Genomic DNA, 72,089 nt, shown 5'->3' with positions numbered 1-72,089 from the left:
GCGTAATCACCCAAGATATTTGAAACGTTCGAAGGTAGACAGTTTTTGGCTACGGTTAGCTGACCAATAATTATTTTGCAAACTGTCCTGAACAATTTGTGAGTGTATGATACATAATATATTCAGAGCATAACGTTTCTTTTATGACAGACAAATGATCCAAGAAATATTTCGAATTTACTTATGGTTGGATTCAAGCTACTTCTCATAAGAAGAAGAAATTATTGATGTTTTTATATCGAGTATATAAACGATATTTATTTTTTAGAGAAAATTCGTTGATATATTATTAGAGCAATAAGATAGTCAATTTATAATAATAATAAAAGCGTATAAGTCGCGTATATGGCGGTATGGGACCGTTAAGGGTTAAATAATAATTGAAATTTGCAAATGTTCCTAATGTCCCTATAATTACCACGTCAAAAATCGCTGTCTTCGTTTAATTACCACACACAGAATCATCCCCTAAAAGACTGCACTATTTATACCATTGTGAAGCGCGTGGGATCGTTGTACGACCTGTTGCACGATACTGAAGGATTAAATGTCAGCATGCGATAAATAATTACGTCTATGACTTCTATTTTAATGTACAAATGGAGTAAAAAATTCTCTTACGCCCATACAGCGGGGTAGAAAAAAATTGTCTAAAATGGGATACTTAGAACTGTTCGTTTTGCTCTGAAATTAGATGTACTTTATAATTACCCCGCGGATATTAATGCATTTAATACTTAATATGCAAAAATACAGGGTGTTCGGCCACACGTGTGAAAAATTTTAATGGGGGATTCTAGAGACCAAAATAAGACGAAAATCAAGGTTATCAATTTCTTGACTGAGCCTTCGTTAAAATGTTATTAACAATTAAACTCACAGATTTCAAATCGTTCTGGAAAAATTATTTTCGGCTGCGGGGGTCAATTACAATCATTTTTGGTGAATACACATACCCCCGAAATCCTATCCACTTTTGAGAAAAAAAATCGGGTAGGTGCTGAAATTTTTCGGCGAGAAAATTTTTCAAATCATTCTAAAAAAATTATTTTCGGTTGTGGGGGTCTATTATAATCATTTTTAGTCATTACAATTACCATCGAAATCCTACGCACTTTCGAGAAAAAAATTTCTTACCGAAAATCTAATTAAGTGCCTAAATTTTTCGACGAAAACAAAATTTCAAATCGTTCTGGAAAAATTATTTTCGGCTGCGGGGTTCAATTACAATAATTTTTGGAGAATAGACACACCCCCGAAATCTTGCGCATTTCCGAGAAAAAAATTCAGTACGGGCGGAACTTTAAACGTTAATAACTTTTTAATGAAGCTTCCATCGACAAATTGGTATTCTTGATTTTCGTCTTATTTTGGCCTCTAGAATCTCCAACTAAAATTTTTCCCAGGGGTGGCCGAACACCCTGTATACAGGAAATACTTAAAAGTGAGATTATTACATTTAGGGGTTGAGACAACCCTCTACAAAACTTTTCATTAATTCTATTAATGAAAATATGGATTTACATAAAGATCCACAGTCTACTTATAACGTATAATAGTCTTTATGTAATTATCAGTTATAATATTTTACAAAACTAGCGTTTTACTTTTTTGGGCTTGGTTTATTTATTTTTAAATGAAACGCTGCTCCAGCTACGCGATAAATAAAACGTGGAGGATTAAATAAGTTGTATCATGCAGTCAGAATTTTTAACATGAAATACTTTCCTCTTATTTCTATTTAGAAGGATCGTAATTCGTAATTTCATAATTTCGACATTCTCTGCACTGTACCCAGCCTCTCGGGATAGCAAAATGTGTTTTAAACAAGCACAAGCTATCAAAAATCTAAAAACAGATTTAGAAAGGTAAATAAAAACTGATTCAGACACGATACTCAGTTTTATTGTTTGTCTTTGTCGCAGAAAAAAATGGCAAATGTCACCAGAAGTGCGTCGCGAAAAACTTTAACGCGCTCTTTTACGATCTACCACTATGTATACACTGTTCTCGATCATTTCCAATGTGCTTTTTCTTCACGGTAATACGATATTGACACGATTTACAATCAAATAGTACGTTTCTAATCTCGTTTTAATCAACTTTACTCTGTCAATTTTATAGTGTAACTAAACCCATTCTGGAACAAGATAGATTATCATTGCAACCCTGCTTAACGAATACTAAATAATTATAAATAAAATATAGTTCCGTCTGTCTGTTAATGTAAACCAATTTGTAATATCAGCTACATATAAAAGCACAAGTAAAAGAAGTCCAGTAAAGAGAGATTGTTGACAAATCTAACCCAAATAACATCGCGAAATTCTTGCCTCGTCGCGAACAACAACCATAAAATGTGACACGACACGGTTTCTTGGAAATTCAATTTAAAAGCTCTATTGTTGCACAGAAATGTTCGGTACAGAGACACGACTGGAAAAAACTAAAGAAAAAAAAAAGAATATCGACGGAAACCGACTTCTCAACGTGGGCGAAGCCGTGGGTAACGGCTAGTTTAAAATAATTTTGTATGTTCATTGCGTATCACGGAGGATGACCCATAAAAATGGAGGTCGAGAACGCTTTGAACAAATATATTTAGACTCGAAAGATTAGTCGAATCGAACGAACGATTGTTAAAATAAAATTAAGAGTGGATCTATAAAATTTAAATTTAACATATTTGCGAAAAATACCATTCCAGCGATAAATTTACCACGGCAAATTACTAAGTAAATTGTATCGGTTGTAGAGACGATATACAATATTTTATACACGGTGGATCGATTGTAATATCGACGGTTTACTCTTAACCGTGTATCTTTATAAACGAGGCACTGTAGATGGTTCTTGGCAACATATTGAACCGGAAACTATTTCTTATGTATATTAAGAGCGCACCACATGGGATCGTACATCATGGTATAAACGATACATAGACTATAGTCTGTACGTGGAATACCTTGCTGGATATATCGATTGCTGCGAAGATCTTGCGCGATGTATCGATTCTGCTAAAAATTTCTACGATTACCGAGCCTTTCAAGAATTTCTGATCCATCGAGTTGATCAGAATCCTCAAGATCACGCAGCTTCTAATAATATTCCGAATACATAGTTCGAAATGGAACAATGACCGAATCGATAAATCTCGAATTGACCGTCCATTAGGGGAGCAAAATTGGACTTCACTAACTTAACTACTAAACTTTCAAGAAATTAAAAGAGCTTTTTTCAATTATCTACTATTTTCTTTCTTTAATTTCGATCCTTATTTGTGTGTCGTTGAAAATAACCCAAGAAATAGAGATCCTAAACATTCTAAATAGATTTATTTCGAATCAAATTTGTCATGTAATATTCTCAAAGAAATTCCATTTAGGTCTGGGTTATTTAAAATTATTAAAAATTAAGAAAAGAGCTCTTTTCAATTATCTACTATTATTTTTCTTTAATTTCGATACTTATTTGTGTGTCGTTGAAAATAACCTAAGAAATAGAGGTCCTAAACATTCTAAATAAAATTTCCAATCAAATTCGTCATGTAATATTCTGAAACAAATTCCATTTAGGTCAGGGTTATTTAAAAATTAAAAAAAAGAGCTCTTTTCAATTATCTACTATTATTTTTCTTTAATTTCGATACTTATTTGTGTGTCGTTGAAAATAACCTAAAAAATGGAGGTCCTAAACATTCTAAATAAAATTTCCAATCAAATTCGTCATGTAATATTCTCAAACAAATTCCATTTAGGTCAGGGTTATTTAAAAATTAAAAAAAAGAGCTCTTTTCAATTATCTACTATTATTTTTCTTTAATTTCGATACTTATTTGTGTGTCGTTGAAAATAACCTAAAAAATGGAGGTCCTAAACATTCTAAATAAAATTTCCAATCAAATTCGTCATGTAATATTCTCAAACAAATTCCATTTAGGTCAGGGTTATTTAAAAATTAAAAAAAAGAGCTCTTTTCAATTATCTACTATTATTTTTCTTTAATTTCGATACTTATTTGTGTGTCGTTGAAAATAACCTAAGAAATAGAGGTCCTAAACATTCTAAATAAAATTTCCAATCAAATTCGTCATGTAATATTCTCAAACAAATTCCATTTAGGTCAGGGTTATTTAAAAATTAAAAAAAAGAGCTCTTTTCATTTATCTACTATTTTCTTTCTTTAATTTCGACTCTTATTTGTGTGTCGTTGAAAATAACCCAAAAAATAGAGGTCCTAAACATTCTAAATAAAATTTCCAATCAAATTCGTCATGTAATATTCTCAAACAAATTCCATTTAGGTCAGGGTTATTTAAAAATTAAAAAAAAGAGCTCTTTTCATTTATCTACTATTTTCTTTCTTTAATTTCGACTCTTATTTGTGTGTCGTTGAAAATAACCCAAAAAATAGAGGTCCTAAACATTCTAAATAAAATTTCCAATCAAATTCGTCATGTAATATTCTCAAACAAATTCCATTTAGGTCAGGGTTATTTAAAAATTAAAAAAAGAGCTCTTTTCGAACATCTAATATTTTCTTTCTTTAATTTCGATCCTAATTTGTGTGTCGTTGAAAATAACCTAAAAAATGGAGGTCCTAAACATTCTAAATAAAATTTCCAATCAAATTCGTCATGTAATATTCTCAAACAAATTCCATTTAGGTCAGGGTTATTTAAAAATTAAAAAAAAGAGCTCTTTTCATTTATCTACTATTTTCTTTCTTTAATTTCGACTCTTATTTGTGTGTCGTTGAAAATAACCCAAAAAATAGAGGTCCTAAACATTCTAAATAAATTTATTTCCAATCAAATTCGCCATGTAACATTCTCAAATTCCATTTAGGTTTATCGAATTCTAACGATCGACCAGTTATGTACTATAAAGGGCGACCGCTGGACAGACACAAACTTGAAACTGGCTGATAATCCGATCATACCTAATCCAATTTCGCGCATCCTTAGATCCAACATGATCGAAACAGGAGAGTGATTACGAATTATAAATCATTCCTACTTCATTTTCACCAAACAATTCCTCCAATCTATTTTTATGATTTTACAATTTTACTTCCAATCGTCGCTTCTAATTACGATACACCATCGAAAGAATGTCCCATTATTTTTAAAAATATCTACGGGTCACAAAGGTTTGTTGATGTTTCCCAGCAATAAATATCTTCTGCGGTACGTATAAATAATTCCTCTCTGGACATAAATTTCCCGCAACGGGTAAAAGATAAGCGACTTCCGGTCCGTTATTTTCCAATGAAAATAATAAAATAAAATTACGTTTAACGCCGAACGGGATGGGAATTTGTCTCAATAACTGTTCAGCAGAATGAATGTCGAGGATAAATCGTTATACGGCGTTCCCGTTGGTCCATTTATTACGCGAATGAAATTTTGACAATCCCCGGGTAGCCTGTAATAAATTCGGACAAATCGTCGAGCGACGCTGATCGCCGATGACCGTTTTCTAAAGGTGTATCCGCGCGGTATAGGCGCGGAGTGGCAAATCAGAAAATAGTCAATTTGGTTAACCCAGTTCCATAGACCTCGTTCTATCGGGCCGCGCGACCTTTACATCTGTCGGTTGGACTAACCGAGATAGAGGAGGGATCCACCTCAAAAGCTCCTCTACCTGCCATCGGACACCAGTGTGACCAGGCTGACCGTCCGGCAGAACGCCCACACGAATTGCTACTGCGTTATTTCGAGTGTTTTAGCCTTGGGTGGCGGCCAGAGAAAACTTTTGAAATATCGGGGAACGCCTGGGCTCTTTCTCGGCCATCGGGATTTCGAGATAAGTACAGAGTACCAACGAGTGTCCACGAGTACGGTGCAGCGAGTGACGGAAACAGATCCTCGTCAAATATATAACAGACAGCCACCGCCATTTTTCTATCTCTTTGAAGCGAGAACAAAAGTTTCGTAAACGAAATTCATGCGACGCCTCGACCGCGACGTCACGATCTTTCGTTTCGAAATCCTTCTGCGTTCGTAAAATTTCTACATTACGTGATTTATCTAATAAAGACGTTAAAGAAACTAACTTGCCCAATTTGAAATTCTGAGTTTCAGAATTACGAAGTTGCTAGAGAGTTTGTGAATTAAACAACAAAGACGAAGTATATTACACATAGTTTTCCATTTCGTTTGATTCTTTCAAACCAGGTGATCTTGAACAAATAAATGTGTGAGGATAGTATTGATGAAATTTGGGGGAGAGAATACTTGGAATTGATTTACAATTTTAAAAAATATTGGCAAGTTAATGTGTATTGTTTCTTTTCAAATCACGTAAAATGGGTTTTTTTAAGGGACGCCAAACCGAATGTCAGTTACTATTTCTGGCCTCATATTATATTTTCAGTAAAGAATTTTTTTCTCGAAAGTACGTAGGATTTTATGGGTATGTCTATTCACAAAAAATGATTGTATTTGGCCCCCGCAACCGAAAATAATTTTTTCAGGACGATTTAAAATTTTTCTTCTTCAGGGTAACCAGACAGTTATGGTCAGACACTATATTTTCAGTGATGAATTTTTTTCTCGAAAGTGAGTAGGATTTCGGTGTTACGTGTATTGAACAAACATAATTGTAATTGACCCCTGCAATCGAAAATAATTTTTTTAGAATGATTTGAAATTTTTTAATTTCGCCGAAAAATTTATCTGCTTATTGAATTTTTTTCTCGAAACTGGTTGGGATTTCGAGAGTATGCCTATTCACCAAAAATTACTATAATTGACCCCCACAACTGAAAATAATTTTTCTAAAAAATTCGTTTTTGATTTTTAGTAAATTTATTCGATACTCTACGGAAATACATGGAATTGATTTACAATTTTGAAAAATATTGTCAAGTTGATAAGCTGTGTTATTTATTTTCAAAGCACATAGATGGGTAGTTTTTTTAAGGTGCATCAAACCGAATGCCCTTTGCTCTGTTTTAATAAAGTTTTTCCATCGACAATAAAATTTCTACATTCACGTTTCGTTTATTAAAGACGTTAAATAAATTAATAAACTTACCCGACTTAAAATTCTGCGATTCAGACTTAAGTTCCTAGAGAGTTTGTGAATTAAACAACAGAGACGAAGTATATTACACATAGTTTTCCATTTCATTTGATTCTTTCGAACCAGGTGGCTTTAAACAAATAAATGTGAACAGTATGGATGACATTTGGGAAAAGAAAAAAAATACTTGGAATTGATTTACAATTTTAAAAAATATTGTCAAGTTGTTAATGTGTATTACTTTTTTTTTTAAAGCACGTAAACTTCAGTTTGAAGAACCCTCGTTCGAAAGAATAATGGCTACCCTCTAGTATGGCCAGATCTAACATTCTTATTAGCCAGATGGCCGTTCCTTCCTGTTTCTGGGTTTCCTGATCGATTCCCAGTGTTTTGGCGTTACGAATAACGAAGTTGCGTAGTTTTTCCGCCCGTCGAGAGCAGAATCGCTTCCAGATGTATCCCGCGAATGTATTTGGTCTCTGACACAGATTTTGCAACATCGACTCTATAGTTACGCCTTTATTTCAGTTCCACGCCCGTGGACATTGTAACGGGCGTGTTTCCCTTGCCGTAAATCAACAGTCATTGAATTAACGTTGCCATTCTCCCGAGTAGACCATAGATCGTTGGACCGCCTGCCAAGATTACAACAAAAGTTACGATGTGTACCGTCACGTGTCACCCGCATGCTCTCATTTACCGTCACACGCTGCAACAGCCACCACAGATTCCCCGAAACCTGGTCAACGATCGATTTATCAATATTCCGACCACGAACGTAATTAATCAACGCGATAACTAACGCGTCACGCGTATAAAATAACGTAAAGGATGTGTCAAGAACAGTTACGTTTCGTCTTCGTTATGTCCAGTTTCAGCCACCGTGTGTTACACATATAACTATCCATCATCGACACCATACGCGAAGCATCTAAATTAATCTACACAACATTCGATATTCCAACCATTACGTCGTCCTATCGTAAAAAGACCAATTAAAAAAAAATTTTATTTTTAAAATTAAACAAGCACGTCATTTTCATCAAGATTCAACTTTATCGTGCCCGATGAGGGCTGGGAAAACAGTAGAAACGTGGCGACTGTTCAAAGAAATAACACCACCGTTTTACAAGCCATTATTTACCTCGAACAACATTGTTTCGAATCATTGTGACTATAATGAATTCCACTGTCATCACAGAACATCGTACTAAAAACAACCATGAGACAGACCGAGAAAGCGTAACTATTTTAGATACAGAACCAAAATACTTTCAAACGTTTCGCGTTAGGGATACTACACACAAATGCGATAAGCTTACAAACAATATGAAACAAATTAGACTATGTATACAACCAATTAATCACGTGTTTTAATATTATTACAAGTTATATTATTATATAATATAATTTGTAGTTATGCAAATGTACAGATCGTTCCGGATAATTGAGTTGCACCGTTTGCTTCCATCTTTACAACGGTTTCTCTTACAGGTATTTCTTTCGATATCTCCTTTTGCTTAAAGATCCATCACTCTGCTAGCTGTGGTTCCTTTCTTGACTTCATCGCTGACATTTTTCACACAGATATCGAAGACAGGTCTCAAGGACGTGTAGACATTCTTCGATGCAGCATAGGATGAGGTTATCATCGGCTCCTGGCAGACGTCCATCACACTACAGAATGATTGATTCGTACGATTTGAAGTTTACGAGCGACGAAGATTCGATTTCCATCGAACCGTGTACTTCACACTTCACAAGTCTAAATCAGACTACTTTCTAATTGAATTTCACTTCACTGTCACAAGTTTCGCGCTTTAAAGTCGAAGATTTTCATTTTCAAATAAAAGGACCGACTGATTTTGCTCTAGGCTCGCGACGTTCAGCCCTTGGAAACTCAAACGAAACTGTCTGAAGGATCGAATATTTTCCAGAGTCTGCTCGTCGGAGCACGATCGTTCGACACAATCGTTATATTTGTTTACGACAGTGACGAACGAAATTTACCAGGCACAGAAAAAATGGAACTCTGGCAAAACAATACCCAAGAAAATTTCGGTTTCGTAGCTTTGGGTAACGTGCTAAGTTCGAGTTGTCGTAAATAAATTTGCTCGCAAACGCGTAAACTGTAAACAAATTATAGAAAATTTGTTTTACAAGGCAGTAAATACAGTGAGGATTGGAAGACATGTTCCAGAATTTTTTTTTCGTAGGTGCGTAGGATTTCGGGGGTATATGTATTCACCAAAAATGATTGTAATTGACTCCTGCAACCCAAAATAATTTTTTAGAAAGATTTTAAATTTGTTTTCTTCGGGATAAGCAGACAGCTATGGTCAGACATTATATTTTCAGTAATGAATTTTTTTCTCGAAAGTGAGTAGGATTTCGGGGTAATGTGTATTGGTAAAAAATGATTGTAATTGACCTCTGTAATGAAAAATAATTTTTTTTTAATGATTTGAAATGATTTAGGCACCTGTCGATTTTTCTTAAAAATTCGTTTTTGATTTTTAATAAATTTGTTTTACGCTATGGGAAAACGTTATTTAATACTTTTTTTGTAGGCATCTATGAGCTCTGCTTCGTAAATAAATTTCATTCAAATATATTCACTATTGTAGGAGTTATTGTTGTTTGAAAATTGAGCCATTTCTATAGTGTCTTCCTCACTTTACGGGGTTAATTTGTAAATATTCTTCACCAAAATACGCGTTGTCTGCAATTTTGAAATATTAAAATATTCCAATCCATTCAGGAGTTATGATTTTTTAAACATACGAATGAAATTACGGGGATACATTTCCACATCATCCACATATGGGTGAAAGAACTTTCCACTACGGGAACTGAAATAATTCTCAAGTTGAAATGTTAAAGGGGAATAAATTTGAATACGGATTGATCAATTTGAGGTAGTTTACTGTGGTCTACAATCAAGGTAAAAAATTATACGCTTTTGGTCTAGCAGTCAGTGTTAAGGCAAGACCTGCTAGGGTTGCTCTTTGCTAATGTGTTTCCGTCTCTTACTATACAGTCAAGACCCGCCATAACTCCTATCATGAAATAGGTTTCTGGCCACCATTGCTCCATACCGTTTTCGGTAGAATGCTTTCCGTAGTCCTCTTGAGGTTTAAACGGAAATCTGAGGAACGTCGTCGAATGCAGAAGAGTTAACCCCTTGCACTACTCTGAAATTCGGAAGAAGCCGTGCCTAACCCATACGCCCGAATGATCGGAACGAGCCCTAATATCGGAACTTGAAACACGATATGTCGATCGACGGAATATCGATATTTACGAGTTCGACTCGTGATGTTCATGTTTTGACAAAATGTCGATTACAAGTCAGACTCGTGTTATTCATGTTTGACGCGAAATTGAACAACGAGCCTGACTCGTGATAGTCAAGTTTGGCCTAAAATTTTCATGAAAATAGTGCAAAAGGGTTAAAAGACACTGTGCACTTCCGTCGCGTCTCAACAACACGTGAAAGTGTCCGAGGAATTCGCGACGCCCCGGTGACGTCACGGGACGTCTCGTGTTATTTGGCACGGGACGAACCGTGACGTGGTCGACGAAAGCCGGAACGTATGTACGTGGAAAAAAAGATATGATAGATGGACGTGTGTGCGTGGCGGGGCAGGGATAATTGGATTTTTCACGGAGTAACGGCGTTTGGCAACGCGGAACACTTCCTCGACGAAACCAGCTCTGGCCCGACTCTGAGCGTTCGGGGCTCGAACGAGTAGAAATAATAATAACAGCTCGCGCGAAGAGATCCCACTCATGATTTCTCGATCGAGAATTGAAATAGACCCCTCGGTGGTCCGGTATTCGCGAAGGAACGCAACAAACGGTTGTAGAAAGGGGTGTCACGCAGGCGTTTTGGAAACTGAAAGCTTGTTTTTCTTTATCAATGTTCATATTTCCTTTTTACCGTTTCTCCGTTCTCTCAACTGCACGCTTGAATGAAAATTATGTTACAACAGTCGTCGGATAGAATGAAGAGGTTTGTTTCGCCATCTCGGCGCCGATACGTCATCGTCGCTCCCAAAGTATTTTTCTCCCTCTTTCGTCATCTATCTCTATCTCCGTGACGCACATAATCGATACTAGAAACGTTCGACGGCGAGTAAGTAATTCGAAATTCGTCATTTCTTATTATACTGCGACGCGACGTCTCAGATAAATAGCGTCGCGACGACGCTATCCGGCTAATTGAATGTAGTTGTGTTCTTGAGCATGTCATGTATCACCCAGGCAAATATCCCACCGGAGATGACGACCCCGCCCCTGAAATCAAAAACATATTAGTCTCGAACGGTTTCAGGCGGTTACACGCATGTCACGTATCCCTTTCTTGCATGATTTTTTTGATGAAACTTGTTGCGTTTATAAATTAGACTAATGGGAACAACGTCGACAATTTTAGTCAAGAGATAGACAAACGATGGCTGAGATACAGAAAAGCTTCAAAGTGGTTCGACATTTGTTTAAAGCAATAAAAAAACGATAAGTTTTCAGATTCCACTAAAGGTGAATTGCACATAATTTTGTTTTCTTCTAGAACGTTTACTTTAAACGTGTTTTTCTCAAAGTCATAATGTTTGGTTAATTCTCCTAGTTTTTAAAACTATTTAAAAATCGTATGCTACATCTTCATTTTTTATTTTCCAGTCATTAATCCCGGATGCCAGAGATCCTGTCAGATACAATGGTAGCCAATGGTGTACAATTCATATTGTAATTTTAAATAATAAATAATGTATGAAAATGTGATCAAAATGTTGTGTAACAATCCCTCAGATGATCCCAATAGTTTCCTTCACAATTGCCTTAGTAAACAAAATTTGTTAGGCCCATAAGGTAATATTTCCTATTAACCCTTTGACCCCTAATGAGATAATACATCGCATGCAATTTCCATTACCACATATGCCACAGTTTTCTTATAAAAATCTTTAAAAAGCATCCTCTTACATAACACAAATAAACAATAAATACTATTAATTAATTAATTTTATCGACGAACAGGAACGAAGAAGCTATCTCGCGCAGTGATATTCGAAATTGAACGAAGTATATTTAACCTTTTAACTGCTGGTGCTCGAGTATACTCATGCGCGAATAATACTATTATTCTGAGTGTTCAAGCTAAAGGAAACACCAGGTATATAAACTTTTTAACTTCTATAGGAAATTTTCTAAGACCGTTTGTTTCGGCCACGAACAATTCTTCTTGATAGAACAATCGTTGATCGTGGTCGTGCTTATCGCACAGCCACTCTGTGCTCCTAACCCTTAGTTGAACCCTCAGAAGCTGGTGCTTCTGATACGCAGAATGTCTTCGTGCGGAGACTAACTAGTGATCAAGTTACTTGTCCAAGAGTAATCTGACGAAAAGTCCTGAATTTTCCCATTAGGAAGCCTCGGTTTCCCCTGCCAAGATGACAACGACGCACATTGCCTACCGGAGGGAGGATTGGTCAAACCAATCCTCATCGTCGTCACCTTGGCAGGGCGGTTCCTAACAATTAGCAACATTCCCGCCCACCCTGCCGTCCAGTGTCCAGGTAGACCATGCAGGAGTGAGCGAGAACGCTGCGTTGTTATTAATTTTTTGGGAAATACCCAACGACCGCGAGACCCCGGTGGTCCGCAGCTGTGCGCCAACGCGGGTTTACGATACGTCAATCGCTATTGAGGCAAGGAAGAGCTCCAAGGATTCCAAGTCCCGTGTAGAGTTTGGAGATTCCTTAACGACCATATCCTAATTTATCAAGAAAAAATGTCTTGAAGGCCTAGTCCTCAAAAATAGCGTAAAGTCACGTACGTATCATAAACCCGCTCGCTGTACCGACCCTGAACACCGTTTGCTTCTGTACTTCATTTTCACATACAGGGTGTTCAGCCACCCCTGGGAAAAATTATAATGGGAGGTTCTAGAGGCAAAAATAAGTCGAAAATCAGGGATACTAATTTGTTGATTGAGCCTTCGTTAAAAAGTTATAGAAACATTTCCGGCCACACAGTATATTTTCGGTAAGGAATTTTTTTTCTCGAAAGTAAGTAGGATTTCGGGGGTATGTGTATTCACCAAAAATGATTGCAATTAACTGCTGTAACCAAAAATAATTTTTTTAGACCGATTTGAAATTTTTTTTCTTCGGGGTAACTAGACAGTTATGGTCAGACATTATATTTTCAGTAATGAATTTTTTTCTCGAAAGTAAGTAGGATTTCGAGGGTATGTCTATTCACTAAAAATTACTATAATTGACCCCTGCAACTGAAAATAATTTTTCTAGGATGATTTCAAATTTTTTTTTCATCGAAAAATTTAGGCCTTGTCAATTTTCCTTAAAAATTTGTTTTTGATTTTTAATAATTTTGTTTCACGCCCTACAGAAAAGTTGTCTAATACTTTTTTGTAGGTGCTCATGAGCTCTAATTAAAAAAAAAGTTTAATTGAAATATATTATATTCACTATTGTAGGGGTTATGACTCTTTAAAAATTGGACTATTTCTATGAGGTTTTTGTTAATTTTAAGGGTGAAGGAGCAACTTTTCGAATATTTTTGGAATTTCCTCGCATTCTTCACTAAAATACGCGTTATTTGCATTTTGAAACAGTAAAATCGTCCATTCCGTTCAGGAGTTATGATGTTTCATGGATTCACATGAAATATCGGGGAATCATTTCACCTCTCAGATTATATTTTCGATAACGAATTTTTTTCTCGAAAGTGTATAGGATTTCGGGAGTATGTGTATTCACAAAAAATGATTGTAATTGACCCCAGTAACCGAAAATAATTTTTCTAGAACGATTTGACAAATTTTTTTTTCGCCGAAAAATTTCAGTACCTATCCCTATTTTTTTATCGAAAATGGTTAGGATTTCGGGAGTATGTGTATTCACAAAAAATGATTGTAATTGACCCCAGCAACCAAAAATAATTTTTTTAGAACGATTTGAAATTTTTCAATTTAATTTTTTAATAACTTTTTAACGAAGCCTCAGTCAAGAAATTGATACTCTTGATTTTCGTTTTATTTTGGCCTCTAGAATTTCCCATTAAAATTTTTCCCAGGCGTGGCCGAACACCCTGTGTATTTTTAATGATTAATAACTTCATAATGCTAAAATTTCTTGTGGGTTAATCGGCTGAGAGTGTCTTTGATAGATATGTCAAGGTGAGGGTCATCATCATTGCAACTGCCTCCCCTAAAGTTGATATTTACCCGAAATAGACGGTGATGCTTATGTTTCAGTGTTTTTAACAAAATTTGGAATATCATGTGGGCCAGTGTTCTCTGAAGTCGATGAAGGGGAAATCTTGAAAATAATTTTGAAGATAGAAAGGTGTTCATAACTCAAACATTTCATTCTCTTTGTTTAGTGAGATTAACCGAGCTATTGTAAATTTTATTTTCTATCACGTTGTAATTTGTTTTACGAAGAGAAACTATTACAAGAAATTTGTAATGAATCCACGCACAGAGATACAGAAAAAATTGTAAAAAATTGTAAAATTGTTCAAAAGTTCAATAATATTCTACGCAAATGCATGGAAGAACAAGAAAGTAGTATTTAAACTGATTTTACCTCCCAATGTCCAGATGCAATACGATAGAAGTCGTGAAAATGGTCCATGTTGGAGGCCAAAACGTTGATAAATAAAGGATGAACTTTACATCGAATTACTTCCTTCTGTTTCTGTTCGTATCGATAGAAAAAAGGGGTTAAAAAGGATTGTTATTTTAATACATCTGAACCAACAGAGTTCCAAAAATATTGTTTCGGTTTCCACCTTCTGAAATGCTCAAAACTTGCGCATTAAAGCGCGACTGTATAGCCGTCGGTCGAAGTGATTTAACGGTTCGCGACATTTATCGTCGCATAATTTACTGCATTATCACACGATCCTAAAATTATGTGGACCGTTCGTGCGGTATAATAATTATACTGCGGTGGAAAGTGAGCGAAATCCGTCGAGTCGGCCTCGGGAACGAAATATTTCACGATTAGAGCCGCGACGCTCGCGACCGTTGCGGCCCATTTTCGGTGCCCATTTTCAGAGCCCGAGTATGCACTAATTCGATAACATTCTGCACCCGTTGTGACATAATCTTGATTTTAGCGAACGGCTCGATAGGCAAGGTCCAATTCGATTCGTGTTTGCGAACGAGGCTATCCGTGTTACGTCAAACAAATTAATGGTCCTTCTTAGCGGGTCGAAAAGCTGTGCCCGCAAAATCTCTAATTAGCACTAAGATTGCCATAGATGCATAAGTACCGATCGCAGTGCCAATTGTTGCGAAGGCAGCGTAATACGTGGCACCCATCGCCGTTACCCAATATTAAGGTGAAACGTTAAAGATGCTCCGATTTCAATTTACTCCGCTTCGGCGTTCCGTCGCGACCCTCACAATATGACCTACGATATTAAATAAAAAGGGAACCGTAGATTTCTAAAAATATATTTTGAACGCACGATTAAAATAGAAAATAAACTAGAACAGATAAATGTGATTTATTGCGATGTTTGCTTTAGATATTCAAAATTATAACACCATGTACAAATATACAGGGTGCTCGGCCATCCCCGGGAAAAATTGCAATGGGAGATTCTAGAGACCAAAATAGAACGAAAATCAAGCATACTAATTTGTTGATTGAGGCTTCGTTAAAAAAGTTATAGAAATATTTCCGGCTACACAGTATATTTTTAGTAATGAATTTTTTTCTCGAAAGTGAGTAGGATTTCGGGGGTATGTGTATTCACCAAAAATGATTGTAATTGACTCTTGTAACCAAAAATAATTTTTTTATACCGATTTGAAATTTCTTTTCTTCAGGGTAACCAGACAGTTATGGTCAGACATTATATTTTTAGTAATGAATTTTTTTCTCGAAAGTGAGTAGGATTTCGGGGGTATGTATAATGACAAAAAATGGTTGTAATTAACACATAAAAAGGAAAATAATTTTTTTAGAACAATTTGAAATTTTTTATCATCGCCGAAAAATTTATACACTTATTGAATTTTCTTCTCGAAACTGGTTGGGATTTCGAGGGTATGTCTATTCGTCAAAAATTACTATAATTGACCCCCGCAACTGAAAATAATTTTTCCGGGACGATTTGAAATTTTTTTTTTCATCGAAAAATTTAGGCACCTACTCTCGATTTTTGTTAAAAATTCGTTTTTCATTTTTAATAAAACTGGTTGGCGCTGTATAGAAAAGTAGTTTACTACTTTTTTGTAGGTGTCCATTAGCTCTACTTTCCTACTAAATTTCAATGAGATATGTTCACTATTGTAGGACTTATGGTTGTTAGAAAATTTGATCATTTTTATGGGGTTTCTTTCATTTTACGAAGTTAAGGAACAACTTTTCGAATACTTTTGGTATTTCTACATATTCTCCATTAAAATACACGTTGTTTGCATTTTGAAACATTAAAATCGTCCAATCCGTTCAAAAGTTATGACATTTTAAAAATACGACTGTTAGGGAAGCATTTCTTTCTGGCCTCACATTAGATTTTCACTAAGGAATTTTTTTCTCGAAAATGCGTATGATTTCGGAGATATGTGCAATGACCAAAAATGATTGTAATCGACCCCCGCAACCGAAAATAATTTTTCCAGAACGATTTGAAATTTTTTAATTTAATTGTTAATAACTTTTTAACGAAGCCTCAGTCAAGAAATTAATATTCTTGGTTTTCGTCTTATTTTGGCCTCTAGAATCTCCCATTAAAATTTTTCCCAGGGGTGGTCGAACACCCTGTATGTGTATTACACAATAAATCATACCAAAATGCAATTAAGAAATAATTGTCGTTGAAATTCTTGAGAATACGAAACTACTCAATGAATTCTGACAGAATTCAGATCTCCTGATTCGAGTATAAGTATATATGTTACAGTGAAACACCGAAATCTGGAGAATGTCGACTTTCACCGGTGAATGTCAACATTCACATAGTCGCTTAGTGTATGTCCGAAATATTTGCTAAACACCCTTATTTCTGACTTACACCGGTAAATGTTGACATTCACCATGCACTAATGGTGAGTGTTGAACATGTTGGAGATTTATATTTTCTTCTCCGTAATTCAGTCGCCATAAAACGTCACAAGGGTGACGTAACTTTTTAGCCTCTCTTTCTGAAAGGATCTAACCCAGACCTAACCCAGACCTAACCCAGACCTAACTCAGATCTAACTCAGATCTAATCCAGACCTAACCCAGATCTAACTCAGATCTAATCCAGACCTAACCCAGACCTAACCCAGATCTAGGGTCTGGGTTAGGTCTGGGTTAGGTCTGGGTTAGGTCTGGATTAGATCTGGGTTAGGTCTGGGTTAGGTCTGGGTTAGGTCTGGGTTAGGTCTGGATTAGATCTGGATTAGATCTGGGTTAAGTCTGGGTTAGGTCTGGGTTAGGTCTGGGTTAGGTCTGGGTTATGTCTGGGTTAGGTCTGGGTTAGGTCTGGGTTAGGTCTGGAATAAGTCTGAATTAAGTCTGGGTTAGGTCTGGGTTAGGTCTGGGTTAGGTCTGGGTTAGAAAAAGATCACGATTTACTGCAGTATCCATTTAGTATAAATTAGGGTATCGGAAAAAAAATTAAGAAAACGTTGCTCGCGTTATCAAAGCTTGCATAAGACTGACAAAGCTGATTGACTCCGAGCAGAACAAAGGATTTGGCGGGAGAGAGCCAGTCGCTTGTTTTTTGACTCTTCTGTTTTGGACCTCCACCAGAGCATATCTGTGATTGTCGACACACACCGGAGAGGGTCCGAATGTACAACAATGTAATGAAATATTCGATCTTTCACCGACGTATTTGGTATCTGTTGACATTCACTGGTAAAAGTTGACATTCTCCAATTTCGGTCATTCACGGTAACATATACATATAATAAAAAAAAAGTAACAGAATAGTTAATCGATGGGTGATCTATATCCTCCATTCTTCTTCTAGATCTGCAGACGAATTCTCACCCACATGCACGTGGAATGTGCCCTTTGATGGAATTCAGATGTAGTGACCCAAATTCTTTAAAAAGGTTGTTCCTCTATCGCTATTAGAAACGATTAATAGTATTATTATCGCGAGAACGCATTTTATTAGCTGAAAATAGCGTTTCTATTTTCATCGTGAACATCACTGACTTTATAGCTTCTTGTTTGTTAAATTATACTTTTAGATATACATATAATAAATTTTTGCTGGATTCCTAAAACGTGTTCAACCCTTCGTTTCGAGTTCTCTTCACTAATCCAGGTGAACAACGAAGACCCTAAATTAAGCAACGCCAAAAGAGGGCTAAAACTTACACTGCGATAAAGCAAAGAACTGAAAACACTTTAACAAATAAGACAGAGATGCCAGAGACGATATACCGCATGCAAAATAATATTAAAGCTAAAAATATTCAAACCATAGTGAATGGATTAAACGGAACGAAGTTACGAGGCATTGAATCATAAGTGTCGCTGCGCAAGTTACAATCGTCCGGTGAATTAAATATTTTTCGTACGAAGTAACGTCACGGCCTTACGACGCCTAAAAATAAATATAGTCGTGTACGTACCATAAAATGATAATACTCGTAGGAGCGTGCTTTATAGGGTTGTATCGCGCCACTTGTAATTCCTTGTTGTTCTTAAAATGGTTCAATATATCCAGCGCGCTGTAACAGAATTTTTAAAGCGGCCACGATTATAACACGTGTGTAAAAATAATTTAGTATCGATTACGTTAAGCAACGCGTTAGGCTGCACCGTTGTTTAAGACGTGGAGCGAAGCAGGACAAGAGGATCAATAAAATTAACAACCGTATTCGTTTGAAGCAGGTCGATCGGTTCGATTCTCTCTTCTTATTTCTTTGTTCTTTCTTTTATTCGACGTGTATAGCTTCGTTGAACAAGAAAACGTTAAGGATACGCGATTTATCGCCTAGAATCGTTGCGGTTGGTTGTAATTCGATTTGCATAATTCGACTCTGGTACGGGTTAGGTTGTGTTTAATGCAAAAGTTCGTTGGTTAGAAACGGTACAGGCTTTGGAACAATGCCAGTGCCGAAGAAAATCTGACGCTTATAATATATGAACGTCGGTAGGCTGCGCGAGTGAATTGTGCAGAATGGTGAGCGTAAAAGAAAATGCATCACGCTCGTGAAAATGCATACTTGATAGCGGGGCATCGGATAATTCATTTTGATCTAATTCGGGAATGATGAAGTCACCTGATTTGCATACCCCCGATACGCGCGACGAGCTTTATGGACCCAATGCTTCCCTTTGTGTTCCTAATAGAAGTTATTGTTGCAATTTCGAACGCCATTTTCGAGCGTTCGGAGAAGACCTACGGAGCATAGCCCCATCACGTTCCAAGAAAAGAAACGTCAAACTGTTTAACAAAGTTACTAATTATTTCTTGATTATCGACAGTGACGATATCAACGATAAAACGACTTGATTCGTTGTTGGTTGAATAAAAATTTCACTGTTCGATCGAAACCTCGATAGAATAGTAGCATACTCCTTAAATTAATATTGCAACAATTTCATGGATGGAATATCGCTGTTAAATGGTTAACGGGAATAATAAATGCCCATACGACGGGATTTACGATGCAATTTAAACAGTAAGATGCAACCATTTTCCATTTCCGATAGTTCTCGTGTAAGTGCTCATTGTTTCGGCAGCTCGTCGAATGAAAAGTAAACCGATTTTAATGGATTCGCGAGAATTCGATATTTAACTGACGTTGGATTGTGATTCCAAGCTGTCTGAATTAAGAAAACGCGACCGATTGTTCGTTCGAGTTGCTCAAAGGAATAAACTGCACGCGAGGGTTGTTGTGACTGGGCACAATCATTTGAGACGTACGTAAAGTAGATACATTGCTCGTGTAGCGGTGATTTCTTGCCACGAGTCAATATACATGTTTTCGGTCTCGTCAAGATCTTTAGGGCAACTTCGACCCATCAGTACCTTTATTTCTATACAAATTAACTTCTACATTCGTTTAGTTATTAACTCAACAATAGAATTTATACGTAACAGAATCATTTCTTTGATGTATCTATATTAAAATAGAGCACCTTCATATGGGATAAAAAACAATCTATTTAAAAAAATGAACGATTAATTAATTACAAGCAAATTTTGTTTATGTGTATTCTCAATTGTAATTCTTTACTTATTATCTATCAGCCAGATGTAGACAGATAAAATAAATAAATTTAAAAAAAAAAACATTGAAAGTAACTTTTAATTAAATATTCAAACAAATACTATTTTTAATGGATGGATAAGAAATATGATTATATTATTATAAGGTTTTCATTTTCTCTATCGTCTATTTTATTTATTAAGAATGGTATTCAATTTGAATATTTATCCTATATGTAAATATAAATATACAGGGTGTTCGGCCACCCCTGGGAGAAATTTTAATGGGAAATTGTAGAGGCCAAAATAAGACGAAAATCAAGAATACTAATTTGTTGATGGGGGCTTCATTAAAAAGTTATTAACGTTTAAAGTTCCACCCGTACTAAATTTTTTTCTAGAAAGTGGGTAGAATTTCGGGGGTAGGTCTATTCACCAAAAATTATTGTAATTGACCCCCGCAACCGAAAATAATTTTCCCAGAACGATTTGAGATTTTTTAATTTTTTCGAACAATTTCACACCTTCTCGAATTTTTTTTCTAGAAAGTGGGTACAATTTCAGGGGTATGTCTATTGACCAAAAATGATTGTAATTGACCCCCGCAACTGAAAATAATTTTTCCAGAACGGTTTGAAATTTTTTTTTTCTTAGGCACCTACTCCCTTGGTCGATTTTTCTTAAAAATTTATTTGACGCTTTACAGAAAAGTTGTCTAATATTTTTTTGAAGGTACTCATGGGCTCTGCTTCGGAAAAAATTTCAATGAGATAACTTTACTATTGTAGGAATTATGACATCTTACAAATTCGCATTAAGGGAAGTATTTCTAGATTTTCGGTAAAGAATTTTTTTCTCAAAAGTGCGTAGGATTTCGGGGTTATGTCTATTCACCAAAAATGCTTGTAATTGACCCCTGTAACTAAATATAATTTTTTGTAATATGATTTGAAATTTTTTAATTTCGTCTACAAGTTTCAGTACCTGCTCGAATTTTTTTCTCGAAAGTGGGTAAGATTTCAAGGGTATGTGTATTCACTAAAAATGATTGCAATTGAGCCCCGCACCCGAAAATAATTTTTTCAGAATGATTTGAAATTTTTTAATAACTTTTTAACGAAGCCTCAGTCAAGAAATTGATATTCTTGATTTTCGTCTTATATTGGTCTCTAGCATCTTCCATTAAAATTTTTCCCAGGGATGGTCGACCATCCTGTATGTATATTATATTCATGCATTATGTGTACGAAGAATTCAATTTATGCTAAACGTTTATGTAAGAACTCCAATGGTCTAAATAATCTTCAAGGGATCTTAGGTCGTTCACCCTCTCGCTGATATTTATAGCTTTCCTGGTGATGCTCTACTGACAACATTTACGATTATAATTGATCTGTTTCTCTATGATGCTATATCGGACTCGTTACGTTCGAAAAAATATATTATTCGTCATTCTACCTGCACGTGTTTCGATTTCGAGAGTGATAACCGTTACTTTTCGAGTTATCGAAGGAAATAATGTACGATAGTTTATATATAATCCCTTCGAACAATATCGTTCCAAAATATCGAAAGAACACGAACTGAAGGAAATTTTGGCAAAACGAAAATGCAGTTACGTCGTATAAAATCACGTGCACCGATATTACACTTTGTAAGTGCAACGATGAGTATACGCGGTTGCCCTTGGATATGATCCAAAATAGTTCCGCCACCTTACTTCGAAGCAGCTCCATACTAAAATACCAACTGCGTACTTAATACCTAATTATATTTGCCTGATGCGTGAAGTAAAGTGTAGCGGGTAAATAAAACGATTATTAGATCTCCATTTCCGTGCGTATTCGATGCCCGTCGAGAATTTCGATATGTTACGAATCATGTAAGTGATTCGCGGTATCTGCTTTTCCCCTTTAATCTCTACATTGTTTTGTTAACCCGGATACTGCGGCGTGTAGAAAACGTAAAATATGAGTTTCTGTGGGCATGCTTCGCGTCAGTTTGACAGGCTGCAGTGGGGTTATTTGTGCCCGACGACAACCGAGTTTAAATTTATTTCCCGCTAAACGAGATGTCTATTCGAAAGGATTTACGTACGCACTAATATTTCCAGGTCACACGATGAAAATATGCGTATACAATATTGCATTGTGCATCGATTTAGTTGCAATTTTTTATCGATTCAAAATAATTCAAGTGTTTGTGTAAAAAAGAATATTCGTTTGTTAGGTTATGGTAGGGAACTAATTTGATGAAACGAAAAATTTCACTAACCTTCTATGGTTCGCGACAGCCAATAAGACACGTTTCCGGGCAAAAGGCATCACATCCACATGTCCGAAAGACGAAAACCTGTCAGTTATCTGACGAGAAAATTTCAAATTCAAAAATAATAATACATTGCAATTGTACGTTATAACGTACCTCTTTTATATTTAAAGATGGCGTCTTCAACCTCACATGAAGCCATTCTGGTCTCGTTGACACTGGGTCTTTTCCATCAAGTTTCTGAAATATTCGTTTATCTAAATTACTAGTTAATGCATTGCATTATCTCTATAAACTTTTCTTACCAAACATACGTAGTTGCCTCTAGTTATATTTATGGTGTTTACAAAATGTTTTACGCCATTCATTAGTTCAAAATGTGTTATTGGCCTTTCTTCTAAACCCCTAAATTTTACACAATTAATAACCACTTAGAAAGTATAAGTACAAATGTTGTTAACAATGCAATATGATTATTACATTAAACATACTCTCCATATTTTTTTATACTAAAAATGTGCGCCATCTTTATAAAAATATACCCAGTAAAGTATGCATCCCATCCTGCAACGTGGTTATTTTTCACTTCTGAAATTAAATTTGAAACAAATTAGGAATTTCTACATAGAAATGCTTATTTTAATAAAATAATTAAAAAATTATTACTTAATGGTGCATCCTCTAATTTAATATTTGGCGAATTAAATGCTAAAAATCGCCCCTGATCTGTCTTAAAATATTCATATATCGAAGTCAGTGAATTTATTTTCCAAGTTACTTGAAGAAAAAAAAATATTTTTATTAGTTATAATATCATTTATTTTATTTAAAAATTGTTTGAATATTATTTTTACCTTCTTTCTCAAATAATTTCTTAAATTCAAAACTCAACAATTTTGTGTCATATATTTGTGGAAACAATGCATGAATATTCTTTTTGAATTGTATATATTCATCTGGAACACAAATAATTCTTAATTACCAAATTTGAAAAAATTATTTTTACCCATTAAGTATATACCCATAATTTTTTATTACAATGCATTTATAGTTACTTGGCAATGGTCTATAAAATTGTTGATGTATGAACATTAAGTCCAGAAGTATATTATGTCCTATCATTGGTTTTTTAGTAGTAGTTAAGAGTTTAAATACTTTACAAAATCCTACATAAGAATCTAACAATTCATTTTCTAAATCATCGCCATGTTCTTTTTCTAAAACATAGTGCATGTCAACTGATACTCTTATAACTACTACCTAGGGAAAGGAAATAAAACAACCTTAAACACAGTCTCAATTCTAACAGATCATCAATAACAAATAACAAGTTTTACATACTGCATTATGTTTCGACACTGTCCAAATATTTTCAAAATTGTTTCTCAATTCTTTATGTACCATATATTGTAAAGTAGGCGAAATCATTTTTAACTCGAATGAGATTTCATGTGGTTTAGTTTGCAACCATTTAGAAACTGTATTTTTACAGTCTTTAAAGATATCTTCCTCTTGGTATGTTAAATGTTGCATATTACAGGCTAATTTACCTTCCTTCAACAAATTTTTCATTCGTGTTTCATCTATTTCGTCAAGATACGATACTCCATCTGCAAACTAAAATGTGTGTCATATTATGTATGCACGCTTAACATTCATACTATAAATATAACAAAAACGACTATTTAAAACAAAGATGCACGTCTGAAATACTGCCACAAACAAAATCAAACTCTGGTTAAACGAGCTGTAAATATTTAAGTATATTTTTTTTCTAAAGGCTTGCATAGCACTGTTTCTTTATAAAGAGATACGCTCCTGGCATAATCATAATTTTGTTACTAACATAAAATGTTTCATCGTTCTAAACTTAGTAAGTTTGTATGTGCATCTCTGATTTAATGTAATTTAAAATTTTGATTACATACTTTATTAAAGTCAAAGTTATTTGTGGAGAGAAATTCCAAAGCAGACACTTGCCATGTAAATTGCCTATTTTTTAATGGTAAGGATCTTGGTATTAAATAAAAATTGTAACATTTTACTGCATAACTATTTATATCAGGGATATGTTGAAACGCAGCAATGCCATATTGGACTATAACGAACGACTCAATGTTTTCCTTCAAATTTGTATACCGAATATGAAGCGAATCAAAAAGGCTGAAGGAAAATAGCACAAATAATAATAAATCCAGTTAAAATTTTTAACTATTTCTAAATGTTAAATAAATTTAACCTATATTTAAAATAGTCGTCTGATTGTATTCCCGTAAATTCTGCATCGAAGGCAATAAAAGATGCATTTTTAATAGTCGTTTCTAACTCTGGGTATAACTCCTTGAAATTATTATTCAATACTTCATTCATGATTGCCGTTCTATGTACACCGTGCACCTAACCTTTACTCAGCGACACATCTGATCACATAAGATTGCTTATAAACTTATTTTAATAAACGATTATAACACCAACAATCGTATTTTCCTACAAAAAATCAAATTTTCAACTTATTTTCAAATTTCCTCAATTAGAGTTTTAATCGCGAACAAAATACCAGCTTGCCTTCTTTTCCGGTAGCTGGACTACCATATACTAACTATGGATGTTTACGCTATCAAAGACGTCATACTTAATGATGAAATATATGTACTAAATAACATTATTAGTTAAAAATTTGTACAGTACATCTATATAATATATAATTTGATAAAAATATACTATTATATGTAACATTTAATTCGATAAGAAATACACTGATATGTGTATTTATTTTTACTTCTTTTATACTTTATCAATTTTACACATTACAAGTTACCTAACGTTGGAAACGATGTAAAAAGAATTGCATACCGATATCCTTCGAGCAAATATACATATATTATATATTTCTATACACATTCTATACAGGGTGTTTGGCTATCTCTGGGAAAAACTTTAATGGAAGATTCTAAAGGCTAAAATAAGACGAAAATCAAGAATATTAATTTGTTAATTGAGGCTTCGTTAAAAAGTTATTAACGTTTAAAGTTACGCGTGATAGTGGTTCTCACTCACAAAACTGCGAGGCTGTCGATACGTCACTAAGTAGAGTTTCTCATGCTGAGTGAGAACCACTATCGCATGCACGCAGATTGCCGTTCTACAGGCGGACCTTTAAACGTTAATAACTATTTAACGAAGCCTCAATCAACAAATTGGTATTCTTGACTTTCGTCTTATTTTGGCCTCTAGAATCTCCCATTAAAATTTTTCCCTGTACATAAATATATTTCTATAATGTTTCAGAAATCTTCCTGCAACAGTGTCGCAACGCGCAGCAACATCTTCGAAATATTCCATCAAGCATTTCGAATCTTACGGAAGTTAAAGGAATATCTATTTACCGGATACCTCAACTATTAAATTTGAAAATGTTATTTCAGGAAATTCCTCGTTAAGTTGCAAATGCAATTAACGAGAAAGTTCTCCAACGTAGGCTCGCAACAAGAGTGGACACATTGAAAGAAAAGTAAAGTTATGTTCCTCGGTGCATTAGAAAACCATTTAATTCAACGTGCCAACGAGATACTAATTGAAATTTTTTTATTTTGTTTCCAGTACGGTCGGGATTTTGATGATCCACCCGACAGAAATGAATAGAATTGCTAGAATTCGTGGACATATTTCGCGAGACTCGAAACGCAAGTGGAAGCAAAAACGGCACGAGTCACAGGTAAGAAGGCGCGCGAGCGTTTCCGCAGTTGAAAGATCTTTCTTTTTAATCGGGAAACAACTCTCTCTCTGGCAATGAACTTGCTGCTATCGTGCTAGTGCAGCCGCGGCCACGAAACCGGCTAGTTCGGGCTCTTGAGCGTTCTGTTCCAGCCACATACACGCCAAATAACGTCACTGGAACACGGATCGCCCTCGAACGGTTCCAGCAATGTTCTTCAGATTCGCGATCTTCGTCGGCCTGAGTTCCGTCGTCGCGACCATCATCTATCTGACGCCCATACCAGGTTAGTTTTTCATCGACGTTCCAGCACATCGCGTTCTTGGAATGTAAATTCCATATATCGTGGCCAGGTGTTTTTATCTACATGCTCGAAACGTAGATTCGAACAAAGAAATCAACGACAAATGAATTCCTCAAATACAAGGACCCGACGAGGCATTGAAACACACTATAGAAAATAATTTGACAATTTGTATTAATTACTTAATTTTATTATATTCACGCTTGTTTCTTGTAATACAATAACTTCAACTTTAGACGATTTAACTGCCTTTTTCGTCTTTGTTTATGTAACACTTCCTGAAGCTTGTTTTATTTATAAACATGTAGCAGATGCGATTAAATTTAATCAGATACAATTAAAGTTATATTCGAGTAATTTGTTCCTTGTTATTTTTTAACTCAAATATTTCGCTTGATCGTTTACATTTTAATAGCAAAACATTCGATGCATTTAATTTTTACAAATGTGCTCGTACTGTAACGCCTATTTATGATAAAAGTAACGTAAAGAATCATTCGAGCAAGTAATTCCCGCGACCAAGATAAGTGCCAGGTTCGAAGTGACATGTAAAAAGATCTACTTCAACGGTCGTTAAACTTTGATGATCCGTGTATCCGTACAAAGAAACGACAGTTTTCTTAGCTACCTGGCCACAAAAGCACGACACGCATAGCTTGGCAGTAACTTTTTAAGGAAGTATGTTTACATTGAGATCTTTCCACTAGGAGCTGAATTCTCTGACATACCTTGGTATTGTTTAGTTTTAAGTCAGGCTGTACAGAGAGAAATTCCGGATACAAAGATTCTGCGCTGAACTTGTCGAGGTGAACGGCCTCGAATCAAGATTTCTGCACCTCATGGCTGTCTCTGCACGATGATGATCATCCACGAGTAGTATTATTATCATCCAAGATGCCATAACCGTTAAGAATACGAGAACGTTTCGCTTCTTCTAGCGTTCTGTAAGATTTTAAACGATCGCAACCAAATCGTGCAACTTTTGTGCAAGTTCTTCTTACAAGTTCAACAGATTCAGTTCAATGTCACGTTTACGTGCTCATTGTCAGACGCGTTTGAAAGTCGCGCGCTCATTCCCATCGAACAGTTCCATAAATCGCCTCGTTTGTAAATATTTATTCATAATTTCAGTGGTCACTTTCATCTTGCAATACCTACAAAACACACACAAACTGAAAGTTAGAATTATTTAATCCCAGAGGGCCTCGATCTATTTCCTTTTATTTTATTTGAAATTGACAAGTATTATGCTTGGTCTCGAGTAACATTTTAATTTTTGTGCACGATACGAACCATTTGGATGTCATTTGGATTTTACCAATTTCTACCTTTCTACCAATTGACGATGGACTCTTCTGGGCCACGAATTGGCGTTAATACGCTGAAGTGTGGTGATTTAGGGGTCAAATAAAAACCTGTCGAGACATTTAATTGCGAACGAAAGTTGCGTGTGAAAGCGTGATGCATACATCGTTTCGTAGATGCTCTTAAACGCGAGAGGCTCGCGCTTTCTTCAAATTTTTGACATCGGCTCCGCTATCTCGACAAATCCTCCGCATCGAGTTTTCTACCTTATTAATTTATATTTACGAGCTTGAACGCGTCTTCCTAGCGGCTGGTTTTATCCGCGATTCTCGGAAACCACGATTCTGTAATGCCTCGCTTTCTCCGTCGAGCAACGATGTCGTGCATCTTTGAAAATCGAGGGGACTCGTAAACTTGTTTGACTGCATCCCAGGCCTGGCAAGCCTTTCGTATAAACCTGTAAAGTCAGACAGTTGCGTAATGGGAATGAGTAACATTAATATTCGGACACTTTGCAATTCTTGCTTTGTCGCTTTGTAAATTCGTCTGCGACAAAGCATAAAGCGATCGAGACTTGCAGAGCGATTTTGGAAACTAGGACAATCTGAGATTCTTTTCCAAGCGAATGTGCAAAATAGTGATACCGGAGAAAGCCGAGTTCCGCGATCAGAGATTAGCATTATCTTCGATGTACATATTTTTAATCATTTCTTCGAGTTGCTCTTGATACAAACGCATTAAGATACCGAGCCTCGTTTTCTATCTTCGTGGATTACTAAAGCGATCTTAGACGAAGTGCTGTGGCGGCAATGGTAAAGGTAGAATTAAGAAAGGGCCCGATCGAGGAAACAGGAAATATACGCGTATACGAAGAAACAGGAAATGCAGTTAACTGCTGTACAACTTGTCGACAGTTACGTCTTTCTTTTACAAGAATCTCACGACCCTCCATCGATAATTCCTCGGCAGGCTTGTAAAACTTACAAAGTAGACATTTATTGGCTGAGAAATGATCGAAAGTAAATTGTAAAGGTTGTGAGTACCAACAATATTCCAGTTTCTTTTTTCAGTCGTAGTATTTTCGAGCATTGCAAAAATGATAAAACGATAAAGTGAAAATTTCAAAGCGTTCGAATGTGAAAGCTACCGCGGGTCCTCTGATTCACGAAATTAAGCGATAAATCGTTTGCGAGGAGAAGTTTCGAGGGAAAGTAATTGGCGAAGGGTTACGTAATTTCGTGAAAACGAAAGTACCTTTTCCATTGTGGATAGTTTTTAGCGATTATAAGGTGCTGCGTGGCTCTAAAGCATCGTAAAGTCTCGAACTCAACGAGCAGTGTTTTTCTCGTTGCTTCGAAGCAGTAAAAACCATTCAACGATTACGATGGGTTTATAGGTGTTCGAATACTGCGAACAAAGTGTTGAATTATTCGAAACATTCTTTGGAAACACGGGCCATCTAAAAGTAAATGTAATCTGGGTCCGTTTTCACCCGAATCTGAATTCCATATACAGGGTGTTCGGCCACCCCTGGGAAAAATTTTAATGGGGGATTCTACAGGCCAAAATGAGACGAAAATCAAGAATATCAATATTTCGTTTGAGGCTTCGTTAAAAAGTTATTAACAATTAAATTAAACAATTTCAAATCGTTCTGAAAAAATTATTTTCGGTTGCGGGGGTCAATTACAATCATTTTTGGTCATTACACATACTCCCAAAATCTTACGCACTTTCGAGAAAAAAATTCTTTACCGAAAATCTAATTAGGTGCATCGACGAAAAAAAAAATTTCAAAACGTTCTGGAAAAATTATTTTCGGCTGCGGGGGTCAATTACAATCATTTTTTGTGAATTGACATACCCCCGAAATCCTACCCACTTTTTAGACAAAAATTCGAGAAGGTGTGAAATTTTTCGACGGAAAAAAAATATTTCGAATCGTTCTGGAAAAATTATTTTCGATTGCGAGGGTCAATTACAATTATTTTTGGTCATTACACATACCCCCGAAATCTTACGCATTTTCGAGAAAAAAATTCTGTACGGGCCAAACTTTAAGCGTTAATAACTTTTTAACGAAGCCTCCATCAATAAATTAGTATTCTTGATTTTCATCTTATTTTGGCCTCTAGAATCCCCCATTAAAATTTTTCCTAGGGGTGGTCGAATACCCTGTATACAGGCTTCTGATCGAATTTCTGCATTATTGTGCTTGTAAATTCTTTATTTGTTATCATCGTTTATTTTTACAAATTCACGTAATTATATCTAGTAAAAATCAAGACTACGATTTTGAAAAAAATAGTTCCACGGGTCAGGAAGGACCCGGAGTCCTTTGGTCGGGGATGAAATCAAGTATTTGCAAATTACGAATTTCGAGAATTATAACAGAGCAGATAGTTTTGGCTGGAAAGATGGAGTTTAGAGCGGTGGAATAGACATAGGCAGAATGATAAGGGAGGTCAGGTCGAATCAGATTTAAAAGATAAAGTGATACAAAAGTAAACCAAGTTTTATGTACACGGCGGTCGAAATAAAAGATCTGTTGCTGTTTTATATTGAGTCGGGAGGATTCGATATGTTGTAGATATGTATGAAAAGAATGACCGTAAACTGTCACAATAATTAAACAAAGAAGTAACGAGAAATTGAGACAGAAGTTTCTCTGGATCAACCGCACAGCTTGATTCACCAATTACTTCAGCGTACTAGAGTAGTATAGACAAGTTTTTCGACGTTAGTGTTCTATCATTAGGCAATATAACGAGTTCTTGTCCAGGCATACAGTTTTATAGAACTACGTTGACCGCCATTCGAATTTTTGTGAGAGATCCTCCAGTGCCTCTCTATTATTTTATGTACAAGTTTCGTAAGGACACTATTGCCTTCTAAAAGGTTTTCCTGGTGTCTCTAATATTTTTTTTAAATAGTCTAAAACTAGTCTATATCTTATCAAGCAAAATTTCTTCTTGATTAGAGAAAAATAGGATTTAAAAAGAAATTACATACAGATATTGAATACAAATATTGGTGGCGTTATCTAGCATCAAGAATAGAAACTATTTCGCTACAAACTTGAACGTTTCGCCGTCGAGAGCGCCAAACATTTAAGATTATTAGTTTTATATTAATAAATAACAATTATATTTCCGGAAAATTAAGTAGCCTATACTTTCCATCGGGACGTGGAGAGTAATTAAATAAAATTTCATTCAGATTGGACAAAAATCGTAGAAGTTGTAGAGAAATCATAAACCTACAGATTTCGAATTTCATATTAACAATTTAAAGAATATTTCACACTTCTGTACGATATAATTTAAATAAAACATGAACGATTAAACGACTGTATACATTTATTGCATTCTGGGGAATTTTAATATGGAGTTAAACAAATAGACGCAATCAGTGATTCATAAAAACTGTCCATTTTTTTTATACAAATAAATGTGATACTTTTGATATTTCCTCTAACATTTCAAGCCCTTATTTTTGCTATTGCTTCGATAACAGAATTGCACGCGCATGGCGGACAACTTGTTCCACTTAACGCTCGTGCAGGAATGTGAGAGTGTAATTCAATGAAAAAAAAAAAATAGAAAAACAAAGAAAACTACGCGAGATACGAAGTACTAAATATTTCGCGAAACGCGGTGATCGATGATCGCGTGTTGCGAAAAGTGGGTCGCGGATGAAAAATATTTTAGAAGCGGTGGTACGGATGGAAAGGTGTTTTGGAAAAACAAAGAACCAGGCGCCACCCCTCCAGACGGGAGTGAAAGCGACTGCATATTCAACGCGTGCACGTTTAATGTACGCTTGATTGCGTCACACTGTATTTTTCTTATTGCAACCAAACCACCTTTATTCAACAAGAATTCATCAGAGGCGTTAAGTATTGGGCTGAAATTTAATACGCCCAAGTAACGGTGCTTTCCGTTTCGCGTTTCATCGATCGGCTTTCTAATGCCTGGGCATCCACTTCGCAATTCTTCTCTTGAGTATCGATATCGAGAACAGGAGCTTTTATGCTAAAAGTTGCCATGTCGCACAGTGTGTCGCGTAAATGGGAATTCAGAATAAAAATCATAGCTTCTAAACTAGTCAATTTTCGACCCAAGACCTCTTACACTTTTTTAAAGAGAATACAAAGATGCATCAAGTGATGCACAAAAATTATACATTTTTGTTAAAAAAAATTGAATCGACCTTGATTTTTTGTTGCATAAAAATTGTTTTGCTAATTTCTACTATTGCAATTTCTTGTCAAGTGATTGTTGTGTAACGTTTGTTCGAAAAGTTTTTTTATTGGCTTAGAGGAAGTGCCTGAAATATCGTAGCGATCATTTCGAGTATATGGTTGTTCGGGAAGAAAATCATAACTTTGCATCTGTCTAATGTTTTTCCTTTATTCCTTTTTAATTAAAATATAAAATAGATACAGATACAATTTCTTATCTTGTAAATAAATAAAAGAACATTTTTTATTAGATTAATTCCGATTCTGATTCGGAGCAAGTATCAGTAATTGCAATAATGATTTTGATCATTTTCTCTGTTTCGGGAAAATTCGGGCAGCTAAAATTGGCGTTGGATTAAAGTTTAATGTGCCCTAAATTAATATGCAAAAAATCATCGAAGTATATTTTGGTATTTTTTTTTAAATTCAATTCAAAGTTGATAAACATTTAACATAAAAAATTGGGATCAATTGTTTAGCAGTTTGGAAAGTACTATAATAGTGTACACAACTTGCAAAAATCAAATTAAAAACACAAATTTTCAGTAAGTGACACATGTTTAAGAAAATGCACCGAAAATTGCAATAAAGTTCTGGCATCATTTTCCACAACAAATTGGTAAATTCAGTAAAAGTTATGGATAGTGTTAAAATCTACGTTCCTTTATTAACATTTTGGGATATAAGAATTTATAAAACATGGACTTTAGTTTTTTGATTTTTGTCCATTGCTGGACACACTGTGCGTCGTTCGTGAAAAGAGTCGGGCAAGTTTCCGTATAAATTTTTGTTTTCCAAACATCGAGAATCCAGCAGTGGTTTTTGCAAAACTTTAACGAGAAGTTCGACAAACCGCGCGAAATATGGAACTGGACAGCTGGTGTACGCAATTAAACTTTTGTACAACGCACTGGTTCGATCTCACCTTGAACGCTGCTCTATTATCGTGTTCTTTTATTTTAATTGCCTTTCCGCTATCATTGCACGTGTTCTGAACAACTTTCTTAGATTTCGTTTTTATAAAATCCGTGCCCTTACGAAACACAGAATTATTGATTTATTACACGTTGCATGTCTCGACATCTTAAAGAACTTTAAATTCAATGTACCAATTAGAAATCTTGGATTTTTCTTGATATTCCGTGTCGAGCTCGTAAATTACATCGACCGGATGTGTATTAACGCTAACGAATGCTTTAACAACAAGTTGGAGACCTTCTTGGACTCTCTGTTATTAAAATAATTGATTCCATCTGTTACTATAATGCAGCATCTTTCATTTTATTTTATTTTATGAAATAAAATTTCTTCCTCTTTCTAGTCGTTTTATTTTCATTACACACAGTTTGTATCACGAATTGTATACAATAAATAATAAAGTGTCATTACTTTTCGAGTTACGAATGACCAAAGAAAATATTCGAGATGTCAAAATTCGCAGTCTCTGGAAAATATCAGGCGTTTCTCGAATGATCTCTCAATTAGATCTTGGCCACTGTTCACTTGTTTAAATTCTCGACATCGAGATACTGGCAGAGAATTTAGATTATTAACAGATCTCACGAGATCCCTGTTTGATCCCTCAAGTACAATGCGTGACGACACTTCCTGCACTCGCCAGCAGAGGGCTACGCTCACCCTGTCTCTCTCGCAAGTACTCGATCGACCTCCTATTCCTATACATGTATACACTCCTCAACAGATTATCTTTCTGTTGTGGTTGCCTTTGGTTGACGAGCCCACTAACTCCCATCTACCTCGCTCACACTTCCTACGACAACAAACCGTCACAAATGTGTGTCTCGTGCGAAAGGTTAAGAGCCATCGCCTCGTTATTCTGTCGATAGAAAGTGAAATCGCGGTACGTACTCCGGGAACAGCTGTGCGAAAGAGAATACCCGATGTGTCAATCGTGAAAACACAAATATTGTAATTACCAATTACGGGAGTCCCGTAAACTGGTTAAAATCTCCGACGACAAGTAGAAAGTGACGGCCCGCCAGAAAATGGCACCTGTTTTCCACTCGACGAGCACACACGCGGCGCTGGCGAACCCAACGGCGAAAGTGAAATCCTCTGGATCGCGTGGATCGCGCGGATCGGCAAAAGTCAAGAGATAAAGCACCACCGCCGAAAGCCGACAGAGAAAGGAAAGTCCACGAACCGAACGGAACAAAGAGAAACGGAGAGCTGCGCCTTGAGATGAAAGTATACCGTGTGGACACGACGTAACGAAGCTCGAGTTAAAACACACACGGGTGTGTGTTGGAGTGTTTCTCTCCGCACACAGCCCCTCTAAAAGCAACTTTCACTCGTCTCGATGCCTCTGACACATATTCCATATGCTGTTTTACCAGCACTCGCGCGAACAGAGGGCTGTCGCGGATCGATTGTCATCGACCAGTCGGCTCGGATCGTTGGATCGTTGGCTCTCCAACGAAAGATAAAAAAAGACAAGCGACGGAGAAATGACCAGGGAGAGGGTCCAGATAGAGAGGGAAAGCTCAGCCTCCGGTTTTGGCAACGAAATTTAGGTTAAAACTTGCTCCGTCAGTCGTTGACGAGAACCGCGACCAGTGGTCTTCGATATCGAAATCGTCTCGGTTCGCGCCATTTTACTCTCACCCGGTGCAGTGCGTGACGTTTATACCGACTTCCTGTTCACCCCGACGATCCATTCCGCCTGGACTCGTCGCCATCATTCGCATCTGCGTTTCTCATTGTCTTCGAGTTTCACCTTGTCCGTGTTAATCGGTGACGGTGGTTAACAGCAGAGTAGGGCATCGATCGAACTTACGAAACGCGGAAGTCAATTTCTATGCATGTTCAATGCGCCTGGGGGAGAAGGGGGGCTCTTTACGTTCACTTTAGGAGGTTTCTTGGTACAGTCCACGCCGGTTTTATTCGATTTTAATAACAACAAACCGAAACAAAAACTGTTTCTATCGTTACTGTGATTTTTCTACTCCTGAATCTTATATCAATTTTATGGAAATCTTTGAGTTAAATCTTTCTACAGTTTATATTGTGAACATTCATTTTCTTTACGTGATGAAGGATAGAAGAAAATATTATAGTGTCTAATTGGGGACACAATCGAGTATCTACGAATCTGTTTATTTCGATAATTTACTGAGTTAAATCTTTCTACAGTTTATACTGTGAAAATTTATTTTCTTTATGTGATGAAGAATAGAAGAAAATAGTATCTAATTGGGGATACAATTGAGTATCTACGAATCTGTTTAGATTGACGAGGAACCTATTCTATGATCTTTTGAACATAAAAAGTTCCAATCAAGATTGTTGACCAGGCGTATCGAAATCGCCATCGCCTTAATGCAACGTGGATTCCTCTTTTTTTCAGTTCTACTTCATTAGCTTGCACAAAACGGACGTTGTGCAAGTTTCATGCGTTGTTACGGGCACGCGATTCGGTTTTCAGAGGTTCGGTAACCAGTGTGTCAGTAGTGGCTGGTAATTAGAATGCAGTTAGTTTTTGTGCAGGGTGAATGTCTCTAAAACGAATCGAAGAATATAAACTTACATCACGAGCAGTGGCGCAGCAATTAAAATAATAATTAACAATAATTTGCTACTTTTCGACGCTTTTGCTGCACGTTAAAAACTTTGTTGAGCAAAGTTACGTTCGTGGAAATTAACGTTTAATCGGTACATCGTAGTTTTTCTCGTATATCTGGCTTTTCACATACATGTAGAATATGCATAAATTATGTCCATAAATTCGCGTTAACTTTCCTCGGTTGCAAGTTCCGACATTTTTGTTCTAGATAGCAAAACTTTGATAAAGGAATCAAACTTTCCGCAATGTTGATTCCTCGAACGTTGGAATAAAAATTATAATTACTCGAGAAATGCGAAATCGTAACTTTAGAAAGAATTTTAGCACCGTAACACCTGCGTTTCGATTTCAACATTGGGTTAAAAATTTAATCAGTACATCGTGGTTTTTCTCGTATATCTGGCTTTTCACATACATGTAGAATACCCATAAATTATGTCCATAAATTCGCGTTAACTTTCCTCGGTTGCAAGTTCCGACATTTTTGCTCTAGATAGCAAAGCTTTAATAAAAGAATCAAACTTCCCTCGAAAATTGGAATAAAAATTATAAACTACTCGAGAAATGCGAAATCGTAACTTTAGAAAGAATTTCTGCACCGTGACACCTGCGTTTCGGTTTCGACATTAAAAGTTTCCGACGCGATATTGATTTATCCGGTTTCGTCCGATTTCAGAAGGAAATAGCTGCACGCGAGAAATAATTGAAAAGTCATTTGAATGGAGGATCGACGATATCGTTAGAAAAGTTACTTCGAGAGCGTGTGGGGGGTTAAAAAAGAAACTGGAAACTGGTTTTTGTCGGCGTGTCTCTCTAAGAAAGGGAAAAAATGACCAGGTGACCGTCGATGACCGATGTCGAATCATTACGAGGTCGCGTATGACGCGTGTGAAGCACACGTGGGGAGAAAGGGAAAGGGAGAGAGTATACATTCGGTTCTTGCAACGAAATTCGGACGCGTGCTCCGTGGCTCAGTTGTTCACGAGAAAGCGCAACGGTGTTTACGAGATTCGGTGTGCCGAGTTCAGGTTGGGGTAACACGCGGCGTTCCTCATCTCCATTTTCTTGCATTATTCGTTTCCTGGAGTCTCTTCTCGACCGAGTGTAGCGTTTCCCAAACTGTGCCCTCCAAAACGCGAACCAGTGTTCCGTGAACGATCAGATGACTCAGAAAACCAAAGAAACGAATTTTACTTGAAATGCTTTCATTTAAATTTAGGAATTTTTAGATATTTTTTTTAACCCCATAACGCTCATGTCTGACTGCTTTGAAAAACGATATTTGTTTAATCTAACGGTTTAAGGGATAACAATATTTGTTTTCCTTCAAGTCATACACAACATTGTAATAAACAAAAATCGAAGTTTTATATAGCTTAGAAATCAGTATAAAGAATCTGATCATTCTTCGTAAACTCGAAAAATATGAGCGTTAAGGGGATAAATAGGTAATTTAGACGTTTCGATTCCTGATTTGAGTCATTTTTGGTATACAGAGTGTTCAGGCCAGCCCTGGGAAAAATTTTAATGGGAGATTCTAGAGGCCAAAATAAGACGAAAATCAAGAATATCAATTTCTTGACTGAGGCTCCGTTAAAAAGTTATTAACGTTTGAAGTTTCGCACGTACTGAATTTTTTTCTAGAAAGTGGGTAGGATTTCGGGGGTAGGTCTATTCACCAAAAATTATTGTAATTGATCCCCGCAACCGAAAATAGATTTTCCAAAACGATTTGAAATTTTGTTTTTCGTCGAGAAATTTACCCTGTCGATTTTTCTTAAAAATTTGTTTTTCAGTTTTAATAAATTTGTTTGACGTTCTACAGAAAAGCTGCCTAATACTTTTCTGTAGGTACCCATGAGCTCTGTTTCCATACTAAATTTTAATGAGTTGCGTTCACTATTGTAGGAGTTATGGCAGTTTGAAAATTGGACCAGTTTTATGGGGGTTTCCTCATTTTACGGGGTCAAGGAACAATTTTTTCAACATTGTTAGAATTTCCACATATTCTTCACTAAAATACGCGTTGTTTGCCGTTTGAAAAATTAAAATCGTCCAGTCCGTTCAGAAGTTATGATCTTTTAAATATTCGCATGAAATTTCCGAGCTACATTTCTGGCCATACATTATATTTTCATTTAGGAATTTTTTTCTCGAAAGTGCGTAGGTTTCCTCAAGTATGTCTATTCACCAAAAATGATTATAATCGCCCCCTGCAATCGAAAATAATTTTTTCAGAATGATTTGAAACACATGAAATTCCAGGGGATTCATTCATTCATGATCAGACATTATATTTTCGGTAACGAATTTTTTTCTGGAAACTGATTAGGATTTTGGGGGTATGTCTATTCACCAAAAATGCTTGTAATTGACCCCTGTAGCTAAATATAATTTTTTTAGCATGATTTGAAATTTTTTAATTTCGTCTAAAAATGTCAGTACCTACTCGAATTTTTTTCTCGAAAGTGGGTAGGATTTCAGGGGTATGTGTATTCACCAAAAATAATTATAATTGAGCCCCCCAACAAAAAATAATTTTTTAAGAATGATTTGAAATTTTATAATTTAATTATTTAACTTTTTAATGAAGCCTCAGTCAAGAAATTGATATTCTTGATTTTCGTCTTATTTTGGCCTCTAGAATCTCCCATTAATATTTTTTCTAGGGCTGGCCGAGCACCCTGTATATGAATTTATAATTTTTAATCGTAAGGGTACAATTAATATCGACGAGAAACTTCTAGAAACTCCAGAAACGTCTAGATATCCAACATATTGCGCTCGTAATTTTAAGTTACTAACCTCTTGCCATACAATAACGTGTTCGACTTGTCACAAGTTCCTGATGTCAAGTTTCACAATTATGAAGCCCCCCACTCGCCATCAAGCCTTGTAAATTAAAATTAACACATTTTTACATTCACGAGGTATTCGTAATAAAATTATTTTTCTTTTTCGTCCATTCCTTGTACGAATTTCAAACCAAATTAAATAATATACGTTTGAAAAAATGATATTAAATCGTAAGTCAAGGGGTTCGTTTAGGATTCTATGATTTACAAAATCCTGCCTCGAGTAATTCGCCATTTTAGAAAATCTATGTGTGCATTAACCCCTTGACGTACGATTTAATGTAATTCTTCAAACGTGTACTATTTAATTTGATTTAAAGTTTGTACAATGGCCACGAAAAAGAATTTCTTTTACGAATAGCTCGTGAATGTAAAAATGTATTGATTTTAATTTATAAGGTTCGATGACGAGTGAGTAGTCCCACACTTGTGAAACTTGACCAGAACTCGTGTCGGACTCGTCATTGTATGGCAAGGGGTTAACACTAGAATCACCAAAGCAGTCAAAATGACCCATCCGTAATTTCTAATAAGACTTGTAAAAAATTTATTCGACTGAATTTTTGAAAGTTTACTGTAATTTTTTATAAGAGAATGAATATACATTTATTTCCATTGCATCATATATTTTTTTATGTATCTATCGTTTTAATTTCTTTGGTACAAATAAATTCAATATAATTGTCGGTAGTTCTAGTGTTAAAGATATAAAAAACTGCCTCATCTGCAAATATATGTCCAATGACGAAAAATTAATAAACCAGAGTTTGGGAGACGCTGCTTTCGAGAATCCTTAACGTTTCGAGATCGATCGTAATCGCGGGTGATTGCGTGGCCAATTACTTGAATCGCGCGTGGTGTTTTGTCCCAGGAACATCCGTTAATGAAGATGTCTATTCGATTCGTCGATCTCTTGTGCTTCCGCAGTCTCCAAATCGTTTCGCGTGCGCTCGTTTCGCGACGTTGCTTTTCACCGACGAAATTAAAGTGTCAGGAGCGTTCGTGGTTGCAAAAAAGTGCGGACAGTGTAATGATCGCGCTGATACACGAGCGCTAATTAAACCCGTCGTCGCCGTAATACCGTGACTCCTGCAGACGTAATTCAGCGTTAGACACGTGGCCACGATCACGCGACCGAGGGGTTGCGCTACGCGAAGATTTTACAAGATTTCACGTAATGATAATGACCCCATTCAACCGGAAGCAGGAACGTGGCCTTCGTCGATCTGCCCGCAGACATTGTTTATCGTTGATTGTCGTTGCTTTCGTGGCCGCGATAATTCGAAAAGAACGTCGAAGGAAACTTATGTGGTTACATCACCATAGGAAGGAAACCAGTTTCTTGAGGGAGGGGGTTTCCCCTTTTTTCCACCGGGAAAGAATGCTGTCCTTGCGCCGCGAGAGCCATTAATATCTCGACGACGGATACAAAGCAAACGGAATCGAAATGAATGGGCATAAACGCGAGGAGAAACGCGAGCGTGTTCTTCTCTCGTTGTAAACGACGGTACCGTGACCCACAAATCATCAATGGGCGATCTCTAGTAAAGATCGACGACGCGAAAGCGTGACAGACGCGGGTTTAAGGACCGCCGTACACGCACGTTTGCAATGGCGTCGATCATTCTCAGAATTATTCCAGTTAATAACAGGAATACGTTTGTGAAACTTTAAGAAATAATTTAAAAAATAGAATAGCTGGTTAATAGAATTCGCAGAGAAAGGAACGAGTTTGATCGAGGAATGATTGTATTCGAGATAGTTTTTCAGTTTGCATGTCGTTTCTTGTATAATTGACACGTATTACAGAATAATTTATGTCTCGCGTGACCGTTCGCACGATCGCACGTGAAATGTCGTTTTTGCGTTTGAATAAGTGCGAGCTGCCATGTTAAATTAACACTGAGAAATCTAACGTCGCTGCAGGAAAAAGAAAAAATGTTCGGATTAAACGATAGCTCGGATTGCGATAGTGTTTTTTAAGTATAACGTGTTTCGATCATAATTATTGTTTTATAGATTAAACAAACTCGACATCTTAAAAACGAGTACGTACCAGATATACATTTGCTCAGAGATTTTCGTTTCTCAATGTGATTTTTATTAACCAGTCACTTCTGTGTTTATAATTCATTATCCAAGTGAAATGATAACGATACGTAAGTGTAACAAGCGATTTATCGAGTCTTTTCCACCATCTTGTCGTTTTCAGAACGTTAGTATAATTTAATCCAGAATAAGCGTCGGATTACGATAATGTTTTTCAGTATAACGTGTTTCGATCATAATTATTGTTTTATAGATTAAACAAACTCGACATCTTAAAAACGAGTACGTACCAGATATACATTCATCAAGAGATTTTCGTTTCTCAATGTGATTTTTACTAACAAGCCAATTCTGTGTTTATAATTCATTATCCAAGTGAAATAATAACGATACGTAAGTGTAACAAGCGATTTATCAAGTCCCTTCCACCATCTTGTCGTTTTCAGAACGTTACTATGATTTAACCCAGAATAAGCGTCGTTGCATTAACCTCTTCACGCCCTTTGCCACATAAGTGGGCGTTTAGTTTTTTTTTTTTTTTATAATTATAGTTACTGTCAGTAATAAATAGACTCAAAAAAAGAAAAAAAAAATTGTCCTCGAAGAGGTTAAACTATAAATATTCGGTAGTACGTCAGAAACTATCGTGAGAAATCAATAATTAAGAAAAGAGAAGCTAAGAGACAGAGTCGAGAATTTTAATCTGATAATAGATGATGAATAAAAAATCTATGTAGCGATTTAATTGCAACGTTTATTTGATCGAAAAGTTATAGTATAACCGGTGACCCTAAAAAATTACTTGTGTCATCGAGTACAAGAAAAATGTGCGTTTCTCATGAAAGTATAATGATAGTACCAGACGCCATTGTGAAAATATAGCCATTTCCGGTATGTTTCTGCATCAGTTGTATTGGTATCGTAAGGTTAATTACTGTCAACAAAAAAAGATTGTGATTGGCGCGTCAAAGAATTGCGGTTAGGTGGGTTCAGACACGTGATTTTTCTTTATCAATACTAATTAACCTTCGTCTTGAGACGCGGTAAGTGGATTTTTCCTAAGAAATACAAACTCTTCTTGCACTCGGTGACGTAAGTAATTTGACGGTCACTGCTTGGACTAATAAACTTCTACTAGTTCAAAGTGATACACAATTGAATCGCATAATTCGGATTACAATTTTTATTGGACAAACAATTGCCCATGGTTTATTTCTATTCGTTATGCAAATTTCTTTAAATTTATTTAGATTTGGGGTTTCATCTGCTGAAGTAATTTTAAATAAAACCTGATTACTTTACAATTTCAACTTATAAACATCATTGATTAATCACGGTTGATATTGGAAAAAATGGTTACAGTTTTATTGCAATTTAAATAAAAATCATTATATCTAAATAGCAAACGTAGATATTAAATAGTAAGTTAATTTCTCTTGTCTTTATTATTCAAACACTTTTATTGTCTAAAATTTCACTTTTTCATTATTTCGGATCGTATAATTCGGATTACAATTTTTATTGGACAAATAATGGCTCCTGGTTTATTTCTATTCGTTATGCAAATTTCCTTATCCATATAAGAATTTTATTTAGTTTTGGGGCTTCATCTGATGAAGTAACTTTAAATAAAACCTGATTACTTTAACAATTTCAACTTATAAACATCATTGATTAATCACGGTTGATATTGGAAAAAATGGTTACAGTTTTATTGCAATTTAAATAAAAATCATTATATCTAAATAGCAAACGTAGATATTAAATAGTAAGTTAATTTCTCTTGTCTTTATTATTCAAACACTTTTATTGTCTAAAATTTCACTTTTTCATTATTTCGGATCGTATAATTCGGATTACAATTTTTATTGGACAAATAATGGCTCCTGGTTTATTTCTATTCGTTATGCAAATTTCCTTATCCATATAAGAATTTTATTTAGTTTTGGGGCTTCATCTGATGAAGTAACTTTAAATAAAACCTGATTACTTTTCAATTTCAATTGATAAACATCATTGATTAATCACGGTTGATATTGGAAAAAATGGTTACAGTTTTATTGCAATTTAAATAAAAATCATTATATCTAAATAGCAAACGTAGATATTAAATAGTAAGTTAATTTCTCTTGTCTTTATTATTCAAACACTTTTATTGTCTAAAATTTCACTTTTTCATTAGTTCGGATCGTATAATTCGGATTACAATTTTTATTGGACAAATACTGGCTCCTGGTTTATTTCTATTCGTTATGCAAATTTCCTTATCCATATAAGAATTTTATTTAGTTTTGGGGTTTCATCTGATGAAGTAACTTTAAATAAAACCTGATTACTTTTCAGTTTCAACTGATAAACATCATTGATTAATCACGGTTGATATTGGAAAAAATGGTTACAGTTTTATTGCAATTTAAATAAAAATCATTATATCTAAATAGGAAACGTAGATATTAAATAGTGAATTAATATCTGTTGTCCTTATCTTCCACTTTTTCAATTATTTCGGATCTTCCAAAGAGGACTGAAACATATTTACCCAATTTGAATTACACGATTCGACAATTTGTACAGCAACCATTGTCTCTTTTTAATCTCGCACTCATCCCTGATTAAATTATACTATCGTTCCAAAGGAGATTCTAAGAAGTGGATAGAAAACGTTCGATGAAACGCGAGTTACTTCGGATCGTTATCAGTTTCCTTGACGATCGGTGTCACTGGCCTCTGTCGTTTGTGGTTGCATTACCGCAGCCGTAATATCCCGACCATGCTCTACCAAGCGTTGGTGCAAATTTTCATTATACAACGTTTTATTAATACCGATCTTGCGTCACGAGTATCCGTCACTGTCCATTCAACGGCGAGTTGCTCGCTTCAAACTTTTTCTTCTCGAGTCGTTCGAAGAAATAACGATTCCAAGTCGACGAGCGCGCTCTTCCATAGAGCAGGGCGAATAACGAGCGATCGAAATAAAATATCTGCGACTTTCGTACTCGCCTCAGCGGTTCCTTTCGTTTTTCTTTTTTTTTTTTTTTTTCGGGGACTCACTTTCACCCACGTCGACGTCAGAATGCAGACGTTCATTGATTCACAGTCCATCCTCGGATCATCGCTTAAAAATCATCATCGTCGATGGAAAATATATCTGCACAGTGGCACGAAACTCGAAAGACGCGATAAAAAAATCTACGCGACGATGCTTCCTTGTTTTTTGTTTCAGTAAATGTCCCTCTGGACGAGGGTGAGAAACTCTTTGTGGACAAAGAAAATTCGAGGGTTAAGAGATCTCTTTTTTTACTCGAACAATATAAAACTGTAGAAGTTGTATATTGTTTGGTTTTTTAATAGAATTTTAAAAGCTATTCTTTATCTTTGTATTCTTCTGTCTCGGTTAGAGATATATCGATGCGGAATTAATGCATTTGCATTGTTCACTTTACACAGATACAAACACCTAGTCAAACAGAATGCTGTCGATTCCTTTCTCTTTATTTATTATTCGAAGTTTCATTGTACTTTCTAACTGCCTTCTAAACAAGCACGCATAACCGACGTACAAATAGTAGAACATTATAATATAAATATATCGTATATGAAAGTGTTTTATTCCTCTTTATTAATATGCAAGAGTAGGTAAACAACGCTGGAAAACGCGCGTAGAGTAATTTATTTAGCCGATATCGACGTCACGACTCTCTTTCCACTTTCTACATACATACGCTTACATTACAGTATATATATAGTTTTGTACTTATGTAAATACTCTCCACCTGTTTTCAAGCCAATTATGCACCCGAAGGAGCTTCCTGAAAAGAGATCCCACCAATTTACTATCGACTAAATCAATTAGATTGTAATATGTTCTGCACTATTTCACTTGTTTTTACATGTTAATATATCAGTATATGTTGCTATACAGGGTGTTCGGCCATCACTGGGAAAAATTTTAATGGGAGATTCTAGAGGCCAAAATAAGACGAAAATAAAGAATATCAATTTCTTCACTGAGGCTTTGTTAAAGAGTTATTAAAAAATTAAATTAAAAAATTTTGAATCGTTCTGGAAAAATTATTTTTGGTTGTGGGGGCCAATTATAATAATTTTTGGTTAATAGACATACCCTCGAAATCTTACATATTTTCTAGAAAAAAATTGGAGAAGAGGTGCAATTTTTCGGCGAAAAAACAATTTTTCATATCGTTCTAAAAAAATTAATTTCGGTCGCAGGGGTCAATTACAACCATTTTTTGTCATTACATATACCCTCGAAATCATACGAATTTACGAGAAAAAAATTCGGGAATGTGGACAAATTTTTCAAGAAAATTAAAAATTTCAAATCGTTCTGGGAAACTTATTTTTGGTTGCAGGGGTCAATTACAATCATTTTTGGCGAATAGACATACCCTTGAATTCCTCCGCAATTTCGAGAAAAAAATTCCTTAACGAAAATCTAATGTGAGGCTAGAATGCTTCCCTAAAATTTCAGGCGTATCTTTAAAATGTCATAACTTTTGAACGGATTGGACGATTTTAATGTTTCAAAATGCAAACGACGCGTTTTTAATGGAGAATATGTAGACGTTCCAAAAATATTCGAAAGGTTGTCCCTTAACCTCGTAAAATGAAAAAAACCCCATAAAAATGATTGATTCTTTTAACGACCATAACTCCTACAATAGTGGACATATTTCATTGAAATTTAGTAGGGAGGTAGAGTTTATGGGCACCTACAAAAAAGTGTTAAACAACTTTACTATACAGCGCCAACCAAATTTATTAAAAATGAAAAACGAATTTTTAAGGAAAATCGACAGGGTACGAAAAGTTTTCGTCGAAAAAAAAAATTTCAAATCATTCCAGAAAAATTATATTCAGTTGCGGTGGTTAATTATAGTAATTTTTGGTGAATAGACATACCCTCGAAAACCTAACCAGTTTCGAGAAAAAAATTGAATAAGTGAATAAGCTTATCGGCAATGTTAAAAAATTTCAAATCGTTCTGAAAAAATTATTTTTCTTTTTAGGTATTAATTACAACCATTTTTTGTCATTATACATACCCTCGAAATCCTACTCACTTTCGAGAAAAAAATTCATTACTGAAAATATAATGTCTGACCATAACTGTCTGGTTACCCTGAAGAAAAAAAATTTCAAATTGGTCTAAAAAAATTAGTTTTGGTTACAGAAGTCAATTACAATGGTTTTTGGTGAATACACATATCCCCGAAATACCACGTACTTTCGAGAAAAAAATTCTTTTCCGGAAAATATTTCTGTAACTTTTTAATAAAGCCTGAATCAACAAATTAGAATTCTTGATTTTCGTCCTATTTTGGCTTCTAGAATCTCCCATTACAATTTTTCCCTGTACATTTGTACATGGTGTTATAATTTTTAATATTTAAATCAAACATCGCAATAAATCATATTTATCTGTGCTAATTTATTTTCTATTTTAATCGTGTGTTCAAAATATACTTTTAGAAATTTACGGTTTCCTTTTTATTCAATATCGTAGGTCATATTGTAGGAATGTGGTTTGTATATTGAGAGGGATTGAATAATAAATTTAGAGTATAATAGTCAATTTTCAGAAAAAGTTTGATTCTTTTTCGCGATTTCGAGCAGTTCGAGCCACTGTGCGACGCTTCCTCGACATCACAAAGTTCTCTCGTTCGATCGTGCATATCTCGTTGTCGCTACAATTTTAATTGCGTTTCGTTGACAAAACAGGGGGCACTCGATAGCGATTATCGGAGGTCTGAGCAACGGGGAACGTTGCTTCTTAGATTTTCCGAGGACCGTTGATAGACGGATAAGAATGCTGCCACCTTCTGTTATCGTTGCATAACAAACCCGGTAGGCGATGCAGTCTTCTAAACGTGCGAATTGCGCGATGACGCCGGCCACCTACGGTCTACGGTTTCTCCTAGTCGTCTTTATGATCGCGGCTGCGGCGACTTTTTTGCATGTTAACAATTACAGGCCCAGTAAGTTCATCACGCGACTATAGCGACTAGAGAAATTTACGGGAATCGTGGTTGCCAGAACCTTTTACTCTTCTTTCGATCACCCAAACTTGGAAGAAAGGATGAAATTAGCTCGCGAGGAACAAACAAAAATCGATCGATCGAGAGTAAATAGTACAAACAGTGGCCACGGAACTCGACAAATCAGACTTCTCCCCCCATGAAATACAATTTCACGATAGCGACGCTATTAATCTTAGATTCATGATCGTTAATTAACTTTTTCCGCGAGTCTGAATTCCATCCAGAAGCAATCTCTTTCCAAAAACAAATAAAAAATATCAACTAAAATTTTTGTCTATCGATTATATGTGATAGAATTAACATTGGAAGGTGACTTTCTTATTTTTATTTGCTAAACTATATAAATCCTATCAGATTGTTAAGTCTCGATAAAAAGTTTCGTAAATAAAGGCTATTTCTAAGGTTACTTCAGAGTAATTGTCCAAACAATATTTTTAAAATTATTTCTTTCGATAGTAGTCTGTCCTACACAAAAGTTTCATTCCACTTTATTCATATGTGTTCTGATAGAATTAACATTGGAAGGTGACATTCTTATTTTTAATTGCTAAACTATATAAATCCTGTCAGATTGTTAAGTCTCGATAAAATGTTTTTGATTAGAATAGTTTCGTAAATAAAGGCTATTTCTAAGGTTACTTCAGAGTAATTGTCCAAACAATATCTTCAAAATTATTTCTCTCGATAGAAGTCTGTCTTACACAAAAGTTTTATTCTACTTTATTAATTTTTCCACAAAAACCACCCCCTTTGCACCTGTACTATGATTGCTGTGAGTTGTAGTTCTAGCTCGATAGACAGAGAAACGAATCGAAAGGCAAACTTTTTGCAGATAAGTCGATAGAGAAATTTAGAAACCTAAACACTGAAAGTTTACTCTGAGATTGCACCGTTGCACGTGAAAATTGCATTCGAATCGCAGCGTTACGAAGTTATTCGAAGTCAATTGTCGTTTGGTTTATTTCTATACGTGGAAACATACTTCGAGAACGTATATCACCGGATACTTCAACGCTTCTAACTCGAAACTAAATAGTATTTAATCGACGTTTCCGATAAAAGAACTTCTTTTCGCGACTTTCTACTTCCTCTCGATCGTCTCGATCGAAAGTAACATTCTGGCAAGCACGATTCATTAAACGCAACGCGAACAATGTAGCAGTAATTAATTGTTGTAACGAGTAGAAATTTTTAACGACGCGAGGATCACTACGAATTTGATTTTTCTTTTTCAAGACAATAATTCGCTGCTTTTCTGACGCTCGAATATTCGATTTTACTTTCGGTTGAAATTTTATTTATTTGATTCGTCTTCTGTTTTGTTTCATTTTAGAGCAAATATTCCTCTCTTGCGACAGACCATGTCATCATCTGGACTGGCCCATGATTTGTCGAGTGAAGCTCACCCTCGAAGTCTTTCAGTCTCTCAGCAAGTAAGATAACAACAATTCTATTTTTTATAATTTATGTTTACACAGAGAAAGAACAAAAAACGTCAACGTACCTTTTGGACGTTTATTTGTAGACTAAAATAATATTTTTATAGAATGTTTTACCATTTTTAAAAAACATGAATTAAGCTTGTATTTACGTCTTTGAAATAAGAAGCTATGTTTTTTATTTAAAATCATTAATGATAAGATTGTTCTGAACGAGATGATCAAATTTTTTAACAAAACATTCAACCAGCATAATTCTATCGAAACAGTATTTACTACTCAAAATGTGATCCAGCAAACTCTGTACAGTTTGAATAATTCTCTTCAAGTTGCCTGCTTCATAGTCGACATTTCTGCAAATAACCATCGAAGCATAAGGATCACCGAAAAAAACGTTTCGAATCGGGTGAAAATGACAATGGTTACGTGAAAATCACAAACCCGCAGATTTCCAATTTCCGATCAATTGTGCTCTTCAAAGTGTGAAAGGTTAAATCCATAAACGTAATAAATGACGATTACGTAACGAGGAAAGAAACGTTTCCCTCGCTGCGATTTGCAAGACGTCCTGTTGCATCAATCGCATAACCGTCTCGGTATTTAGTAATTTCTATCAGAATCATCAGCACGGTGCGCCCGTTGCAACAACCGTTATGCAATTTCTCGACGAGCCGAAACGCGGAAGAGCCTCGAGCCAAGCAACACTTTGCTCGATCCGATGTTTACGTTTCTGTCGTAATCGCGGTGAATTATTTTCTGTTTCTTTTTTCTCGTTGCACAGATCGTGCGGCGACTGTCTACGAAACGAGACGGCGTGTCTGTCTAATCATTGTGTGTCGGCGGATGGCCAGAGACGCGGCATCCTGACGGCCAATCGTCAATTACCTGGCCCCATCATTCAGGTAATCAACGAACCAGTAACAGAAATTCTAAAAACAAATTAAATATTAGGTTCGTGCAAAAACAATTGCGGTTTTTCCAACTAGAGGCTTCAGCGATTGATCGAAAATTAATTCCTTTGGAACTACATTCGTATGGTATACCATTTCAAAGCGTGAAGTTTACTCTGTTAATATATGCCACTTGTTTTTGCTCGTGCAACCACAGACGAGATATATGAATAGACCTTTCACCTTATGGACTTTCGCGGCCGAATCTGACTGCCATACCGGCCTGAAAATTCGGAGGTGATTTTAGCGGCCTCTTCTCATGGATGACAGTCAGTTGAGAAACTAGGCACTGAATTAGTATTGATGGGCAGCCAGCTGTAGTGTGTGCGTAAATACATGTGAGTTGACTATGGGGGGGATTGAAAAAGACAGTGCAGTATTATCAGATGGCAGACCCGTGCCCAAAGGGAGCTGCCCCACCACTTACACACACTAATGCCAACCACCTTGTATATGAGTTCTGGCGTTTCGTATCTCTTCGAGGATTCGAGAAAGGCGGCGAATGTCAGTCTATCCTTCTTGCTCTTAACACAGCCGAAATTCGATCTATATAGGCGTATACAATGTATAAGCAAAATACCATAATGAAACAAAAATTTCAAAAATTTTTTTTACGGAAATACAAGTTTTAGGACCCCTTGATCATATTTTAACTATTAAAAAAAAGACATTTTTTTACTATGCTTATGGACGTGCGTTCATATATTTATACTATTAATACTATTGGGTCTAAACAACCGAATAAATTTCACTGTAATTTTTAATTTTTAAATCGGAAAATATTTGAGAATACTGTCCTATTTGTCCTCTTTGTTTAGCAATTTAAAAAAACGCTGACTCATTAAAATCAATCATATGAAAATGAATGGAAGTTGAGACCGCCCCTACTGAAAATAAAGGACTGGAAAATTTTTGTTCTTTCAATGAAGAAAACTCTTTTGCTTAATCTTTTTCGAAGGCGAAGGCAAAAAAGTCGATTTCGCCACGGCAACAATGGTTGGACGCGACGCGTGGACATTCTCCCGAAATAGGGGATCGGCTTTTGTTTTCCAGAAACGCTAGCGACAATGTATTTTCCAAGAGAGTCGAATGTAAGGACCACTGAAGGACGCTCAGTCTACGATACATTTATGACAGAGTTTTGGGATGCATGCGGCCTAAAGAGCGAATGAGACTAAACAGGCCTGGCAACGGGTGACGCGATAGCGGACGACCGCGTTGAGTCTCCAGGTAGCGCGTGTCGAGGCATTGATTGTTTATGAATAGAGAGGGAGTAGTTAAAAGAGGCAGACGACCTGACGTCGTATTGCTGGAAAAAATGAAGACTTTGTCCTGAAGGATCTGGCCACGGAGTGGGGAAGGCGTGGGACCTTCCGGTAAGAGCACTGTGAGGAACGGCACAGGACTTACCCCAGAACCGTCAAAGGCAAAATTTCTAACATACAGGCATGTCTCTATAAATTTCAAATCCATTAATCAATATGAATTTGTGATATCATGTCAGCCAAATTCGAAAATATGGTTTCGAGAAAAACTCATTTAAAATTTCTGGTATGATTATTAACCGTTGGGTACTCTTCCCTCTAAATGGCTATAACTTTGTTATTTTTACGAATTTTAATGAGTCTACGTTTATTATAATTGCTAAATGAAGAGGACGAGTTCCGAGTCAAAGATCAGTTGCGGGGTTTTAAAAAAGGACAGATTTGCAGTTTTGTTCTCATTAATGTTTGCAGCGTGTTTGCGAGGGATGTGTCCGATATATACATATGTATATAATCAATTCATTTTCCTTCAATAATTCTCCATTGCAAAAATTCTACAGTATTCTTACATTTTTTTATATTTTAAAATTTTTCCATGTTATTAGAAAGTAGATATACGACGTAAGTTATACAACTTATAGTTCCTAGCATGTATAACATGTATATGTATATAACGCATGGTCGCTTCGTATGGAAAGTCAATGAATCTTCAAAAAGCGCCCAGGTCCGATTACGAGAAATGTAAGGTCTGTCAGTCACGATGGCTTTTGTCGTTTACTGACGATTCGAACGGGTGGCGATGCCAGCAGGCTTGCTTTCGAGAAATGTAAGCGACGTCAGCGATGCAAGAGCGAGAAGGAAAGCGAGTATCAGCCTGTTCTTCTCGGCTCTTCCGAAACTGAATGAGCTCACGTACAAGCAATTGGGCATAGTGTACGAAAGTGAGGAATGAGAAGTTTCCGGGGCCCCGTTGCACAGTCTGATTAAACTGATTTCGAGTCGCAAATACGTTTCTGCTGAGTTATTTTTTTAATAAATGATGTATTACAATTTAAAATAAAAAATAGAGAATTTGCGGTGTACGTATCAATGAAATACATCCTTAGGAATTTTAATAATCTTGAAATTTTTAAATACTCTTAATCGATTGATTTCTCCAATGAAATTAATCGATTAATGTCCAATGATAGACCCTACAGCTTTAATTCCGTTCAAAAATAATAAAATTTATGTAATTTTATTTTCTGTCTCACTTCCTCTTGTGTTAATTTCTGAATCTGTTGATAACGTTGCGAGTGACACGAAAATGGTAATGGGGTCCCGGGACCCCAGAAACTCCGGCCGAAAAATTACATTACGTGAAAGGTCTATTCATATACCTCGTCTGTGGTGCAACTTCCAACGCTGTCTACCGGCAGTCGTCAAAGGGAACGTCTGCAAATTGGTATCGATGATCCATTTGATCTTGATATCTGCTTTTTGTACAGCTCAACAAGTTTAACAAGATTCCAAAATTAATGGCCTCGATGCAGAGGTTCAAATTTTATTAACAAAAATATATTTTAACTTTTGCATCGACGCTCTAACTTATTTTAGTTGCTTTAAATTCGACGTGGGTCACTTTAAACTCCGCGTGGGTCACTTCAAACTCGGGGTGGGGCATCTTAAACTCGGCGTGGGTCATTTTAAACTTATCGTAGGGGGCCTTAAACTTGACGTGGGTCATTTTAAACTTATCGTGGGCGCCTTAAACTTAACGTGGGTCATCTCAAACTCGACGTGGGGCTCCTCAAATTCTACGTGGGTCATTTTAAACTTATCGCGGGCCACCTCAAACTTGACGTGGGAATGTTTCGTTCGAGAATTAAATGGTGTCGAGAGAGAAGCATAATTCAATGAAAATTATACTTTGCACGCCACAAATGGGATTCGTATCAGGGGAAAAGAATATTTCACGTTCCGTCGAGTTCTTATTTACGAGGCAAATTGAAATAAAATCGAGTCGATTTCGTACGGCGGGAACGCGAATGCTGTTTGCGAAATATCAATCTTTTGCTTTCACGTAGAACGAAACGAACTTACGTGAAAGCAAAAGTAAAACCGCGTCTCGGATTGCACTTCGATTGCGTCGAAACCAGACCAACGTATCGTGTTTTTGTTATTACGTAAAGTCTTTTTAACGACATATTGAATTCTCTGGTCGCGTTCCAACCTAGAAAACGATTTATTCTAGAAATAAATCTCCTCTGTAGTCTAATATCTTCAAATATCGGCTGTTTGCATCGAAATCTCTTGGAAAATTCGTAAGAAGCAATGCAAATGGCCTCGTTGATTACTCGTTCGATTAGAATGCACGCTTTATCTCAGAAAAAATACTATCGAGTCGGTGATTCGTTAAATCTCGAATAGTCTACATTGTGGAACGATCGTATGCGTTAACTGGCCAGCATAATAATTTTCCAGATAGAAAACGCGATAAAGGTTCGCGTATTACGCCGAAATTTAACGTTCTGAGTCTAACGTTTAAAAAAATACCGCTGTATGCGCTCATTAAATTGTGCAATACGCGTAAATTGATGGTAATTTATGCGTTACGATGAACGGATCGAGATCGATATCGTAATAATTTGCAATTAGCAACGTACGTGGTGCATTCCTCTATTATCCTCAAAGAACAACAACTATGCACAAACGTGTTTGCAACTGTATAAGCATTTTTCTGCTTCGACTTGCCAGTGGCATTTAGATAACGGTCAATGTTTCGTACGAGGCGGAAAAATTTTAATCAACTATTGCAATAAATTAATTACGTGTATTTCTAGCATGGAACACTTCTGTGACGCGATAATTACCAATATTAATTCGATCAATGATTTGTTGAATTTTTAATGAATTGAAAACATAAATCGACTCTTCCTATCGTTTCGCGTATAAAAATATTAAAATACCATTAGAAATTTTGTCAAATTGTATGCATAGACGATCCACTTATAATGTTGATTCCAGTTATAAAATACATTTACATAGACGAACCAAGAAAATAAATTTCTAATAAATTGAGACCATAAATCGACTCTTCCTATCGTTTCGTGTGTAAAAATATTAAGATACCATAGGAAACTTTGTCAAATTGTATGCATAGACGATCCACGTATAATGTTGACTCGAGTTATAAAATGAATTTATATAGACGAACAAGGAAAATAAATTTTTAATGACTTGAAACCATAAATCGACTCTTCCCATCGCTTCTTGCATAAAAATATTAATATACCATTTGAAATTTTGTCAAATTGTATGCATAGACGATGCACCTGTAATGTTGACTCGAGTTATAAAATAAATTTACATAGACGAACCAGGAAAATAAATTTTTAATGAATTGAAACCATAAATCGACTCTTCCCATCGCTTCTTGCATAAAAATATTAAATTGGAAATTTTGTCAAATTGTATGCATAAACGATGCATCTGTAATGTTGACTCGAGTCATAAAATAAATTTACATAGACAAGGGAAGAAAATAGATTTCTAATAAATTGAGACCATAAATCGACTCTTCCTATCGTTTCGTGTGTAAAAATATTAAGATACCATAGGAAACTTTGTCAAATTGTATGCATAGACGATCCACGTATAATGTTGACTCGAGTTATAAAATGAATTTATATAGACGAACAAGGAAAATAAATTTTTAATGACTTGAAACCATAAATCGACTCTTCCCATCGCTTCTTGCATAAAAATATTAATATACCATTTGAAATTTTGTCAAATTGTATGCATAGACGATGCACCTGTAATGTTGACTCGAGTTATAAAATAAATTTACATAGACGAACCAGGAAAATAAATTTTTAATGAATTGAAACCATAAATCGACTCTTCCCATCGCTTCTTGCATAAAAATATTAAAATACCATTGGAAATTTTGTCAAATTGTATGCATAGACGATGCACCTGTAATGTTGACTCGAGTCATAAAATAAATTTACATAGACGAGGGAAGAAAATAAATTTCTAATGAATTGAGACCATAAATCGACTCTTCCCATCGTTTAGTATATAAAAATATTAAGATACCATAGGAAACTTTGTGAAATTGTATGCATAGACGATCCATCTATAATGTTGACTCGAGTTATAAAATGAATTTATATAGACGAACAAGGAAAATAAATTTTTAATGACTTGAAACCATAAATCAACTCTTCCCATCGCTTCTTGCATAAAAATATTAATATACCATTTGAAATTTTGTCAAATTGTATGCATAGACGATGCACCTGTAATGTTGACTCGAGTTATAAAATTAAATTATATAGACGAACCAGGAAAATAAATTTTTAATGAATTGAAACCATAAATCGACTCTTCCCATCGCTTCTTGCATAAAAATATTAAAATACCATTGGAAATTTTGTCAAATTGTATGCATAGACGATGCATCTGTAATATTGACTCGAGTCATAAAATAAATTTACATAGACGAGGGAAGGAAACAAATTTTTAATAAATTGAAGACATAAATCGATACTTCCCACCATTTTTTGTATAAAAATATTAAGATACTATTAAAAACTTTATCAGATATTTCGTATTTTATATTTGCATTCGACAGCTCGATCTTCACGTTGAGATTCCATTCACCGATTAGATCGTGGTTGTATTAGGTGAATAATGCAATTTATAAATATGTACATTTCATTCAATTCGAAACGGATGTGAGTCTCGAGTCTTGCTTTCTAGATTATTTATTCCACGCCTGCTAGGATAAAGCAGTAGCCTAACATAAGGTATGAAATATCTCAAGTATTACGCAATCGATGGTTATGCGTTAATATTTTAATGTTCAGAGTCATTAAAGAAATCAATTTATGCAAAAAAGAAAGCACAGTTCGATTTAAGAAAGAGGTGTAATTGCATATTGCATTAGCATCGTTGCACTCACCAAACAAATTACATCATCGACAGATTTCTACTCTATAGTTGTATTTTCATTTGATGACATCTCCAAAAAAGACGAATAATTAAATATAATCCATTTCGTACTTTTCAAAATTATTATTTATGTTCTTTCACCAGAATTAATTACGTTATTCAAATGAAGTGTTGCAAGTTTTTTTTTAGAGCCCAACGACAATATCGACTCCGATCTTTTTTAAATTAATTCAAGGTAATCTTTTCACGTGCAACAAATTCTTTCGTAACATCATCTAGATTATACTATATTAATATTTTTTGAGAATTGCGACCGTGTAGAAGTTATTTTTCATTTGAAAAAACAATATGTTCCGAGGTTAAAAGTGTGTTCTGTGATTATAGATTAGGAAACGTTTTTAACACTAGATTTACGGAAATCGTCAATTTGACGGATGTCTGGTTCCATAATTTTAATTAAATATTATTTTTTAATAATTTACGCTGAACTTGATTGATGCAATGGCATGAATACATATTCTAAGTAAAAAAAAAATCGTATTTTAAGGTAATCGTCAACATGAAAGGTATCAATAAATATACATACGTGACCGTAAATCTAGTGTTAAACGGGTTGGAGCAAGGAACAAGATGTGTCCAAGATATGGCGAGGTTTCCAGACAGGTTCTACGCTTTTCAGGTTTGTGAAAACGACATCTTGGTAGTGGATGTGATTAATCGACTTCCGGGCAAAGCAGCCGCGGTGCACTGGCGCGGTCAAACGCAGATCGAGACACCCTATATGGACGGTGCACCTCTGGTCACCCAGTGCCCGATACCGAGTTACACCACTTTTCAATACAAATTCCGTGCCTCGGCTGCTGGAACTCACCTTTGGCATGCTCACGCTGGTAATTAAATAAATGATAAAGTTCCAATTACTGTGAGTAATGGTCAATTAATCAATCGAGTTATGCGTTCCCAAAGTGCAAAAAAGTGCGTGGGAATAGCTATCAATGAAGATTAATAAAAATAGCACTATTGTTACATCAATAAACTTTATTTATTGTGTATCTGTATGCTGCATAGATTATTTGATAAAGAGTCGAAAGGAACATTTCCACTTTTATGCAATAAATTGTGTTTATTGGAAAACACAATCGATCGTGTTTAGAGGGAGTAATTAGGGCAAAAGGTGGTAACAAAAAATATGAATTTTTCTGTATTAGGTATTTTATAAAATTTCCACTTACTTTTGTCCATTCACAATTGTTTGCACTGTTCATTAAATTTATTAGCAATTTACCTGTATAAAAGTGAAAATATTTCTTCCAGTTCTTTATCAAATAATCTATGGACAATGTTTATTTATATGACATTAGTATTATTTTAATTAATCTCCATTGATATTTTTGTTATCTGTTCACTTAAGGGGGGAGATTCATGTAAAATGGTAAAACGAGAAGTGATATTTGACAATTTTTTTACAGCAGAAGGGTTTGATGAAACTTTTCGCCACTTTCCTCGTATATTCTTTAGCATTTCAAGATACAAATATCTTTTTTCCGTTACGTTTTATCGACTTTGGATGAAATAATAAATGTTATTCCTTATGTGCAGTCTGGCATTTTTTTCCTTCGATCTAGAATAAAAAATCGAACGACATTTCGTTCATAATAGTACTATAGGTCGTATGAATTAAAATTCTTCTTAAAAAATGCAAAATTGTCGAAGATATATGTCTCTGAACACAAAAAGATGATTCTTGCAATAAATTTCTAATTTAATTATGCAATAAACATAGTTTAAATAATTGCTATTATGAACAATGTCAGTTCATACGACGCGTAGTACTATTGTGAACAAAAATTGGTTCGATTTTTTATTCTAGATCGAAGGAAAAAGATGCCAGACTGCAGATAAGGAATAACATTTATTATTTCATCCAAAGTCGATGAAACGTAACGAAAAAAAAATATTTCTATCTTGAAATGTTAAAGAATATATGCGGAAAGTAGCGGAAAGTTTCATCAAACCCTTCTGCTGTAAAAAAATTGTAAAATATCACTTCTAGTTTTACCATTTTACATGAGTCTCCCCCTTTAATTTTGAACCTGATTGTACTTTATGCGAGATGTGTCTGTGCAATTGCCGGTCACCGGTGGCCACCATGTTTAAATAATCCTTTAACTAGAATATTGCATACTTGGCAAGTCAGTAAAAAAATTCTGAAACAAAGAACTGAAAAGAAACAAATGTTTAAATAGTCCTTAGAATGTTGAAACTCAGTGGGTTAATTAAAAAAATCCTGAAACAAAGAGCTGAAATGAAACAAATGTTAAAATAGTCCTTAGTATATTGATACTCAGTGGGTTAATTAAAAAAAATCCTGAAACAAACAGCTGAAAAGAAACAAATGTTTAAATAGTCTTTAGAATATCGATACACAGTGGGTTAATTTAGAGAATTCTGAAACAAAGAGCTGAAAAGAAACACATGTCTAAATAGTCCTTTGAATAGAATATTGATACTCAGTGGGTTAATTTAAAAAATTCTGAAGCAAAGAACTGAAAAGAAACAAATGTTTAAATAGTCCTTAGAATGTTGAAACTCAGTGGGTTAATTAAAAAAATCCTGAAACAAGGAGCTGAAAAGAAACAAATGTTTAAATAGTTCTTAGAATATTGATACTCAGTGGGTTAATTAAAAAAATCCTGAAACAAAGAGCTGAAAAGAAACAAATGTTAAAATAGTCCTTAGTATATTGATACTCAGTGGGTTAATTAAAAAAAAACCTGAAACAAACAGCTGAAAAGAAACAAATGTTTAAATAGTCTTTAGAATATTGATACTCAGTGGGTTAATTTAAAAAATCCTGAAACAAGAAGCTGAAGAGAAACAAATGTTTAAAAAGTCCTTTGAATAGAATATTGATACTCAATGGGTTAATTTAAAAAATCATGAAACAAGGAGCTGAAAAGAAACAAATATTTAAATAGTTCTTATAATATTGATACTCAGTGTGTTAATTAAAAAAATCCTGAAACAAAGAGGTGAAAGGAACCAAATTGTTTAAATAGTTCTGAAACAAAGAGCTGAAAAGAAACAAATGTTCAAGTGGTCCTTTGAATAGAATATTCATACTCAATGGGTTAATTTACTAATTCCTGAAACAAAAAGCTGGAAAAAAACAAAGTGGAGGCAACTTCGTTTCGTGGACCATAGTTAAGCGAAGTTTGGTGAATGTTCAGGGGCTGACGTCACCAATGGGATTTTCGGCGCGTTGGTCGTGAAACAAGCAGACATAAAGGACGCTCATCGTGCCTTGTACAATATCGACGACGTGAATCACGTCGTCCTGGTGACCCAATGGCAGCATACACCCGAGATCTCGTTCAGCCAAGGACACTCGAAACCAGCGATTCTGCTGATCAACGGGAGAGGACGTCAACCGAATGGTCCAAATGTCCCATATACGACGTTCACCGTCGTTCCAGGTCGTCGTCACAGGTTCCGCGTTGCAAACGCTGGCGGTGCTGGATCCTGTCCAATAACTATTTCCATCGATGCTCACCCCCTTCTGCTGATTGCCCTGGACGGTCACCCCGTAGACCCGCGTCAGGTCACGTCGATCACCTTGGCTAGAGGTACGTGCCACGAGCATAACTATAAAAATGATTTCAGTAATTGCGTATGTCTCTGAAGGTATCAAGAATAGAAGAGTTTAATTTATTTTTCATTTTTATTTTTTAATGTACCAAAAAGTCACTGAGCTTCGACTTAGGGAACATATAGACCTAATGTAACTTTGGCTAGAAGTACGTGCAACGAGCATAACTATAAAATTGATTTCAGTAATTGCGTATGTCTCTGAAGGTATCAAGAATAGAAGAATTTAATTTATTTTTAATTTTGATTTTTTAATCTCCCAAAAAGTCTGAGCTTCGACTTAGAGAATATATAGACCCAATGTTTACTTTGGCTAGAGGTAAGTGCAACGAGCATAACTATAAAATTGATTTCAGTAATTGCGTAAGTCTCTGAAGGTATCAAGAATAGAAGAGTTTAATTTATTTTTCATTTTTATTTTTTAATGTACCAAAAAGTCATTGAGCTTCGACTTAGAGAACATATAGACCCAATGTAACTAAATGGTAAAATGCGTAGAATAATCGCTAGTTAATTATTATAGGTTAGGAGGCAATATTTGCCACCCTCGATCGACATACAAACGGAAGTCACGGTCATTCCTTGGAATTTTCCATCCGCGAATTCTCTGAACCAGCGCCTTGAGGAATAAAAAAAAATGCCATAAATTAGAAATCGCATGCGGGGAATCCATTCGCTGCATACATAGATGACGTTGAGATATCATCGACATTAATATCGATCGATCTTTCACTTCTTCCTCCTCTATTGTGGGGATTGCCGCTTCGTAGCTCTTCAAAATAGATTGAAGCGTTACATTTGTTCGTATTAGTACTATCTGTGCATCGATAACTTCTTTCACAAGCTTTAATAAACTGTATAATAACCCAAAATAAAATAAAAATAATTACATACAGAGGTTTCTGTAACATCACAATCAGTTTACTTAAGAAAGGGAGGAGAAAATTATCACTGTATTGTGCTAAAGATTTATGCAATTGCAAGCTACATAACAAATTTATTTCCTTCAACCTGAGAATTGATTGTTTTAGTTCCACAGTGAAAAGTCCTGTCACGTGGCAGTCGAAGCGTTAGAGGCTCGAGGGAATACGTCAGTTTCAGATTTTAAAGGGTTCTGATATTTTCGTCGCAGGCGAAAGAGCGGACTTCGTTCTGAAAGCGAACAAACCAGTCGCCTCGTATTGGATGAACGTGCACACGTCGAAGGAGTGTGGGACGAGTCCCATAAACGGCGCCGCGATCCTGAAATACACGGGAACCGTCATGAAAGACCCGTTGTCAGCGTCGGATGCCATCGATCAAGCGGAAACGGAGGAGACGACGACGAACCGTCTCGCTATGACGACCAATCCAGCGGAAAAATGTGGCAATCCGGACACCTTGTGCGTTACGGAGCTGAAGTCGTTACGAAAGATGCCTAATTCCCTTTCGGAGCCGAAAACGGACGTCACGATACGCCTGCCAATAAACTACAAGCTTCAAACTAATGACGTCGTAGGTGGGTGATCGATAAACGTTGGATACGAAAAATGTAAAATAAGGAGTAATTTATTTTTCCAAACATTGTACCTCGAAATTATTACCCGAAACCTCAAATTAATTATAAAAATTGTTGCACACGAGAGTGTTTTTGGGCATCACAATCTTGAGAAATTTTTATTTAATATTCGTACAAAGTAGGATCTATAGATCTGTTCTACTATGCGATTATTTAGAATATTGCAGAATATTTAACACGTTTAATTGGTAAATAGTTAAAAGCATGTGTTACGTTAAATAAAATTACTATAAATTTAGAAATAAACAAAATTTTTTGATTAATGTTTGAAGAAATAACAATTTTGAGCATTGTGACTTTTATCTTATACAGGGTGTTCGGCCAATCCTGGGTACAATTTTAGTGGGAGATTCTAGAGGCCAAAATAAGGCGAAAAACAAGAATATCAATTTCTTGATTGAGGCTTCGTTAAAAAGTTATTAACATTTAAAGTTCCGCCCGTATTGAATTTTTTTCTCGAAAGTGGGCAGGATTTCGAGAGTATGTCTATTCACCAAGAATGATTACAATCGACCCCTTCAATCGAAAATAATTTTTTCAGAACGATTTGAAACACATGAAATTTCAGGGGATTCATTCATTCATGATCAGACATCATATTTTCGGTAATGAATTTTTTTCTCGAAACTGGTTAGAATTTCGGGGGTATGTGTGTTCACCAGAAATGATTGTAATTAGGCCCTGCAACCAAAAATAATTTTTCCAGAATGATTTGAAATTTTTTAATAACTTTTTAACGAAGCCTTAGTCAAGAAATTGATATTCTTGATTTTCGTCTTATTTTGGCCTCCAAAATCTCCCATTAAAATTTTTCCCCAGAGGTGTAAAATAAAATAGACAGATATTTGTTGCCTCGATTAATAACGAGGTAAATTCCGCTAGATTACTATTGACAGAGTAAAATGGACTACAATTTTTTTGCATTAAAGCAAAGCAATTAGGGTCAACCAACGGTGATGTTAATTAACACACGACTCCTAGTACTGGTATTTCTCATTAACAGAGCTGTCATTCTTAATCACCGTGACGTGAAACAGGAAATACTGTGCTACAGTGTTCAGTAAGGAGCCAATCAATTTTCATCTGTTACAATTTTAAAAATTCCTTGTGCTTCGATAATTGACAGTCTTTCACGAGCTAAAGTTTGGAGAAAGGATAAATATCTGGATATATTCTCGTTTTAGGTAACGGTGGCATAGAAACGAGAATCTTGAACGTCAACAACGCCTCGTTCACGTACCCATCGTCGCCCCTGTTGTCTCAGGGTGCTGACGTTTCTGAAGAAAGTCTGTGTTCCTCCACTTCCTCCGACGATCTCCATAACGACAACAACGAAACTACGTCGGTGTCGTCGCGACGCTGCCGTCACGGCGCTGCGACCGCGTCCGACACATGCGAATGCGTTCATGTGAGGTATATACCGCTCGGAGCAACCGTGGAGATCATTCTTCTGGACCAAGGTATCGTATATAATTCGATATAATTTAATCGTAACAGCTGATACGAAAGGATTAAAAATTTTAACGAAATAATATATTAAATTTTTTCAATTTTTAAATTAACAGTCTTGAAACTGTGGAAGATTTCGTTAAAAATTTCAACGAAATAATATATTACATTTTTTTGAATATTTAAATCGACAGGAAGATTTCGTTAAAAATTTTAACGAAATAATATATTTATATTACCTGATATAATTTTTAGCAATTTTTTAAATTGACAGGAAGATTTCGTTAAAAATTTTAACGTAATAATATATAATATTTATATTACCTGATATAATTTTTAGCAATTTTTCAAATTGACAGTTTCGAAACCGTGAATGGTTTAGATGTCTTTTATACACTAAAAGTTAAAAATAAACTAATGAAATTATTTTTAAAAATTGAAAAATGAATCCAAACAAATAAAAAGGGTGAAATAATTTGAAAGGATACAGAGCGAAACGGGCAAAAAAAAATTGTAACATGAATCAGTATTATTCTGTGCAGCTATAGCTATCGGTTTGAGGGTGTACTCGAAGGTCTTGTAGGTTCAGGGATACAAACGCTTCTACGAGACTTCCATCGCTGTTACACTGTGAGATAGAGCGATCAATAACCGTATAGAACGTTTCTCGGCGTAATTAAATTCTTCGGACGTGTCTTTTATCCAGATTAAAAAAAATAGCAGATAAATAGGAACGAGTAACCAAGCTCCATCCACGTGTCCATCTATTAGACATGTTAAAGAGGGTCAATTTTATGTAAAAGTAAAATATACTTAAGCGTGCCGTTGTACCAGCTTGCAAAAAATGTGAAACCGTGGGAAGGGAGATCTTCTCATACTAAACAACATTATTTTCTCACAATTTTTGTTTAGTCCAAGCTTAACGGGAGATCTAAGACGATCCAGTTTCACGATCCACCCGGTACATCAACTTGTACGTTCGCGATACTTCTTTCATTAGAGTCCACCCACACTGTCGACTTTACGCACGAGATCTTAGACGAAGAATTACTTTAGAAAAATTCATTTACTCGAATACGACGCTTCTTATAAAACACAAACTATTGAAATAATTCTTGTATACAAAATTATATTAATTACTGTGATATATACTTAGGTTTCGTAATCTACATTATTCTAGGCAATTTTTTCTTTAAGTTTTTAAACATACTTGTTGATATATAATTGTTACCTATGCCCTTTTTTAAATTTAAATGGACTGTATTTCACATCAAATTTCGCAAATACAAATTATCTTACACGAAGATAAAAGACACAGCTGAAGAATGTAATTACGGAATGTCGTTTAGGTAGTATGACGTATTATATTCTTAAGCTTTTATATCATTATCTGTTCTACATAATTTCACCTCCAAACTTTTACGTATGTACAAGTAATTAATTTTGATATAAAATCTATGTTCGATCCGAGTTCCCAGAATGTCTGAAATATGTTCTGTTGACGCTGCGTAGAAGCGATAAAATTAAGCAGCGAGGAAACTACGTAATTTCGTGCGAGAACGTCTTTCAGGATCACGTTTGTGCGCGACCGTCACGTGTCATCTTCGAGTTATGTGTCACGCATCTACGGCTTCGTTCGCGATGAAACGAAACGAGAAATTAGATTTCCAATTAACGCCACGGTAAACATGCTCGTGCAATTTCCAACGCTGTCTACCGGCGGTCGTCAAAGGGAACGTCTGCAAATCGGTATCGATGATCCACTCGATCTTGATGTCTACTTTCTGTACAGCTCAACAAGTTTAACAAGATTCCAAAATTAGTGGCCTCGATGCAGAGGTGCGAGACTGTATCTCATAGCGTTAAATTTAACGCGGGTCACCTTAAACTTAACGTGGACCGCCTTAAATTCGACGTGGGCCACTTTGAACTTACAGTGGGCCACCTAAAACTCGACGTGGGCCGCTTTAAACTTATAGTGGGCCACCTCAAACTCGACGTGGGCCGCTTTAAACTTATCGTGGGCCACCTTAAACTCGACGTGGGCCACTTTGAACTTACCGTGGGCCATCCCAAAGTCGACGTGGACCACTTTGAATTTATCGTGGGCCACCTTAACCCCTTAACGCTCATGCCCGAGTCTGACTGTCTTGAAAAACGATATTTCTTTAATCTAATTGTTTAAGGGATGACAATATTTGTTTTTCTTCAAATTATACGTCGAATACAACATTGCAATTAACAAAAACTGTATTTTTATACAGTTTGGAAACAAATCCAATAAAGAAAACTGATCATTCTTGGTTGACCCGAAAAATATAAGCGTTAAGGGGTTAAACTCGACGTGGGCCACTTTGAACTTACCGTGGGGCACCTTGAGCTTATCGTGGACCACCTTAAACTCGACGTGGGCCACTTTAAACTCGACGTGGACCATTTTAAACTTGATGTGATTGAGTTGCAGTTTATCGTGATAAATATGACAGATTTTGATTCTTAATATAAGTTTCGTCGTCGATAAGGATGCCCACAGGGGAATTACACGCAAACAAATCGATAGACTTTGACACTCTATATTAGTAATGGGATAATTTATATGCAAATTCGTGTAAAATAATGTAACATTGTATCAGCTTCGAGGAACGTTAGAAATCTTGAGGTATCCTATCGTTTCGTCCCGTAATGAACTTCCGTATATCACGTAGACCTTTCTGTTTAAATTTTGCGTTTGACGTTCGTGTCTAACAATACCGGGTAGATAGACCAATAGACTACGTTGTCGGGATTATGTTTCTGACGCAGATGTCGTCCCAGCGCGGAACGAACATTGAATAAAATATGGGGCTTGTATGAAACGAAGCTATAACTCGTGGAACTATACAGGAGATGATCTCGATTCGCAAAACTAATCAAATAGATTTTCCAGAAGCTTATAAAAGGCACAACGGGAACACCGAACGAAACGTCGTCTTTGTTTCGAAAAAGTCTTGCGAAACTGGCGGTTAAACTTGCTTCTGAAGTATGTAACCTTGAGTTAAGAGCCTTGATCTATATTTCTGTTACTCGTGGAGGCTGGTAATATTGATCGCGACTCTATTCCATCTCCGTGAATCGGCCGTCTATGAGAGCTCACAATTTTGCTTCTTTATTTAATACAGTCCTCGTACACGTACACTGTGATATGGTGATTTGCTCCGGACGCGTTGAATTCCGCTTTAGGAACGCTACGATTTCAATTTCTACGCTCCGATGGATTCGTCTCGATCGCGAAACGCTTTGGAAAATTACCTATCCGACTTCAAACGCGCTCGAACGAAACGCAAACGGTGTCACGCGGTGTTCCGTTAATAAAACGTGCTCTGTTCCCGAAGGTGGCCTCGACGATCTGGTCTACCATTTGCACGGGTACAGTTTCTACGTGGTGGGGGCGAGGAAATTTGGGCGTAGCGTGTCTCTTCAAGAACTGAGAAGCTTGGATGATAAAGGACAACTGTTCGCGAGGAATCTCGACTGTACGGTAGTCAAGGATACCGTCGTCGTGCCGAAATTTGGCGCTGTTGCTATCAGATTTAAGGCTGACAATCCAGGTGAGACCCTCTGTACCTTTATTAAAGGGAACATCACCTCGAACACCGAATAAAAGCAAATAGGATTTTTCTTATTTTATAAGTTTAAAGGTCCTAACTCCAAATTAATAACGAAAGATCCACGAAGAATTTTATAACTTCGTTACATTATTTCGATCGTCGTAATATTTCGAAGTATTCTTGAAAAAAGACTACAAGAATCGTATTTCTAATTTCCTTTGAAACAAAATTATTAAAATTAGTTAGCAATGCCCCTCGTTGTTTAATTTTAATCGTGACTTGGGTATGCAGGTTATTGGATGCTACGAGACGAGCACGCTACCGATTGGACTCGCGGTTTGGACGTGATTCTTCAGGTTGGAGAGACTGACGACATGGCTACAGCTCCCGAGGACTTCCCTAAGTGCGGATCCTTCGTTGGACCGGACTACTTCCTTATATAAACTGTAAATTACTTAAGGTTCAAGTGTATATAATTGTAAATAGATTCGTAGAGACTAAAACTTTTATATAAATCGGCAAACATTCCATTTCATTTCTTTTTTTTAAGCGTCTACTAATCTTATTTCTTCGCTGTTCGTTTGTCGGAGTTCTCATTAATTGTCCAATGCAATTCCACACTTTGTTTGAGACTCGTTTCGAGCCGAGGAAGTGTACGAGCCTTGGCAACGCTTTGTATTTTATTCTCACTCAATAAATATTGTCAAGATTATCTGTTGTTTATTCAGGTTTGATTTTTCTTCCTCTAGATATTTTATTTGTAACACGTGCATCATCTGTTTCACTTTTCCACTCCGCTCACAAGCATTTTATAGAATGTTTTTATATCTTTTCTATTCGTTTCTTGTATATATAAATCCATGTATAAAAATTTGAAGGTTCTGAATTTGATCCAAAATAAAATTATCCCATCGTGGTAAACCGAATTTTAGATTTTATTATTATCAAAATAATCTTCTTGAACAGTTAACTCTCCGTTAGTTGTATTCCTTTAAAAAATAAAATTAAATACTACTTCTTTCAAATATATCATTTAAAATCACTTAACCCAGACCTAACGAACAGTTAACAGTTCGAGAAGATTATTTTGATAATAATAAAATATAAAATTTGCTTTTCCACTCTAGAATAATTTTATTTTGAATCAAATTCAGAACCTTCAAATTTTTGTTTATGGATTTATACATATACACAAGGAACGAAAAGAAAAGATATAAAAACATTATATACAAATTCAAATTTTTATGATTCCCACCCCACAACCTTGGGAAAAATTTTAATGGGAGATTCTAGAGGCCAAAATAAGACGAAAATCAAGAATATCAATTTCTTGACTAAGGGTTCGATAAAAAGTAATTAAAAAATTTCAAATCATTCTGAAAAAATTATTTTTGGTTGCGGAGGCCAATTACAATTATTTTTGGCAAATACATATACCCTTGAAATCCTACCCACTTTCGAGAAAAAAATTCGAGTAGGTACTGAAACTTTTAGACGAAATTAAAAAATTTCAAAACCTACTAAAAAAATTGTATCTAGTTACAGGGGTCAATTACAAGCATTTTTGATGAATACACATACCCCCAAAATCCTTCTCAGTATCGAGAAAAAAATTCGTTACCGAAAATATAATGTCTGATCATGAATGAACGATTCTCCTGAAATTTCATGTGTTTCAAATCGTTCTGAAAAAATTATTTTCGGTTGCCGGGGTCGATTATAATCATTTTTGGTGAATAGACATACCCTCGAAATCCTACGCATTTTCGAGAAACAAAATTCTTAAACGAGGGGCAGTTATGGAGGACACCGACCATAAACTTTCCATGCCTCAGGGAACATTAAATCTACAACGGAGCACAATGGTAACAAGATGAAATCTGTCAGGATATAAATTTTAGATACGTGACCTTGTTGCAAGGTTAAAGGGTCGTGTCCCTGGGGGAGTCGTGCAGTAAGAAATACCCAATCTAACTTCCTTACAGCCATTGCACGCTACGGTCAAATGGTTCTTCCCAAACTAGTTCCTTTATGACTCGGATAACGAAGAAAAGAGTTAGTTATTCCGAGTCCAATGATCCCAATAGTGATTCGCCAGGGGTTGCAATCTAGGTTGTTTACGATCCAAGCAAAATTCCACTCTCAAATTTCTCTGACACGTAAAATACGTAATGATTTAAATTCAACTGTCGAAACGTAAATTCCTTCGACAGTTTTGAATTTTAAATTACACGTATTAAACAATTTATTTCGATTTCTTCTTTCGTTCAAGCGTCCAAATAATAAATTGCTTAAACGAAGTTCAAATTCCCAACTCTGATCGAACGTATCTTCACCGTGTTCTTAGATTCCCTCTGAATTCAGACCATTTCCCCCCAAAAAAAGAAACAAAGCAACGTTGGCACCGTGGTTCATTTTGTCCGCAACGTCACGTTTACCAATCGATACGATCGCCGTTGGGGCAAATTCGAGACGCTGGGCGTGAATAAATTTCTCAGAAGCAGGCTGATGTTCGTTCACCATAATGATGGCCTGTCTGACAGCTCTGTACTCTCAAACACTGACTCTGCTCTCCGTCCCGCACGAGATACTCTTCCTTCAGCACAAAGTCTTCCGCGAGTACGCCAAGACCGCCGTCGGACCGGACTTCATCCACACCTTACCGTCATTCATGATCTTAATGGCGATGTTGTTCGTTCTGTGGCGAAATCCACCGTCCCTTAACAGCGTGTCAGACTCGATGGGCTTATTCCTGTACAAGACTCTTCAGGTACCACGATCGAGAGCGATGTTGGTTTTGAGATAACCTTCTGGTTCGTGCTTCAAGGTCATGGTAAGCTGGGTGGTCGCCATCACGAGCATTTGGGTCTGGCTGATCTTTCAGAGGTTGCTTTACTGCTGCATCTGGGCGTCCTGGAGTTACGTGAGTAAAATCTTCAAGACCGTTTCATGACCTGTATTCGCTGACCCAGTATTCGCGACTATCGAATGGGATTACGTGATTGGAAATCATCGGGAAAGATATCCAGCGTGGGGAATACAAATAGGAAAATATGTTTATACGTTGCAGATATTTTTAAGTAATTGTATTCGATGGGAGATATTGATGTTCGCTTGTACGAGGGCTGTTGCAATTTTCCTACCGTGTTATTAGGGGAGTTATCTAATGCACTCCAGCTTGTCATTTTCCACGAGACGAAAGGAAAATTATTGTAAGAAAAAATACAGTGTGGGGGAACTGTGTTGAAAGAGTTAAACTCGAAGATCGTGTCGAGTTTATACAGTGAAAAGGACTGTTAAAAATCCTATTTGAGCACATCACAGTTAGCCACTGAACTTTTGGACAGAAGCTGACCTACTTTCTATAATCACTCTCTATAACGATCGAAACGAAATCATATTCTTGGTCGTGAACTGTAAATGTTGTAATTATATGTACAGTGACTAATTACAACTAACATCCTGAATAATAATGTTTTTATTACGAATGTTTAAATTACTTATATGCTTGATAATGGCAACAGAACTGTCATTATGTTCATTTTTCTTTATATTTATATAAACAATATGAACATTTGTTTTGTTTACTTGATATTGTTGATCTATAATACATAGTTTGGAAAATGCATATAACATTCTTATTGAAAAAATATTGTTTAATAAACATTATTATTTGGCATTTTGGTCGTAATTAGTCACTGTACGAATACTTTTTGCACCCACTGTATGAAAATTTCGTTTCATTTACAAGACTATTATCTTCGATTAAAATAGCATTATTCCGTATTTTAAATTAAAAAATTGTTGTTTTCCACAGGAATCCAACTATCGAACCATTTCCTACGAATGGTGGCAACGAGTTTGGGCCTCTTATCCACTCTTAGAACCGCCAGTGTTGTCTGCCGGTTTTATCAGTTGGATCGTATCTATGTCGATCGCAACGGTGACTCTAGGCTGTGCGGTTTCATCAAATTTTTTGCAAAATTTCACCACTTACATTGTAAACAGAGTGAGAGATGTGTTCGTGAGAGCGAAGTGTCACGCGATCTCGTATTTTAAAAGGTTATTATAACAGAATTCGTACAGGTTTAACAGTAAGAAGCACCTTGATAGAGTTTCTTCTCGCTTGGACTAGCTTTTTAGGCACATTCGCGCATATAATGAGTCTGGAACGTATTAACACTTTCACTGCCACGTCGCCCACATATGGGTGACCAGATTTACTATTGTGATACAAGAAAAATTAATTCTCGAATTAAGATGCTGAGGGAAATAAATTTGGATGGAATTTGTGAATCTTAGCAAAGTTACGAAAATAAACACTGAAAGAAATTGTAAGTTATGTACCTTACAATGGACTGAAACCAAAATTATACTTTTGTAGAATATTATATGGTTTTAATGTGGCAGCGAACGTGTTAATGACTTCTAGAATAGGTCACTAATTGCCTCAAAACAAATGCATTCATTAAATAGAGCCTCTTAATGTAAAAATTACAGGGTGTTCGGCTACCTCTGGGAAATAAGACGAAAATCAAAAATATCAATTTCTTGACTGAGGCTTCGTTAAAAAGTTATTAAAAAATTTCAAATCATTCTGAAAATATTACTTTCGGTTGCGGGGGTCAAATACAATCATTTTTGGTCATTACGTATACCCCTGAAATTCTACCCACTTTGGAGAAAAAAATTCCTTACCGAAAATGTAATTTTATGTCAGAAATGTCTCCTTAAAATTTCATGCGCATTTTAAAAATGTCATAACTTTTGAACGGATTGGACGATTTTAATGTTTCAAAAAGCAATCAACGCGTATTTTAATGGAAAATATTTAGAAGTTCCAAAAATATTCGAAAAGTTGTTCTTGAACCACGTAAAATGAGAAACCCCCATAAAAATGGTCCAATTTTCAAACAGCCATAACTCCTACAATAGTGAATATATCTCAATGAAACTTTTTTCTGAAGCAGAGCCCATGGGTACCTACAAAAAAGTATTAGATAACTTTTCTATGGAGCGTTAAACAAAATTACAAAACATTAAAAACGATTTTTTAAGAAAAATGTACAGGGTGCTGAAATTTTTCGGCGAAATCGACAAGTTTCAAATCACATTGGAAAAATTATTTTCGATTGCAGGTGTTAATTACTATCATTTTTTGTCAATACGCATAACCCCAGAATCCTATTCACTTTCTAGAAAAAAATTCGAGAAGGTGTGAAATTTTTCGACAAAATTGAAAAATTTCAAATCGTTCAAAAAAAATTATTTTTGGTGGCAGGCGTCAATTATAATCATTTTTGGTCAATAGACATACACCCGAAATCCTACCCACTTTTGAGAAAGAAATTCACTATGGGCGGAACTTTAAATTGTTAATAACTTTTTAACGAAGCCTCCATAAACAAATTAGTATTCTTGAGGCCTCTAGAATCACCCATTAAAATTTTTCCCAGGTGTGGCCGAACACCCTGCACATATAATAACATTTTACAATCATAAAACAGGGCAGTTTTTCGTAAGTATTAATATGTACGATTGGAAATTTTCTGCTAGGGGTTGTATTTGATACTATCTGGTGATCGCCTATTTACAAAGTTTAAATCTCCCCTTCTTGCCTATCAAATTACGTAACTTTAATTATTTATACCTCAAAAGCTATAAAGTATCTGCCCCTAGTATTTCTTTGTGGTATACCTCCACTATCATTCTGCAAAAATTCCCACTAAAATCAAAGTCGAACAATCCCGGTCCCCTCGTTAGCGTCGTTACTATCGAACTTCCCTCGTTAGCAACTAACAAGACGATCTTTCCGTCAGCGTATTTCGGTTCCCGCTGTTGCAATACTGCCAAACGCAAGAAGAAGCGATCTCGAAGACAATGATGGTCGACGAGAGCGAGGCGAGCTCGATGTGCGACGAGTGTCGTTCGGAGATCTCCAGCGAGGTGGCGAGTCCGTGCAGAATGGAGGTGCAACCGGTCTCTTACGGTACGAACTGGACGCCGAAACCGAGCTTCACCGCGTACAAGGAACCGCAGAGGAGGTCCTCGTTGAAGTCGATGCACACGGTGGCCGTCGTGAACGACATCGAGAACTCCGTGAAGCTGTCGCCGAGGCAGCTGCGACACAGACGCGGATGTCACACGGTGATGCCTAGCAACTCCAGCGACAAATCGAGCGGATGTTGACGCTGAGGCTGAGGAACGAACAACCGAGCCGGGATCTTGTTTCTAGTGGCGGTTTCACGCGATCAACGAGCAAACGCGCGCCCACGGGGCAACATTTATGGCGACATCGCGTGTGGAACGCGTAAGGAACAACCACCCTCGAGTTCGAATCGTCACGATGGAACGTCCCGCGGTATCAGGGGCAAATTGCAATTTACGTACGACCTGTTTTAATCTATAAATAGATATTACGTTAGCAAATTTCGAAGAGTCGGGGTCGAAATTTCACGAATACCGCCAAGGACATTCGAGAGACATTTAGGTCATTTTATGTGGGACGTATAGTCTGTTGCAAGAGTTTTTGTAAATTACCCTATCATTTTATATTTATATTTTAATCGTATTATTATGGACGCCAGGTTTTGATCATTTTGCAGGTAGTAAATTGTATTGGTGAACGCCTATG

General features: G+C 35.9%; 2 protein-coding genes across 2 annotated transcripts; one reads left to right on the top strand and one right to left on the bottom strand.

Annotated features, from left to right (window-relative positions):
* Positions 1–10,454: 10,454 nt before the first annotated feature.
* LOC122401771 (pre-piRNA 3'-exonuclease trimmer-like) lies at positions 10,455–25,076 on the bottom strand. The gene is made up of 12 exons (XM_043404121.1): positions 24,742–25,076; positions 24,431–24,665; positions 23,844–24,119; positions 23,558–23,762; positions 23,357–23,458; positions 23,169–23,279; positions 22,994–23,090; positions 22,808–22,907; positions 22,659–22,742; positions 22,509–22,597; positions 18,649–18,747; positions 10,455–11,327 (listed from the first exon to the last, which is right to left on the bottom strand). The coding sequence occupies exons 1-12, from the start codon at positions 24,870–24,872 to the stop codon at positions 11,249–11,251; spliced, it is 1,608 nt and encodes a 535-aa protein (XP_043260056.1). The 5' UTR covers positions 24,873–25,076; the 3' UTR covers positions 10,455–11,248.
* Positions 25,077–46,305: 21,229 nt separating this feature from the next.
* Positions 46,306–65,970, top strand: LOC122401782 (laccase-4-like). The gene is made up of 9 exons (XM_043404136.1): positions 46,306–46,555; positions 47,952–48,051; positions 48,839–48,959; positions 55,893–56,103; positions 58,444–58,839; positions 59,994–60,359; positions 61,604–61,879; positions 65,240–65,455; positions 65,747–65,970. Exons 1-9 carry the CDS (start codon positions 46,432–46,434, stop codon positions 65,896–65,898), a joined length of 1,962 nt encoding a protein of 653 aa, XP_043260071.1. The 5' UTR covers positions 46,306–46,431; the 3' UTR covers positions 65,899–65,970.
* The last annotated feature ends 6,119 nt before the right edge of the window (positions 65,971–72,089 follow it).

This window comes from Colletes gigas, unplaced genomic scaffold, assembly GCF_013123115.1.
Source record: "Colletes gigas isolate AHSC1104 unplaced genomic scaffold, ASM1312311v1 Colletes_gigas_Sc00028, whole genome shotgun sequence".
NCBI lineage: Eukaryota > Metazoa > Arthropoda > Insecta > Hymenoptera > Colletidae > Colletes > Colletes gigas.
This window is presented reverse-complemented; position numbering and strand designations above follow the sequence as displayed.

What these genes read in the sequence shown, in the direction of transcription:
- LOC122401771 (XM_043404121.1), bottom strand. Translation starts at nt 24,872, where the DNA reads ATGAATGAAGTATTGAATAATAATTTCAAGGAGTTATACCCAGAGTTA. An exon ending in GAGGCAACTACGTATGTTTG is followed by an intron (nt 22,743 to 22,807) that starts GTAAGAAAAGTT and finishes CGAATATTTCAG; the next exon opens with AAACTTGATGGAAAAGACCC. An exon ending in ACGAGTATTATCATTTTATG is followed by an intron (nt 11,328 to 18,648) that starts GTACGTACACGA and finishes TTTTGATTTCAG; the next exon opens with GGGCGGGGTCGTCATCTCCG.
- LOC122401782 (XM_043404136.1), top strand. Translation starts at nt 46,432, where the DNA reads ATGCAGTCTTCTAAACGTGCGAATTGCGCGATGACGCCGGCCACCTAC. An exon ending in GTCGATCACCTTGGCTAGAG is followed by an intron (nt 58,840 to 59,993) that starts GTACGTGCCACG and finishes TTTTCGTCGCAG; the next exon opens with GCGAAAGAGCGGACTTCGTT. An exon ending in ATTTAAGGCTGACAATCCAG is followed by an intron (nt 65,456 to 65,746) that starts GTGAGACCCTCT and finishes TTGGGTATGCAG; the next exon opens with GTTATTGGATGCTACGAGAC.